Source organism: Myxocyprinus asiaticus, chromosome 35 (genome assembly GCF_019703515.2).
Source record: "Myxocyprinus asiaticus isolate MX2 ecotype Aquarium Trade chromosome 35, UBuf_Myxa_2, whole genome shotgun sequence".
Lineage (NCBI taxonomy): Eukaryota > Metazoa > Chordata > Actinopteri > Cypriniformes > Catostomidae > Myxocyprinus > Myxocyprinus asiaticus.
The window spans coordinates 29,381,677-29,453,765 of NC_059378.1; the positions used below are offsets into that span (position 1 = coordinate 29,381,677).

The 72,089-nt window shown below is 40.1% G+C and overlaps 1 protein-coding gene across 4 annotated transcripts; it reads left to right on the top strand.

Moving 5' to 3' along the window:
* Positions 1–706: 706 nt before the first annotated feature.
* On the top strand, positions 707–43,287 carry LOC127425938 (myb-related protein B-like). Of its 4 annotated transcripts, none has more exons than XM_051672288.1 (15): positions 707–922; positions 4,227–4,323; positions 5,983–6,054; positions 6,179–6,271; positions 8,328–8,548; positions 8,891–9,035; positions 9,119–9,181; positions 9,594–9,788; positions 11,453–11,725; positions 32,115–32,257; positions 32,340–32,439; positions 32,970–33,080; positions 38,346–38,462; positions 38,545–38,697; positions 42,568–43,287. In XM_051672288.1, the coding sequence occupies exons 1-15, from the start codon at positions 846–848 to the stop codon at positions 42,694–42,696; spliced, it is 1,989 nt and encodes a 662-aa protein (XP_051528248.1). In that variant the 5' UTR covers positions 707–845; the 3' UTR covers positions 42,697–43,287. The 4 variants fall into 4 exon arrangements, with proteins under 4 accessions (XP_051528248.1, XP_051528250.1, XP_051528249.1 ...); XM_051672289.1 differs by lacking the exon at positions 707–922 and adding an exon at positions 3,351–3,600; XM_051672290.1 differs by lacking the exon at positions 5,983–6,054 and having other exon boundaries at positions 781–922.
* Positions 43,288–72,089: the final 28,802 nt, after the last annotated feature.

Genomic DNA, 72,089 nt, shown 5'->3' on the forward strand with positions numbered 1-72,089 from the left:
TTGAAATTCCAGGACAATTTGTGTCCCAGAATGAAATCTTTCAGGACAGATGGCCAAAAACCTGGACAATCCTGGAAAATCCTGGATGGGTGGTAACCCTAACTACAACTACCAGAAGGATGTGGGTTTGCATGCTTGACAAACCAGCTGTTGTAATCCTTGTGTAGCAACTTGCATTTTTTTAGAGGTAGAACAAGTGTGAAAGTCTCTTTAAATATTGTTGACCTTATTTTACATCCAAATCGAAAAATCGCCATCTTAAATACGCATTAGAAATTCCATTAAATTGCTTACAAATTGATGCAATGACTGAACAGCTCTACTGTATATCCTTGTCCAAAAATTTCCATGCAGAGTTTGCGCATCCCAATGACCCCAAAGCTGCACATCACACAACACTTGATTCCTCACGATTACCATAATGCCATGCATTCATAAATGTTAACAATTCCAACATTTTAAATGCAATTTAAAACATTATTTTTGATGAAAACACTTAAATATAGTATAAATACATTTACACATGTTCACATACTTCTGGGTGCAATTCTAATAAGCACAATGTTGCCTGTCAAAAAGAGATAATAACATTATAAATGTTATAATAACCTCATTTATTATGAAGGATAATTTCCAAAAAACATTTATGCATACATACCTATAATAGGTTGATAATCAAAACGCAAAGTTAGATAAACTCTGTTTTTCATCTCTAAGCTCTGGAATAGCAGGAACTTGACTAGATCCCTGCCATATTGTTTCTTTCCAGGAGCGTTGAAGATCTTCTGAAACAGGAGGACGAGGTGATGTTCCTGACCATATAAGTGATAGCTCAGGGGGTGCTGATGGGACTCCAGGTGGATTCCAAGCATGACTTTGGGCTCTACACAATGGGTTTTACGACGGAGACTTCCCATAAGAGGTGGGTGGTGGTCAGGTCAACACAAGACAGGTCTAACAAGCCTGCTAGATTGGGTTTTTGAAATTTTTTGAAAGACTTGCCTTTGACTGGACTGCTCAGCCCTGTGGTCAGGGTGTTGCCTGGAGAGAGAATGTTCTTGCTGAGAGCAACTAAAGGGGATAAAATACTTGTAGAGTAGTTCAGACATGGTGCAGCTGTGGAGTTGGTCTCTAAATACTCCAGCACTATGCCTTTGCTTGGTCTCAAGAGCCTATTGACTGAAACTGCTGATAAAGATACACTCTGATCTATAAAAAAGCCTCTGTCAAGGTCCGGCAGTGACAGTCCCTCATAGCTCCTGGTCAGTTCTACAAAATGAAATTCTTAATTGAGTATTTTCATCATAGATGTTACACTTAAGAGCATTTTATGCGCTAAGAATTTACCGAACAGGCAAAATGATTGACATGCCTGAACCTTCATGATTATCTGCAAAGCTCAGAGGGCTCTTTTCTCTGTTTACAGTGCTAATGGGCTATCACACCAATTTCATTGCGTGCAGTTCCAAAAGTACCCCACTAGCAGTACACATACACTGGCAGCCAAAAGTTTGGAATAATGTACAGATTTTTCTGTTTTGGAAGTAAATTGGTACATTAATTCACCGAAGTGGCATTCAACTGATCACAAAGTATAGTCAGGACATTACTGGTGTAAAAAACAGCATCATCACTATTTGAAAAAAGTCATTTTTTTCAAGATTTCCTACAAAGGTGTACACTACAGTCTTCAAAGACAAAGGAAAACTGGCTCTAACAAGGACAGAAAGAGATGTGGAAGGCCCAGATGTACAACTAAACAAGAGGATAAGTACATCATAGTCTCTAGTTTGAGAAATAGATGCCTCACATGTCCTCAGCTGACAGCTTCATTGAATTCTACCCACTCAATACCAGTTTCATGTACAACAGTAAAGAGAAGACTGATCCACTTATAGAAAAATCCACTTTTGAAACAGAAAAAGTTTAGAGTGGGCAAAGAAACAGACATTGGACAACAGATATTTGGAAAAGAGTGTTATGGATCTCAACCCCATTGAGCTTTTTTGGGATCAGCTAGACTGTATGGTGCGTGAGAAGTGCCCGACAAGACAGCCACATCTATGGCAAGTGCTACAGGAAGCGTGGGGTGAAATGTCACCTGTGTATCTGGACAAACTGACAGCTAGAATGCCAAGGATCTGCAAAGCTGTCATTGCTGCACGTGGAGGATTTTTTGATGAGAACTCTTTGAAGTAGTTTAAGAAGTTCTGAATTTTTTTTTCAAATTGTAATTTGTCACGTTATTAATGTCCTGATTATACATTGTGGTCAGTTGAATGCCACTTTGGTGAATAAAAGTACCAATTTCTTCCCATAAGAGCAAAATCTGTACATTATTTCAAACTTTTGGCCGCCAGTGTAAGATTTTACATTTTAGATGAAAAAGCATATGCCAGTTTTCAACATATTTTAGAGCAGTATGACTATGAATGGAACACGTGCATTTTTTATATAAAATTTTATTTTTTAAACACAACACAGCCTTTAGCATATAACTATGTAAACAGCACGGACGATCTAAAGAAATACATTGTGGAAATTGAAATCTATTATATTTAAACCTTAAAATGGGTTAAATATCAGGTAACAAACATATTGAGAAAATTAACTACATTAATCACTAAAATATCCTAATATAATCAGGAAAATATTTTCCTGATATAATTATGGCAGTTTTTGTATATTTCTAAATGCATAACATGAATGGGAAGTCAAACGGGTGTGATAGGGCTATGTCACAACATTATTATTATTGAACACAAAATATTTATTGAGGAATAGTTTCTATAAATTGCACGTTTGGTTAATATATTTTCATAACTTGTAGTTATTCCAGAGATCTTGTACAGTCATAGATTCTTTTATACCTACATAATAACCTTCGCGTTTGTAGAGATCGCAACGGTCAACTAGCTTGTTATGACAGTAAGTCACCGTTTGCGGATACAATACAAATGTATGAGAAGAGCCGTAAACTGACCCCCATTCGCAAAATTGTCTGTGTTTTCTCTTATAATAAAGCAATTTTATCGAAGTAAACTCCCCATATAGTTAATTTCAAAATGATTGTTTAGTGTAAAACATATTAGAGGTTAGCGGACAGGCGGTCAATTCAAGTGATGAGCTGTTTCCTCACAAAAGCAGTTTATTCAGCACACTGAAGTATCTCCTCCATTGACATCCATTTAAAAAAACGACCTCTTGCTTCCTCGCCAGTGAATTTCTATGGGACTGTGGCATCATTTGCTATTTTATGCTAAGCCTATAGGCAATTCGGTAAAAGGGCTCTGGTTATTTAACAACAGAGCGCGCACGCGCATAGTCGGGTGTTCCAGTAGATGCGCGCGCAGCTTGTGTCCACTGACGTCACTCGCGGGAATGGTTGAGAAAAAGAAGCGCGATATAGAATCTTGAGCGTGGAGGAATTGTACCGCCTAGTTCTTGTGCTCTTTTTAATAAAAGTATTTAGTGCATTTGATTGACCATCTTATTAACATCACAGATGTTTTTGCTTTTGATTGCACAGCGTCATCGTAAAAGTCTGTTTTATTGGTGAATTGTGATAAATATAAGGGACATGTCGTGGTGGGCTCGTGGGTAAGTACACAAAGTCATATATTGTTTTCTTTTGTTTACTGTAATAGAGTACAGCTCACTTTAGTACAGCAAAATTACACAAATGATGCATGCAACAAAGCATGGAGTTGTAAAATTGTTGACACTAAGTTTGCAAAGACTGCATTGACCCCGCGTAATGATAGAACAAAAAGAGACAACAAACCAGCAGTCGTGCAATTTCAGCACTATGTTAACAAACTTAAAATCAGATTTTGTCAATACAGACGTTATTAAAACTATCTCCATTGCAATTTGTAAACGTTTAATAAATTAAATTTTGCATCACGTTTTGTTGACATGTATTTGACAAATCTCGCTAGCAGTTTGAGAGTGTGCAGCTTGACTTAATACAATGCACTGCTATGAAGATCTGAGAATGTTGAGAGTAGTCTTATATTAATACTGCTTAAGTTAAACTTTGTTAAAACTGAGATTTTCATCCGACATAGCTAAACACTACTAGGCAAACCGAAGTGTAAACATTCTGGTCTGCCAAATGGTGTCTGAATCCTAAACACATTGTTGCCAGTGTTTGATGATTTGTAGATGGTGTTGTTCTTCTTGTATTACCAGCCCTTTACATTGCTGTGTTCGTGTGTTAACAGTGAGGACGAGGAGGAGGCCATGTGTCAGGACACAGATTCAGATGTAGCAGACCAGAAAGATTGTGGAAAAGTGAAAGTGAAATGGACCCAAGAGGAGGTATGCTAATATAAACAAAGACATCAAATCAAATCCCTTTATTGTCACTCAACCATATACACAAGTGCAACAGTGGGTGAAAGTCTTGGGTGCAGTTCCAAGCAACAAAGCAGTATGACAATTACAATAAACATCTGATTTACACATAACACAATTTACACATCTTGTTACACAACACAATATACACCTAATAATATACAATATACAGTATGCACAAAATAAGAAGACCGTATACAATTAAAATACACCGTAAACCCCCCCCCCCCCATTGCTCAGATTAGGGGTGAATGGAATGGAATGACCAAAATCTTATATCTCAGTATGAGTAATTTTATATAGTAACTGTATGACAATATAGTAATTTCTACAGAAGGAATGGGTTATGTATTAAATATGTCTATTCTGGAATATTCCAGGGAATGAAATACATTACAAATGAAAAGTACTTAATCTCATTTGATATTCTCTTTATTTGAAACTTAATGGACACAAACCAAAAGATAAGATTATTCATAACAAATCAATAAGTCAGCAATCAGTGCAAATTCACAGTAACACTTAAATTAAATCTCAAAATGTCAACACTTATAAAACAGATAGATAATTCAGTCTGTAGGTCGACCGATAACTGAGCTGGTGAAAAGGGTCGCTAACCGATAAATTGACCGATAGTTTTTAAAATTGACTTATTGAATGATAAAACATTTTCTTAGTCTTTCTTTGGCTAACTGTGATGGGCACAGACATAGAGGCTACAAGAGTCCAAAATAAGTAAAATCTTAGATGCAGGCTTATTGTGCAATCAAAATTCCAATAATAACCAGAAAAAAAAAAAAAATTAAGGTTTGGTGCATAATGTGGGACTTTTAACTATAAACAAGCCCAAAATATACTGGGGACTCTTATTTTGAAATGTTTGTGCCTCCAAACAAAATATGCACTCTTACAATCATCTACAATGTATTACAGAGAAAAAAATACTATAAACATTATCATATGGGTGTTATAAGCAGAAATTCATTAACAGTAGCTCATCATTCATCAACAGAGTTTGCTTGTCAATTGTCTGGTATTCTGGTAATATAAAAGACTTTCTTCCTTTTCTCTAGCAACACTGTCAGTCAAAATCAACATGAACTCAACAATCAATAAAGGTTCCATAAATAAACGTTCAACAATATTTGTTTCATATGTGTCTTTTTTTTAAATAACATTTCGTATTCATAATTGTGATTTAGTCCATAAACCGTGATGATGGCAGTGACTTGGTTCCATTACAATCCTCTATATGTAAATATTCAACAAATTAAGCTTTTTATAGCCTATATGTATTCACCAGATGAAGGGTTTTGGCCACAGAGGAACATGGAGGAGGGGAAAAAAACTATTGCCAACTGTCTGTGTTGATTTTTTTGGATAATAGATAATTCCAAAAAGCAGCTATCGGCACTGATTAATCTGTAAAACCGATAAATCCGTCGACCTCTAGGTCAGACACAAACGTATATCTAACACTGTTTCAACAGTATAGCAAAATCTCTTCTGGTTAACACATTTTGACAAGAGCATGATATATATTGCAAATCGCCCAGCCCTTAAACCATTGTGCAAAAAAATAAATAAAACAGGATATTCATTAATGGGCTTTGTATCTTCTAGGATGATAAGCTGCGAAAATTGGTGATCAGTGTTGGATCAAATGATTGGAAGTACATTGCCAGCTTATTAACTGTAAGAATTTTTTACTCCGTAATAATCTATTCAAGATTCAGTTTAAATATTCCTTGTCCTTTGTTTCCATTTCATTTGTACTGTCAAACATTAGTCTGCTCTAACACTGACACTTGTTCTTCAGAATCGCTCAGAACATCAGTGTCAGCATCGCTGGTTTAAAGTTTTGGATCCAGATCTTGTTAAAGGCCCCTGGACCAAGGAGGAGGATGAAAAGGTATGATGCACAGACAAAATAACTGAGCTGTGTGTGTGTGTGTGTGTGTGTGTGTTTCAGCAATAACATTTGTTTTGGTTATCCAAAGTGATAATTTTTTTAATGTTTCAGTTGCAACGTATAATAAATTGCACAATTTCTACATGTTGTTTGAGAGGCACACAACTTTTTTTTTTTTATTATAGTAAGCCTATATCCAGGTGTAGAAAGAGGACTAAAAAAAAAAATCATACTTAAGCAAAATTACAGTTACTCCTCAAAAAATGAAGTGTTAATAGAGTAAAAGTACCTCTACTAAAAGCACTTAAGAGTAAAAAAGTAGCACATTTAAAAGTATTTAAGAGTTGTAAGTAGTGGGTATTGTGTTGAATGCTATGCTCTCTTTTAATAAATATTGTACACTGCCATTTAAAAATGTAGCATACTGTAATTCACATTCTCTTTTATGGCTTTTTGTCAGAAAGAATGTAAAATATTGGTATCCTCCAACAGTTTTATTTTTGACTGCCAACTTTTAAAATACAAATGCTCTTTTTGGAACCTCTGTCAATTAAAGCAGTGTTTCTCAACTGGTGGGTCACAACCCAAAAATTGGTTTGCAGGTCTGTTCGGATAGGGTTGCGACAGCAGGTCCGTTGAACTTTTTTTGCAGAGGTACATTTTATGATATCTCACATTCTGCACTTTATACATGCTAAATATGCTTCTCATCTGAAATACGCGTTTGCATGTTGTGATTAAAGTCTGGTTTGCACGCAAATGTGTGGAAATCACAATCACAGAACTATGGTGCTCTGCGTGCGTCAGCTGGGCTTCCCTAGTTATCGCGTGCAGACCATAACACTGATGTGACCCATTTGAATTCTAGTGAGAATTTTCGAGTAGAAATCAGAAATTTACCTTGATATGTTCCTTCAAATTCGAGGTAGAATTCTTGAATGCTGATATCTTGACTGGCTTTGGCAAGCAAAGCTGACATGACACGATCACGCAATTGCCCTTCTTCCTCTTCATTGCGAAAACCCTTTCAGGTGTGGCATTCTATGTGTTGTGCTGCTGCTGGAGGCATCCTCCACATTACCCTCCACCTCCATGTATAATAGCAGTTGGCGCCAGGTCTATAGACCTTATTCACAGTAGTGCCATCTTTATTTTTGACGGGAATGAAAATGATGCTGTGAAGGATAGACTTACCGTGGCGTCTCTTCAATCATGCACCATATAAAGCTATCATAAAGCTCCTAGATCACATCTGATTTTTCACAGCTCATGTTGTCTGAAGTTTTTTGTCTACTGAAATTTCTCAAATATATTTTTTCAATGTTTCGTCAGCGGAATGATCCAAAAAAACTTGAAACAACTGTACAACCCATTGAAGAGACTGAAAGTCTATCCCTTACAGCCTCGTTGTCATTCTTGTCAAAAATCAAAGATGGCGCTGCTGTGAATAATATCTATTGCTGCTGTTTAAAAAATTTTATACACGATTTTTATTTGACAGGAATCAAGTGACTGATTATTCTCTCCCTAGCCAATCAATGTTGACAGGGTAGTAGTGAACACAGATGGAGGGAAAATAGCTAAATAAAAGTATGGTTATAGCATTTAAAATGTACTCAAGGAAAACTATACCATTTTTAACTAATGTAAAATTCCATAAAAAAAGAACTACTTAATTACAGTAACTAGAGTATTTTTAATTTGTTACTTTACACCCCTGAGTAAATCATAATCCACAGGCAATGTTCCCGCAGTCATGGAAATCCTTGAAATATCAGATTTTAAATTGGCTTGGGAAAATCACGAAAATAAGTTAATTTTTGTACTGAATATAGATTTTTCTAGCTATGCTCTGTATCATTGAAAAAAGCCAAGGTTTATGTAAGTGCTTGTGTAGAATAAAACTTGCCCCCAAACCAACGATAACATCAATCACTCCGTTGAGGGTCTTACTGGAGACAAGTAATTAAAAACTATAATGGACAAATAATAGAAATATACTGGCTAAAAAGTGTGGGATCCCTGCACATTTCTTGTTTTATGTGTTGTGTTATAGGTGATTGAGCTGGTGAAAAAGTACGGCAACAAGCAGTGGGCAATGGTGGCCAAGCACCTGAAAGGCCGTCTAGGAAAGCAATGTCGAGAACGCTGGCACAACCACCTGAATCCAGATGTGAAGAAGTCCTCCTGGACTCCAGAGGAAGATCTCATCATCTACAAGGCCCATTGTGTACTGGGCAACCGCTGGGCGGAGATTGCCAAGCTGCTTCCTGGAAGGTGACCACACTGGAGAATGTCATTTAAATTAGTTTATTCCGTGCATCTAGTTTTGTGCTGTACATTCTAGTGATGCCATAAGCAACCAATTCTAAATGTATATATTTTTCAATATGGCTTTTTCTTGATGTTGTATAATATAAAGTGCTGGATCACCATTCAAAGTTTATCATTTGTTTGTTTAAAAACATCAACATGAAATAAAAAATGACCCTGTATTCTTTGTTACATTTCCTGGTTTTATTGTGCATGTTATTACAAAGAAAAAGTCAGTAATCATTAATCAAAAGTCATAACTTTTGAGCCGCATCTGAAATGAATTTTATTTTTTTATTTTTCCAGAACGGACAATGCGGTGAAAAACCACTGGAACTCCACCATCAAGCGTAAAGTTGAGACAGGTTATTACTCTGTGGTAGACACAACACTTCATGTGATACAGCAGACAGACAATGAAGTGGTGGTACCTGAAGAGTCCAGTCAACAGGTATTTTCAGTTCTTAGTTAACAGATTGTGAATTGTTTGCAAGGGTTTTTTGGTTTAACTCTTCATTGATTTGTGTTTTGTAGGTGGAGTTTTCCTGTGATGGAGCTAAACTTGGACTTGGCCTACCAGTCCAAGTTTTAAAACAGGTATAGTGATCACATGTTAAAATACAAAAAGTTAGTAATACTAAATGTGCTTTGTGTTTTTTTTTTTTTTTTTTTTTTTAAATGGAATTGCATGCAGATGTCCCTATTAACTTCCAGATATTCCTGAAATATCAAACCTGAAATATGTGAATGTGGCCACAGTCAGATTCTTTGATAATCTGAAGACTTTGAGGTGCTTTATTGCTTGTCAATCATTTTATACATTCACAGGGCAACAGGAAGCTGAGAGTGTTGTATTTAAAGCAGATCATTCAGATGCACATTTCAGCATAGTAAGATGATGTGCTGGTCTCCTGCTCCATCTCTGAATACTATTTCTAAGCCTTAATATGTAATAACCCTAAAAAGGAGACATACTCGTTTTTTATACAATATTACTACATATTTACAGGATCCTGATGCACCTGAAAAAGCCAGTGCTATACCCAAAACTGCATCTCCAAAGACCCCAAAAGCACCAGCAACCCCTAAAAGTGAAAGTGATGGTGGAGACTCGAATGTTTCCACATGGGTCATGGACAGCTCAGGGTTCCTCTCGCCTTCGGCTGCCCCCACACTGAAGGAGGTGATGGAGCTGATGGATGGAGTGAGTTAAACCCTAAAAGCATTGGACACAATGTTTGGTCACCGTTATTTGATCCAGTGATTGACCTTGGTCAGGGCTCAACAATAAAGATGGAGGGGGCCAGTTGATAGAGCTTGGATTTTTGGACTAGTGCTGTGTTCTCAACTTCCAAAGATCTTACATTCTTTGATCATGTACGTTAGGGCTGTGTTCAAATTATATCGATACGACGATACGTCGTCATGTTCAACCTGCCGATGTGTTTATCAGTATTATGCAGCACTTTGAATGTTTGACTGTAGTTTGATCAGGTCTGTAACACGACACATGTTGGCTTTCAATCATCTGAGCAGTAGTAGGCCACTACATTTAAATTGGACGAGACACTTTTTTTTTTTTTTTGCGATTGCCTTAACCTGGCAGTTGGGGGTAAGACACGACTCACAAAAACTGCAAAAATTAAGTACTGTGTAAAACAACAAACCTCAATCTACCAGAAAAAATATCAAGATAAAGCTGGCGATATGTGCTTCTTTTATTCTCAACCAGGGTATGAAATTAACCAAAAGGTGGATACTTTTTGAACAGTGGTAGATAATTAAGCTTATCTTCCTGCCGACCTGTAAGTTTTGGACCCCGTTCGCATCTGTATAGCAATGTCCACTTGTGATCGGATCTACCGTGACAGGTGTTAATACCAGGTCTGAACTGGGCAAGAGTGACATTTGACAAGAGATGTTATTGCTTAGACACAAAGAAACAATCATTTGGGCCTTTAACAGGAATACATTTGATTATATTTTGAAGAAGAGACAAAAGTAAAGCGGCCTGTTGAGATTTTCAATGTTGAGATGCTCATTATGTTTTGTTTCTTGTCTATGTCAGTATAGCCTGCAAACAGTTTTGTTCATTATGTGAGTGCTGCAAATGATCAGGAGGTGCTCGGAGTTTAAATCACTTTAAATCCAGCAGTGCGTATTTTACTGTTCATGGATTGTGAATAGCCTATATACTGTTTATATTGGATAAAGTTGGCTGTAAAAATTTAAGTGGCTAGCAAAATTTGTAAAAAAACAAAACAAAATAAGTTAGTTTCATACCCTTCTCTCAACCGAGGTGGATATCACATGCAAGGGTGAGTTAGACTAATTATATTAAGAAAATGCAATTGTGGGCTAACATGTATTTTCACTTGATCTTAGCACAGCATATTTTGCTCTGCCTGTTATCTGTGACACTCCCTGTGTATTTATGAATGTGGCCTAAAAGATGTGATGTGACAAGTGAGTTGTGTTTGACTTGTGTTAAGACCCAAGTTGCTTAATCCTAGAGGCTTTGCCCAACCTGTTGCACACTTTAAAAACAGGGTTTGATTTTTAGCCAGAATATTTTAAACTATAGTAAGGGTAGCACAAAACACTTTAAAAGCAGAAAGAAGTAAGGGCCAATAAAAGGTATTTGATTTTTGGTAACAGAATTATTTATTGTGATTTTCTTTATAGACGTTATTGTGTTTTGAATGGTGCAAAATGGTTTTGCCACACTGTTATACAGTTTACTGTAAGAACAAATCTGAAGTACTTACCCAAGTTATCATCAGAAAAAAAATATTATTGGGCCCTGTTGGTGACTATACTGCTGAGTGAGTATAGGTCTGATTAAAAACTAACTTTTTCCCCAATAAGGACCTTGAAGGCTGGTGTACAATGTCAGACTTTGACCTGCCGGAGGAAAGCCAGAGTTCTGAACTGCTGCAATTTCGGCTGGAGGGGAGCACCTTGCACGAGCTCAGCAAGGGAAGTAAAGGGGAACTCATCCCCATCACACCTGGTGGGGCGACACCTCCATCTATCCTGAGTCGCCGTAGTCATCGCCACATCGCTCTCTCCCCCAACCCTAATGACTCCATTACCCCAAAGAGCACACCTGTCAAAATCCTGCCCTTCTCTCCTTCACAGGTACTGCCAACGCTATCTGCATTACACAGCCATTTGACTCTCAATCAGACATCTATCAATAAGTCTCTCTGTCTATCATTGTATGTAGATCTACGTTGTCTCTTAAAGGGATAGTTCACCCAAAATGAATATTCTTTCATCATTTACTCACCCTCATGCCATTCCAGATGTGCATGACTTTCTTCTGCTGAACACAAATGAAGATTTTATAAGAATATCTCAGCTGTGTTGGTAATTTCAATGTAAGTGAATGGTGGCCAGTAAGGATGTCCCGATACGAAACTGGTATTGGAATCGGGTCCGATACCACACTCAAGTATTTGTACTTGTGCTCGTAAAAATACTCTGATACCAAAAACCAATACAATCTGAAGAACGAATGTCATTACATAAACAATCAGCGTACAAATTCTAATCACATTATGTTTTGATTAGTGAGATTATTTAACTGCAAAAGCTGGAATTTAATTAGATAAATATATAATTTACTTTGTATATGCAGCATGCTTCAAATGTGAGCAGAGCACAAGTAAATGTGTGGAGACAGTGTTGTGCCAACACTGGCTGCACCGCACATACCTTTTTAAAGCTCCTCCTTGGCTCATACAGGAAAAACACAGTCATGTGCATCGAGTGCTCTTTGTAGCAGATGACAGCGGACAGAGCGCAAATTCTTTTTGCTGTGCAAGGCACATACAGAGTACATACATGTTTAATTATTAGCAGGCTTTCGCAGTTTACTAATCACTGAGTCCCATAGCGCCTGGCTTTTTCAGACTGAAAAGAGAAATCCGTCAAGACAGAAACACTTCAAAATAAAAGCTAAATTTAAATAAAAAGTATTGCAGAAATGTATCACTATTGTAAAGTTATGTAGCTTCAAGATGGCACCGAGTATGGCTGCTGCGTTGTGGGCTCCGACCCAATATTGCAGTTTTTTGTTTGTTTTGTCTACAATTCTTGTGTTTTTCGTCTTGGATGTCGTCTGCCTTATTTTCTACGATAGACAAACACTTTTGGACATTAGTTCTTCAATAGCACACTGAAAACCAGACTTCAAATTCCTCAATACCGACCTGCTGTTTTCAAACACGACAGCGGAGCCCTTTGTCTGGAATGCCCAGCCATGGAAACGTAGCCGGAAAAGGGGAAGGAGAGCCGGCGTTCTCGTCAGACTAATGTCGTGCAAATCGACCCCCCGCTACCCAGCATTCTACTGGCAAATGTTCAGTTTCTGGACAACAAGCTCTGCGAGCTGAGAGCACGGATCTCTTTCCAACAAGGGACTGCTGCATTATCTGCCTTACAGAAACTTGGATGACTGCGGAGATTCCAGACTCGGCCATCGAATCCGTGGGGTTCTCAGCGCACCGAGCGGACAGAGTGAAAGACCTCTCAGGTAAAAACAGAGGAGGTGGTGTATGTTTTATGATCAACAAATCCTGGTGCGATCAGAGGAACGTACATTCTATCAAGTCTTTCTGCTCTCCTGATCTGGAATTTCTCATGCTTCTGTGTCGACCATTCTGGCTTCCGAGGGAATTCACAGCTGTGTACATCCCCCCCACAAGCCGACACAGACCGGGTACTCAAGGAACTGTATGGGAGTATAAGTGAGCAGGAAACCGCACACCTTGAGGCCGCGTTCATTGTGACCGGGGACTTTAACAAAGCCAACTTCGATTTCGGGAGGTCACGTGACGCCATGCAAGAAGCAGACATGTGAGCGACGAGCTCTGCTCACTTTGCTAAATTTTTAATTATTTTCATGTTATAATCTGGTGAAATTTGATACACCCAGTTACACATTTGCTCTTTGAGGCACAACATGGCAAAGAAGTCAAAATCATCAGGCTCTGGAGACGTTAAAAGACACTTATGTGTTCAGGATGAAAGCCCCGACAGGCCTACAGACCGGGGACTCTATTTGGATGGCGCGGCGGTAGAGGAGATCCAGCGCCAGTTGTCCAACATGTCGGTGATGTTGATGAAGTTTCTTGCTGACTTTGAGGATCTTGCTGTAATACGTTGATCGATTACGGCGATGGAAATAAAATTCTCTGAGTTAGTTTCAAGAGTGACTGATGTTGAGAGACGAATCAATTGTCTGGAATTTTTGGAGAGGGAATTAACCGCTAATCCGCCTGCGACCAAAGTTGATTTGGAACATCTCCTTGAAAAGCTTGAAGATCTTGAGAATAGAAGCCGCAGGAATAACGTTCGAATTGTTGGAATTCCTGAGCATGAGGAGGGCAGAGATATGGTGAAATTCCTAGACGAGCTTTTCCCGAGTCTGCTCGACATAACAGGCCACAAGCTGGAAATCGAGCGAGCTCACAGATTTGCTGAGGGAGATAGGCCCCGATCAATTCTGGCCAGATTTCTGAGATCATCCGATAAAGATCTTGTGTTGTGCCAGGCGAGGAGCAAAGGGAAGTTTTCTTGGAAGAACCATAATATTTTCTTGTTCCCGGACTGCGAGTTTGACGAGAGAAACGCGATCGGTTCAAGGAATGTAAGAAACTCTTACATCAGCGAAAGATCACTTTTGCTCTGATGTTTCCGGCCAAACTGAGAATAGAAACGAAGGACGGTCACAAAATATTTACATGTCCCAATCAGGCAATGTCTTTTATTGAATGAATGGGTGAGTAAACCACTGGGTGTTTCTCATGTGAGTGGGTCGACTTGCTGTACTTACTCTGGCTTTTGAGGAAGCTGGGCGTCATTTTGGTTTCTTTTTACTTTTTGTGTTGGCTCCGCCGTGCGTCTGGAGTTTGTTTTGTGAATAACACTTTTCATTAAAGAAACTTTTGCGTTGACGAAAGATTACATTTGCATTGAAGTTCCTGGCCAGTTTGAGAGTGGACACTACGGATGACCGCAAAATATCTACATGCTCACACAAAGGATGTCTTTTATAAAGATGACGGATTGTGTAAGTCATGGTATATACTTTTATGCGTTCTCCGAGTGAATTGACTCGACCATCCGTGGGAACCGGGATGCCGGTTTTGTTTATTTTTGTATTAGTGCCGCCTAGCGGCTGGAGCTTGAATAACACTCCTTTGGAACAGCTGTGGATTAATCTGTTCGTTCTTCGTGCTTTTTCCTCCTGTTGGCTGGAGTTTTTGTTGAGTATTTTTATGGGTCATTGGAATGATTACGTCATCCGCTGAACTCATAACAGCCGGCTCACTGAACATTCGTTTGTCTGTCCGAGGAATCTGAACGGTTTTATATATCGGCTGGAGTTTGTTTTGTGGAAGATCACACCTTTGAGACCGTTCTGTGAATGAATCTACACGTTCTTTGTGTTCATTCTCCCTATTGGCTGGGGTTTATTTTACAAAGTATTTTCTGTTATGTAAAGTTGTCGTGGGGGTTCGTGGGCGTTCATGGACCTTTTGAGTTTGGAGGGATTGTCGGCGGTTGGCGCTTTCATGCGTGGGGTTAATGTGCACGTTTTTATTTTTTCTGTTTGTTTTGTTCGGGGGGAAGTTCAGGGTTTGATTGTTTCATTAATGGGGAATGTGGTCTGTATAATTTTTGTTTTTGACGCAATTTATTTTTTCTACTATATAAAAATGTCAAATGTTAATATGAGTGTACTATCTCTCTCCACATGGAATGTAAAATGGGTTGGGGCACCCCATAAAAAGAAGGAAGGTTTTTACTTTTCTTAAACATAAGAAATATGATATAGTGTTTCTTCAACAAACACATCTCTCCCCTCAGGAAACTGAAAAATTTGGGAAGATATGGGGTGGACATGTTTTTTTTTTTTAGTGCTGGCTCAAGTAAGAGCAAGGGAGTCATTATATTGATTAATAAACATCTACAATTCAAATGTCTCGAACAGACTAAAGATAAATTAGGGAGAGTCATTATTGTTTTAGCTGAAATTCAAGGGCAAAGGTTGATTTTGGCTAATATTTACGCACCTAACGCTGATGATCTGGGCTTTTTTATAGACCTTGAAGGGATGCTGCAAACTGCTGACACCCCTCATGATATAATATTGGGAGGAGACTTTAATCTTTTGATGGACTCGGTCCTTGATCACAGTGAAGCAAAAGTGTGTAAGCCCCCTAGAGCAACATTGACGCTTCACAGGATATGTAAAAATCTTGGTCTTACGGATATTTGGAGACTTTTGAACCCATCTGGTAGAGCCTATACATTTTTTTTCATCAGTCCATAGATTTTGTTTTTATATCCAAATCTCTCATTTCATCTGTTGTTGATTGCTCAATTGGAAATATCTTAGTCTCAGATCACACCCTGGTGAGTTTAGAGGTGTTGCCACATATAGAGAAAAAGAAATCATATAGTTGGCGCCTTAATGTGTCCCTTTTGCAAAATCCTGATTTCCAACAAATGTTAAAGACTGAAAACAGTGTTTATATGGAGACCAACTGGTCCTCGGTATCCTCTGTGGGCGTGGCTTGGGAGGCACTTAAGGCGGTTCTTAGGGGTCAGATCATACAGTATGCCTCATTCATCAAAAAAATCCAAAGCACGAGAACTCGTGGAGTTGGAAGGAAATATTAAAAGTGCCGAGGCAAAGCTGAAGCACCGTATGTCATCTGGTGGCCTCAGAGAATTGACCCGATTGAAATACAGATATAATACTATTTTGTCGCAGAAAGTGCAGTTTTGGTTATTCAGGGCAAAACAGTAATACTTTGAGTCAGGGGACAAAGCAGGGAAGCTTTTGGCTAGATATATAAAGCAGAGAGAGTCTTTTTCTACCATTCCCTCAGTGAAATCTGCTGGTGGTGAAATATTTAACTCAGCTATTGATATTAATAATGCCTTTAAAGAATTCTATCTTGATCTTGAACCATTAGATCTTCCTAAACTGACGACTGAGCAAAAAAATGCTCTTGATTCTGAGATGACCTTGGAGGAGCTTGACGAGGTAATTAAGTCCCTACCTACTGGCAAGGCTACGGGGCCAGATGGTTTTGCCGTAGAATTTTTTAGATCCTATGTTACTGAACTGGCTCCACTTTTGTTAGAAGTTTATACCGAATCATTAAAGAAGGGAAAGCTTCCTCCAACCATGACACAAGCCCGGATCAGTCTGATTCTTAAAAAGGACAAAGATCCAAGCGAGTGTAACAGTTACCATCCAATCTCCCTGATCCAACTAGATGTAAATATTTTGTCAAAAATTTTGGCTAACCGATATAGTAAGGTTATGACATCTCTTATACATATAGATCAGGTGGGGGCCGCAGGTCTTCTGATAACATCAGGCGTCTCATCAATATCATGTGGTCAGTAGTGAATTATCAGTTTCCGGTCGCTGCCATCTCACTTGACGCCGAAAAGGCGTTTGATATGGTAGAATGGGATTATTTTTTTAAGATTTTGGAAATGTATGGGTTCGGGAGTACATTTATTGGTTGGATAAAGTTACTTTATAAACACCTCGTAGCAGCGGTACAAACAAATGTATTAATTTCAGATTATTTTACTCTGAATAGAGGCACTCGGCAGGGTTGCCCTCTTTCCCCATTATTGTTCTGTCTTGCCCTGGAACCATTAGCAGCCACAATAAGAAAAGAGGATGATTTTCCTGGGGTGACGGCAGGAGGTGTGGCACATAAGCTTCTGCTTTACGCAGACGATATTTTATTATTCGTCTCCGACCCCACTAGATCTATGCTTTGCCTCCACAGAATTATTAATTCCTTTTCCAAGTTCTCAGGATACAAAGTCAATTGGTCTAAGTCCGAAGCTTTGGCTTTGACAGCGTACTGTCCAGTAACGGCCTTCTAGCCGGGCGCCTTGCAGTGGCCCAAACAGGGCATTAAGTATTTGGGAATTTTATTCCCAGCAAATTTGTCTGATTTAGTCAGAGTTCATTTTGATCCCTTAATAAAAAGGTTTTCGAATGATGTGGACAGGTGGGCTTCATTACACTTCTCGATGATTGGGAAGGTTAATGTAATTAAAATTAATTGTATTCCAAAATTAAACTACCTGTTACAATCTCTCCCTATAGATGTCCCCCTCTCTTATTTCAAGCAATTTGATAGCATAGCGAAGTCCTTCATTTGGAATGGTAAGTGTGCCAGGTTAAATTTCAATAAGTTACATAAGCCGATTGACAAAGGTGGGTTAGGCCTACCCAAGATTTTGTTTTATTATTATGCATTCGGTCTCAGACATTTGGCTCATTGGTCACTTCCACCTGAGAGAGCCCCTCCCTGGTTTGGTTTTGAAAAGGAAGCTCTTGCCCCATCTCGCCCCTGCATAGCCTTTCAATCAAATTAATCAGAGAAGTCATACCCCGTTATTTTACATTTGCACTCGATATGGACAAAAGTGTCCAAAGTGTAAATTCAGATATTTATTTAAACGTAGCCTCGAGCATATGGCAGAACCCTAAACTATGCATTAATAAGTCCCCTTTCTGTTGGTCAGATTGGATTGTGAGGGGGGTTAATACACTCGGTGACCTATATGAGAGTGGAGTATTGAGACCTTTTGAAAATTTGGTTAAAAATTTTGGAATTCCCAGATCTATCTGTAAGTATTTACAGCTGCACTGCCTACTCTGCACTGTTTTTGGGAGTGGCACGCACCCCCCTAGTGCGGCAGATACTCTGGGAGTGGTGATTACCAATTTTGGAAAAGGTCATGAGGCATCAGTGTATTACTCCCTGCTAGTTCAGAGGCTGGGGGACGGAGCTTTAACCTCTTTCAAGAGATTATGGGAGAAAGATTTTAATTTGGTATTGGAGGATGGAGTGTGGGCTGGGATTCTAAAAAACGTCAAGACTGCATCTAGAGACGCAAGGGTGCAACTTCTACAATTCAAGATTCTACATAGATTCTATTGAACCCCCTCTAGACTGTTAAGGCTTGGTCTTAAAGACACACCCATCTGCTGGCATTGCCAATCGGAGGATGGAGACATGGCCCATGTTTTTGTTGGTGCGCTGAGATTCAGGAATTTTGGTTGAAGATACAGAGTTTTGTATGTGACATGTTGGGCATTCAGATTTAGTTTTGCCCCAGACTCTGTGTCTTGGATGATGGGGCGGTCAACAACGTAGGCAATAAACACATTAAAGATTGGATCCTCACCAGTGTGATGATAGGCAGGCAGATTGTTTTAAGGGGTTGGAAGTCGGTGGGAGCACCCTCAATTCGGAAGTGGTGCGAGGAGATGGGAAGCGTGGCAGCCTTCGAGTAGGTAATATGTAGAAGGCTGGGGTTATGGGATTCTTTTAATGGGAAATGAGGTAAATATTTGATGTTTTTGGGGGGCTCTCGGAGTAGGTCTGTGGAGAGAGGAATATAGTTTAGAGTTGTATGTTTATTGTATGTGTATGTATATATGCATATATACATGTGTATGGGTGTTCTAGAATAATGATGGTAGTGTTGAGTGAATGAAGGGGAATGTGTGGTGGAATGTATGTATGTGTGTGTGTGTATATATATATATATATATATATATATATATATAAAATGTATGTGTGTGTGTGTATTTTATTATATATTTTTTTGTTTATTCATTGTTATTATTTTATTCTCTGTATAAGTGTGTACTTAGGTAAGACCACTGGGATGTTCGTTTGGGGTCGGGTGGAGTTCTTGATTGGGGAGGGGTAGTAGTGGGAGTTAATGTTGATTTATTGTATATATGATTTGTTTGTTTTGTTTGCTTTGAAAAAATCAATAAAAATATTAATCACAAAAAAAAAGACAAAGCCAACTTCAAGTCAATCGCACCGAAATAATTCCAACACATCAGTTGCAACACATGAGGGGATGGGGTTTTGGACCATTGCTACTCTCCCTTCTGGGATGGCTACAAATCCCTCCCCCACCCACCATTTGACAAAATCGGACCACTCTTCCATTCTCTTCCTGCCCGCTTACAGGCAGAAACTGAAACCGGAAGCACCCGCCCTCAGAACGATCCAGTGCTGGTCAGACCAATCAGATTCTATGCTACAGGACTGTTTTGTTCACGTGGACTGGAAGATGTTCCGGTCCACCTCTGATGACGACATCGAGGTCTACGCTGATACGTAACATGTTTCATCAGGAAGTGCATAGATGATGTAGTGCCGACCAAAACAATACAGATATACCCTAACCAGAAACCGTGGATTAATAGCGATGTTCGTGCGGCCGAAGCTACAGAGGTTAGTTCACTCTCCGTCTCTGTAGCAGATATAACCCGATCCTTCCGCTGGGTGAATATCCGTAAAGCCACGGGTCCAGGTGGCATTCCGGGCCGTGTTATCAGAGCGTGCGTGAACCAACTGGCTGGTGTTTTTATGGACATTTTCAACCTTTCCCACTCCTTGTCTGTGGTCCCCACATGCTTTAAAACGTCCACCATTGTGCCTGTACCAAAGCAACTCAAAATCTCTTGCTTAAATGACTGGCGTCCTGTTGCTCTGACCCCCATCATCAGCAAATGCTTTGAGAGGCTAATCAGAGATTACATCTGCTCTGTGCTGCCTGCCTCACTGGACTCACTGCAGTTTGCTTACCGCAGCAACCACTCCACTGATGATGCCATTGCATCTACACTACACACTGCTCTCTCCCACCTGGAAAAAAGGAACACATATGTGAGAGTGCCTTTTGTAGACTACAGCTCAGTGCCCTCCAAGCTTGATGTGAAACTCTGGGCTCTGGGCTTAAACAGCTCGCTGTGCAGCTGGATTGTGGACTTCCTGTCAAGCAGACGCCAGGTGGTTAGAATGGGCAGCAACATCTCATCACTGACCCTCAACACTGGAGCCCCGCAGGGCTGTGTTCTCAGCCCACTCCTGTATTCCCTGTACACACGACTGTGTGGCAACACACAGTTCCAATGCCATCATTAAGTTTGCTGTTGATACGACGGTGGTAGATCTGATCACTGACAATGATGAAACAGCATACAGAGAGGAGGTGCACACTCTGACACACTGGTGTCAGGAGCACAACCTCTCCCTCAACGTCAGTAAGACCAAGGAGCTTGTGGTGGACTTTAGGAGAAAAGACAGAGAACACAGTCCCATCACCATCAACGGATCACCAGTGGAGAGAGTCAGCAGCTTCAAGTTCCTTGGTGTCCACATCACTGAGGAACTAACATGGTCCATCCACACTGAAGCCGTTGTGAAGAAGGCTCATCAGCGCCTCTTCTTCCTAAGATGGCTGAGGAAGTTTGGAATGAACCGCCACATCCTCACACAGTTCTACACCAGCACTGTAGAGAGCATCCTGACTGGCTGCATCTCCACCTGGTACGGCAATAGCACTGCCCACAACCGCAAAGCACTGCAAAGGGTGGTGCGAACTGTCAGACACATCATCAAAGGTGAGCTTCCCTACCTCCAGGACATATATACCAGGCGGAGTGTGAAAAAAGCTCGGAGGATCATCAGAGACTCCAGCCACCCGGGCCATGGGCTGTTCTCACTGCTACCATCAGGCAGGCGGTATCACAGCATCAGGACCCGCACCAGCCGACTTCATGATATCTGTCTTGATCTCCCACGATCAAAATACATCAGCACTGCACTTTATTACTCTTACTCTTATGTCTCACAACGGACTGTCATAAATTATATTATTATTATATTATATTCTCTCTTAAGAGAGAGTGTTACTCCCAAAAACCGTACAGAGCATGTGGCGTAGCTGTAAATACCTATAAAACTGAGATCTGGGAATCCCAAAATGATGACCCAAATTCTCAAAAGTTCTCAACACTCCACTCTCATACAGGTCGCCGAATGTAGTAGCCCCCCTCACAATCCACTCTGACCAACAGAAAGGGGACTTATTGATACATAATTTGGGGTTCAGCCATATACTTGAGGTAACATTTAAATAAATACTGTGGCCACTCTAGTCCAAATCACATGCAAATGTGAAATGACGGGGTGTGACTTCTCCAGTTAGTTTGATCGAAAGGCTTTGCAATGGTGAAATAGGGGCAAGGACTTCCTGTTCAATAAGAAACCAGGGAGGGGCTCTCTCAGTTGGAAGCGACCAATGAGCCAAATGCCTAAGACCGAACGTATAATAATAAAACAAAATCTTGGGTAGGCTTAGACCACCCTTGTCAATCGGCCTATGTAACTTTAACCTGGGACATTTTCCATTCCAAATAAAGGACTTTGCTATGCTATGAAATAAGAGAGGGGGACATCTAAAGGGAGAGACTGTAGCAGGAAGTTGAATTTTGGAATACAATTCATTTTAATAACATTAACCTTCCCAATCATAGATAAATGTAATGAAGCCCACCTGCCCACATCGCTCGAAAACCTTTCAATTAAAGGGTCAAAATTAACTCTAACTAAATCACATAAATTTGCTGGGAATAAAATGCCCAAACACTTAATGCCTTGTTTGGGCCAATGAAAGGTGCCCGGTTGAAAAGCCGTTACTGGGCAGTACGCTGTCAGTGCCAAAGCTTCGGATTTAGACCAATTAACTCTGTATCCCGAAAATTTAGAAAAGGAATGAATAATCCTGTGGAGGCAAGGCATAGATCTAGTAGGGTCAGAGACGAATAATAAAATATCATCTGCGTAAAGCAGAAGCAAATGTGCCACACTTCCTGCCACTACCCCTGGAAAATCACCATCCTTTCTTGTCACGGCTGCTAATGGTTCCAGGGCAAGACAGAACAGTAATGGGGAAAGAGGGCAACCCTGCCGGGTGCCCCTATCCAGAGTAAAATAATCTGAAATTAATCCATTTTTTTCGTACCGCTGCTACAGGGTGTCTATAAAGTAACTTTATCCAACCAATAAAAGTCTTCCCGAACCCATATATTTCCAAAATCTTAAAAAGATAATCCCATTCTACCATATCAAATGCCTTTTCGGTGTCAAGTGAGATGGTAGCGACTGGAGTCTGATCATTCGCTACTGACCACATTATGTTGATTAGACGCCTGATGTTATCAGAAGAGCTGTGGCCCCGAATAAACCCCACCTGATCTATATGTATAAGAGATGTCATAACTTAATCGGTTAGCCAGAATTTTTGACAATTTTTACATCTAGCTGGATCAGGGAAATTGGATGGTAACTCTTACACTCATTTGGATCTTTGTCCTTTTTAAGAATCAGACTGATCCAGGCTTGTGTCATGGTTGGGGGAAGCTTTCCATTCTTTAATGATTTGTATAAACTTCTAGCATAAGTGTAGCCAATTCTGTAGCATAAGATCTAAAAAATTCAGTGGCAAAGCCATCTGGCCCCAGAGCCTTGCCTGTAGGTAAGGCCTTAATTACCTCGTCAATCTCCTCCAAGGTTATTTCAGAATCAAGAGAATTTTTGGTTCCACAAAGTTCCTAATATCTTCATCAGTGGATGAAGATGTGGAACTATAGAGATCAAGATAGAATTCTTTAAAAACATTATTAATATCAGTGGCCGAGGTAAATATTTCACCACCAGCAGATTTCACTGAGGGAATGGTAGAAAAAGACTCTCTCTGCTTTATATATCTAGCCAAAAATTGTCCTGCTTTGTCCCCCGACTCAAAATATGACTGTCTTGCCCTGAATAACCAAAACTCCACTTTCCGCGACAAAATAGTATATCTGTATTTCAAACGGGTCAATTCTCTGAGGCCATTAGACGACATTCGGCGCTTCAGCTCTGCCTCGACACTTTTAATATTCTCTTCCAATTCCACAAGTTCTCGTGCTTTGGATTTTTTGATGAATGAGGCATACTGTATGATCCGACCCCTAAGAACTGCCTTAAGTGCCTCCCAAGCCACGCCCACAGAGGATACTGAGGACCAGTTGGTCTCCATATAGACATCGATTTCAGTCTTTAACATTTGTTGAAAATCAGGATTTTGCAAAAGGGATACAATATAGTTGCCACTTTAAGATATCTTTTTCTCCGTTTGTGGCAACACCTCTAAACTCACCAGGGCGTGATCTGAGACTAAGATATTTCCAATTGATCAATCAACAACAGATGAAATGAGGGATTTGGATATCAAAAAAAAAAATCTATTCTAGAATAAATCTTATGGACTGATGAAAAAAATGTATAGTCCCTCCCAGATGGGTTCAAAAGTCTCCAAATATCTGTAAGACCAAGATTTTTACACATCCTGTGAAGCGTCAATGTTGCTCTAGGTGGCTTGCACACTTTTGCTTCACTATGATCAAGGACTGAGTCCATCAAAAGATTAAAGTCTCCTCCCAATATTATATCATGAGGGGAGTCAGCGGCTTACAACATCCCTTCAAGATCTATAAAAAAGCCATGATCATCAGCGTTAGGTGCGTAAATATTAGCCAAAATCAAACTTTGCCCCTGAATTTCTGCTAAAACAATAATGACTCTTTTGACTGGTTAAATGACTGATTTATCTTTAATCTGTTTGAGAAATTTGAATTGTAGATGTTTATTTATCAATATAATGACCCCCCTGCTCTTACTTGAGCCAGCGCTAAAGAAACCATGTCCACCCCATATCTTCCCAAATTTTTCAGCTTACTGCGGGGAAAGATGCATTTCTTGAAGAAACACTATATCATATTTCTTACGTTTAAGAAAAGAAATAACCTTCCTTCTTTTTATGGGGTGCCCCAACCCATTCACATTCCATGTGGAGAGAGACAATCCACTCATATTAACATTTGACATTTTGATATAATAGAAAAAATAAATTGTGTTAAAAGCAAGATTATACAGACCACATTCCAACATTATTACAACAATCAAACCCCGAACTTCCCCCGAAAAAAAGAAAAACGTGCGCATTAACCCCGCGCACGACAGCGCCAACTGGCGTCAATCCCTCTAAACTCAAAGAGTCCATGTACGCATACGTGAGTCCCCGCGACAACTTTGCCATCGCATTGCTCAAGTCCGGTGCTTCTGCACAAATCTTGTGAGGCAAAATTACATAACAGAAAATACTTTGTAAAACAGACCCCAGCTAATAGGCAGAATAAACTTAAAGAACATGTAGATTCATTCACAGAACTGTCTCAAAGGTGAGTTCCTCCACAAAACAAATTCCAGCTGATATAAAGCCGTTTAGTTTTCTCGGACAGACAAACAAGTGTCAGTTAGCAATCTGTTATGAGTGCAGCAGATGACGTAATCATTCTAATGTCCCTTAAAAATACTCCACAAAAACAAACTCCAGCCAACAGGAGGCATAAGCACAAAGAACAAACAGATTCATCCACAACTGTCCCAAAAGAGTGTTATTCCACAAAACAAGCTCCAGCCGCCAGGCGGAACCAACACAAAAAAAAACAAAAAAAACACAAAAAACAAAACCGACGCCCCGGTTTCTCGAATGGTCAAGTGTGTATTGATCGAGTCAAATTCACTCGGAGGCTGCATAAAAATAAAATTAAAAAAATACACCATGACTTACTCAGTCCGTCAACTTATAAAAGACATCCTTTGTGTAGGCATGAAGATATTTTGCAGTCATTCTTAGTGTCCATTCTCAATCTGGCCGGGAACTTCAGTGTAAAAGCGATCATCTGTCCATGCAAAAGTTTCTTGAAAGAGACATTCCACAAAACAAATTCCAGCTGCTAGACGGAGCCAGCGCAAAAAAAACAAAAATGGCGCCCAGCTTCCTCTGACGAGTACAGAGGAAGTACAGCGAGTTAATCCACTCTGGAGCTATATGAAAAATCCCAAATGGCTTACCCATTGTTTTAATAAAAGACAGTGCTTGCTTTGAACATGTAAATACCCTGCGACCGTCCTTCGTTTCTGTTCTCAGTTTGGGCGGAAACATCAGTGCAAAAGCAATCTTCCGTTGATGTAAGTGTTTCTTACATTCCTTGAATCGATCGCGTTTCTCTCGTCGCATTCGCAAAGTCCAGGAACAAGAAAATATTGTGATTCTTCCAAGAAAGCTTTCCTTTGCTCCTCACCTGGTGCAACACAAGAAATTTATCGGATGATCTCAGAAATTTGGCCAGAATTGATCGGGGCCTGTCTCCCTCAGCAGATCTGCAAGCCTGGACACTGTGAGCTCGCTCGATTTCCAGTTTATGGCCTGTTATGTTGAGCAGACTCGGGAAGAGCTCGTCCAGGAATTTCACCATATCTCTGCCTTCTTCATGCTCAGGAATTCCAACAATTTGTATGTTATTCCTTCGGCTCCTATTTTCCAAATAGTTTTTCCACGACGGATAATTCCCTTTCCGAAGACTCCAGATAATCGATTCGTTTCTCAACTTCTGTCACTCTCGTGACCAACTCAGAGAATTTTGTTTCCATCGCCGTAATCGATCGGCGTATTACAGCGAGATCCTCCAAGTCAGCAACAACCTTCGTCAGCATCACTGAGATGTTGGACAGTTGACGCTGGATTTCATCTCCCGACGTGCTGCCCAAATGGAGTCCCCGGTCTGCAAGCCCAGAGTTTCATCTTGAGCACGTAAGTATCTTTTAATGTCTCCAGAGCCCGAGGATTTTGACTTCTTTGCCATGTTTACCTCAAAGAACAAATATGTACTGGGTGTATTGAGTCTCACCGGATTATAACATGAAAATAATTTTAAAAAAAACAGCAAAGTGCGCAGAGCTAGTGATTCACACGACGACTTCTCACATGGCGCCACTGACTTTCACCCACTGTTGCATTTGTGTATATGGTTGAGTGACAATAAAGGGATTTGATTTGATTTTGATGTAATATTAACTGTACTACTACTACTACTACTAATAATAATAATAATTCAATGGTAATTGTATATATTTAAGGAATATCTGTGATGCTCTTATGCAGCACTTTATTTGACAAAATATTACTCCAATGCTATATTTTGAATTGTGCTGTGAGGTTCTGTATGTAAGCACTTCATCTGATAAAAAAAAAAATAATACAGTATGTTGAAAATTAATTATTTTTCATTTGATTAAAGTTTTAGTTAATTCATTTATTTAAACACCAAGTTGATGATAAAAATGAAATAATCTGTTGATGGATTTCAGAGAAAGGGAAAAAAAAACAGGTATCGGACTCAGTATCGAATAAAGTATCGGTACTTTATTCGAAATAAAAGTTTCTAATAATGGTATTAGAAATAAAGTATCGGTACTCGTTTAAAAAAAAAAAAAAAAAAATGGTATCGGGACTAGAGGATATGGGAGTTTCGAGACCGATACCGATTTTAGAGGGGGAAATTCACCGATTACCGATATGGTGGCCGATATAGATAATTTTTGAGCTGGAATGAAAACAGACCTTTTCTATGTATATTGTGCACCAATATGACTATGCAAAGGTACTCAGAAGGCTGCCGCCTTAAATATTTTTATCAAAGAATATTTGACATTATATATTGTCAACCAATTCTAGAAATGAACACTGAGAAAATAAAGAATAAATAAAAATACAGTAAATAGCTAAATAAACATCAGTACTGTATGTTTAGTATCAGTCAATGGCTGAACATTTAAATAAAGAATAAATAAAAATACAATAAATAGCTAAATAAACATCAGTACTGTTTGTTTAGTATCAGTCAGTGGCTGACCATTAAAATAAAGAATAAATTCAAATAAATAGCTAAAGAAACATCATTACTGTTTAGTATCAGTCAATGGCTGACCATTTAAATAAAGAATACATTCAAATAAAATAAATAGCTAAATAAACATCAGTACTGTTTAGTATCAGTCAATTGCTGACCATTTAAATAAATAAATAAAAAAAAGCTAAATAAACATCAGTAGTACTGTTTAGTATCAGTCAAATGTTGACTATTTTAATACTGCCAAAACAGTCACAAACAATAACTCATGGTTCGCTGCTGCCGAGTCAAGAGATAAACAGCGGCAGTGGTGTTGCACCGTATTCTGCGATATACAAGTTCAGGGAAAACTTTCAACGGTGGAAAACCAGACTTAAATATTACATTTTGTAAATGCAACGACTGGAATTGTTCGGTTGAAGAGGGTACCAATCTTCGAATCCTGAAAAAAACAGTTTGGTGAATACATGTTTACACATTAGCTTCCAATCAGCTGACAAGGTATGAAACTAGCTACGTGGTTAGCTAGTTAGCTATAGGCTCATTGTCATGGAGAGTAAAAGATGGACGTTGTTTATTTACTTTCCAGCACTGCGTCTCACCAACTAGGTAACAACGTAGTGTAAAATCAACACTCAACAGACACAATCCACTACCGCACCGTTGTCTGCTGAGCTGCAAAAAATGCTGTGATGTTTACCTTTCAATCTACTACGTTACTGACTGAACTGACAAACTATAGCTGGCTAACAGCAAACAGATGTGATAAACATGAGTGACATGGTTGTCAGGGACAGGGTTAACGTTATATTAGTTATACTGAAAAGGGAAAATGATGGGGTCATTGTTCATTAACTTCCCAGTATGTATTTCACAAACTAGTTAGCAACTTACCGTGAAGACACCGCTTAACTCTGTACTGTCAGCAGAACCACGTCAGCTCAGCTCTGTAAACAATGGAGTCAGAGCGTGCTCTGCTGGACAAACTATGTTATGACATCAATTTTAAATCACCCCCAAGCATTGTTTTCTGCATTATATGTTCTGAAAAAAAAAAAAAGTTTTCATATCTGCGCATATCGGAAAACATATACACCGATATATCTGTGAAAGGCTAATATATCAGCCGGTAATATCGGTATTATATACCATATAATCGGTATTATATATAACACTAATCAGGACATCCCTAGTGGCCAGAAATCTGAAGGTCCAAAAAGCAGATAAAAGATGCAGTAAAGTAATCCATATGACTCCAGTGGTTAAGTCCATATCTTCAAAAGCGATATGATCAGTATGGGTGAGAAACAGATCAATATGTTAGTCCTTTTTTTACTATAAATCTCCATTTTCACTTTCACATCTGAATGTCGCATGTGGCGCATGTTTAGTTTCTCTTTCACATGTGAAACTGAAAGTGAAAGTGAAGATTTATAGTAATAAAGGTCCTAAATATCTATTTCTTACCCATACCCATTACATAGCTTTTTAAGATATGGAATTAACTGCTGGAGTCTTATCTGCTTTTTGGACCTTCAGATTTCTGGCCATCATTCACTTGCGTTGAAAGGACCAACAGTGCTGAGATATTGTTCTAAAAATCTTAATTTGTGTTCAGCAGAAGAAAGTTATACACATCTGGGGTGGCATGAGGGTGAGAAATGTTGAGAGAATTTTCATTTTTGGGTGAACAATCCCTTTAAGCCCACAAGAGGGCACACCTAGTTATATTGTAGTATTACTCAAGCCCCGTTCACACTGCGGGTGGCATGTCACTAGACTTTGCAATCTGTGTCGCTGGTGGTCGTTCCTACTGTTGCCACCGTTTTAACGTTATTGGTGGACTGCTCAACTGGCCATAGTAGCATTTGAAATGCTGTGTACAGATGATACTGCTGATAAAGCTAAGATATCATATTAATTTTACAAGGAATCAGTTCTTTTGCCTCTAAAAATGCACATTCTGCAGGGGAAAACATTTTATATGACCTGCAGCAGTACTTAATGCATCATATCATTAAACAAGACGAACGTTATATCAATATATGAATCAAACTCACACAGAATGCCGACACAGTTTTCCACGCATCATTTTATTAGGCCATAACTATGTATGTGGTTAAAGACAAATGATATAGAACAGTGAAATCACTCAGAGAAACTTTTAACTTCTCCTCCATCTTGCCTGCACTCAAGTCGACTCCAGTATCTCACACTCACCCTGCCTGGAGACGGATGACGTGAGCTCCTCTGTCTTCTCTCATTGGTAGTCGCTCGCGAATGTCGCTCGTCATTTGCATAAAGTTGATATTTTCTGAACTTGTCTTGTCGCTCCCCAAGGCGATCTCTGTCACCATCGGTCGCGACAGCTCATGTCACCGGAAGTCGCTGTGCTCTCATTGAAAATGAATGGGATGGTGTCGCAGACAGAGTCTTGAAAGTTTGGAAAATACTTGATTTTCACAGTTAGGTTTTCAAGGTTTGAAATATGCATTAATTTTGAATATGTTCCTTGAAAATGCTTGTTTTTTCCCCTTAGGTTGTTGACTGATATAAACGATCTAAAATTATTTCGAATTTGTACAGTCATTATGTTTTTGGTGTCTCGTAAGCGCGGGAGCGCATGTGCGCTGCTCCGCTTCTTTCTCTCTTGCTCTGATGTCGCTCACAAGGTAGGACTGCATGTCTCCACTGTAGTAGATTGGCGCCAAAGAAATTATACCTGCATCTCCTGCTTCCATCAACATGCCAGAGTGCCGTTTCAATGACAGCTGGCTGGAAGAGGAGAAATAAAATATCTCTGTGCGGAGTAGCGATCAACAAATAAGGAAATCATACATCTAAGTGGGGATGCACGATATATTGGTGGCCGATATATTATTGGCCAACAACCGGGAAAATCCAAATATTATTATCGTGCTGATAATGGAATTACAGCCGATATTTTTGCCGATAATTTGTTACAGTTTATTTGCTTGTGGCTGAGAATTTCTGACTGCCTGTGGCATTTTTGTTTATGAGTGTTTTCTACCGTAAACACTCATAAATGGGCATCAGTACAATTTATGCAAGTGTATTGTCATTTTATTTCTCATTCAAATCAGCATACATTTGTTTTATAAGCACATTTCTGGTTCATGTTACATCAGCAAACCTTAAATAGCAGCAAGTCCAAATTCCAAGCTTTTAAATGAGACATACACTGCATGGCCAAAAAAAAAAAAAAAAATAAATGATCGTGATCAAAGATCACTTAAACGCTTGAAGTCGCATCATAAAAAATCGTCAGTAGAACTCATGGCTATGTTTAATAGTGAATATAAGAGCATTTTCACATGCACAATTAGGGATGCACCGATACCACTTTTTCTCTTCTGATATCTGAAATCTCAGTATCGGCCAATCCCGATCCAATACCAGTGTTGTTTTTTTGCATAATCAGTTTAGAATATCTTTACATTATTGTGTGGAACTAATTGGGTGTGCTCTTTAATATGTAAAGAAATACAAACCTCTAACTACACATTTCAATATAAATGTATAGCTTATAAAGAGCACCCCCCCCCCCCCCCCACACACACACACAAACTTTCTTTAAAAATAGCCAAATCTATTTGATATTTCTTTTCATTTTCCACATGATAATGAATAAGTAACTATAACCAGGATTGTTTTCACCCATGGTAATTCATGCCATATAGATAACCAGTTTTTCAGACTGTGTCTATGTGTTAATGCAAGACTTTGGTTGTAATCATATTAAGGATTCCAGTCTTGGCTGTCTTTGGATTTAAAGGAATTCTTGAAACTTTAATTTTTATAGATTGGGCAATGTTTGAAATCACAGAAGTTACTTTTTTATCATTGCATTTTTGTCAATTAACATTTAGAATTGGATAATATTCAAAGCTTTGAGGTGCTTGAAAAAGATGATTAAGGTACCTTGAAAAGTGCTTGAATTTCACTCTTAAAAAGCTGTATGAATCCTTATTACCACAAAGAACATACCTATAAAAATGCATTTCATTTTAAACTAAAGTCATATTCTCAGATCTTAAGTCAATCTTTAAAAAAGTAAAACGAGAAAAGAAACGCTTCAGTAGTCAGTTCTTAGTGTTGCACAGTATAGCAGTGACACGGTACTCAAGCTTCAAAATAGTTGTGGTACCACAGTGTTTTTCATTAAAGTTGTATAAATGGTAGAAATATTTCCAGGCAGTAGTGGTAATGGGGCTGAACAATTAATAGTAAACCGCAAGGGCTGTGATTTAATTAAATAAATACGTAAATGGACTGCACCCGTGTGCAGCGCTGTTTTCTGTTCTTTGTTCTCATACTCTAACACATATATGCGTGAGGCTAATGAGATGAGCATGTTAAATTTACACCACTCTAGATGAACTAATTGCACATTTTCCGTGTTTCCAAATATGCTTGGCTGCTAAAAGTTACTATCCAAATCTAAAGCAACCCCATACCACTGGGTGTTTGTGGACAGAAGAGTGGATGAGAGCATTTCTCTGCCATAAACGGTCATTGTGAACTCAACTACAAACAAACATCTTCCTTCATGTTCCATAAAAGCTCAGCCAAAATAAAGGCTCAAGAGTTTAACCGGACCATCTATCAATGCCGTGTGCAAATGTGACACACATCTAAAATTCGAATGCACAGTTTTCGCATTCGAATGTGCATTTTTATTTTAAATTAGACGAATATTCAAGTTTTCATTTGACAGCATTAGTAACCATCCAGAACACCTTAGCAACACCCTAGCAACCATGCAGATCGACCTAGCAAATGCCTATTTAGTATTTGACCATGATTTGCCTCAAAGACTCAATTATATTTTTATGTTCTTCACAGTTCCTCAATATGTGGACCAAGCAGGACACCCTGGACCTGGAGAATCCTTCTCTGACATCAACTCCAGTGTGCAGCCAGAAGGCCCTTGTCACAACACCCCTTCACCGTGATAAAACTCCACTCATACAGAAGGAGAATTCCCTGTATGTGTCCGAAGCCTCTACTGTCACATAGACCTTTTCAAAATGTTTGAATTCAAAAGTAGTTTTTTCTTTCTTTCTGTAGGTTTATTACTCCAAATAACAAGTCTGATCTGGACACCACTCCCCGTACTCCCACTCCTTTTAAAAATGCCATGGAGAAATACGGCCCCTTGCGGCCGCTGGTAATGAAATCACATTCAAAAGCCTTCTGTACTGTACATGTTAAGGACAAAACTGATTTAGTGTACGAATGTTACTTGCACAGACAGTCAACCTCCTGTTTGATATTCTAGTTTTGATGCTGGGTAAGGGCTACACGATTATTACAAAAATCCAGATTATTGATTATTTCGATTGATATTTTAATCTTGATGCACCACAAGAGGTGAAACCTAAACCATGCATCAGACTGCTTAAACGTTGCTCATTATTACCAGGTGTCATTGCTGATGGGCTAATTTAAAAATTTCTCATTTGCCATATATTTTTATGTGGAAAGCTGGCATTAAAGCACAAACATTTTGAACATCTGAATAGAAACCTTTGGCACAACAGGATTAGATTTAAATGGAAATGCTGCAATAGACACTTTTAATGATTAATTAATTGTAGCAGCTTTAGTAAATTTTTATTTATTTAATTGTGCAACCCTATTACGGTGAGAATGAAATGATAAAAACATGTCTTATTTTTGTTTTGTTCTCTTTTTAAGCCTCCAACCCCGAGTTTAGAGGAGGACCTTAAAGAAGTGTTGCGCAGTGAGGCAGGAATTGAGCTGATAGTAGAAGATGAAACTCCTACTGGGAAGAAACGCAAACAAGTGGTAAGAGAGAGTATGGAGTAAAGATTCTGTCATGTAAAAGCAGTTCTTTCTTGTTAAAGCAGAAGCAGATGTGTACCATTACAGAAGTAGTTCACCCAAATTTGATATTTGCTAACCTTTGTCATTTTTTTATTTTTTTAAATTTTTTTTATATATATTATATATATAATAAACACACACATCTACTACACCTCTCTCTCCACTGTCCCTCCCCAAGAGCCCTCCAAAAAAGAAAGTTACTTGCCCCATTTCTCCACAAACAGGTCTCAACTTCCCAGTCTTCTGGATGCTGCCCCCCCCCCCCACAAAAGCTGCCACCCTGGCCATCTCCGAACACCACTCCTGAAATGGGGGCGCTCCAGCCGACTTCCAGCCCCTTAAATTATCTGTCTGGTAATCATAATACTAGATAGGACCCAATTTTTTACATGCTTATTCTCTAAATTAATGACTGCCCCATCTCCTAAAATACAGAGTCTGGGGCTAAATCAAATTTGAAAGCCCAATACCTCACACATAAAACTCTGAATCTTCAACCAAAATTTTTGGATCTTAACACATCCCCAAAAGACATGGGTTGTGTCTCCATCTTCTGATTGACATCGGCAGCAAGTGGGTGTGTCTTAAGACCAAGCCTGTGCAATCTACAGGGGGTCCAATTGACTCTATGTAAAATCTTGAATTGCATAAGGTGAACCCTTGCATCTCTAGATGCAGACTTGATGTTATTTAAAATCCTAGCCCACACTCCCTCCTCCAATACCAAGTGTAGATCTTTCTCCCATAATCTCTTAAGAGAAGTTGAAGTTCCGTCCCCCAGACTCTGAATTAGCAGGGAGTAATACACTGCCTCATGACCTTTTCCAAAAGCAGTAATCACCACTCCCAGAGTATCTGCCGCTTTAGGGGGTAAACTACTCCCAAAAACAGTACAGAGCAGGTGGCGCAGCTGTAAATACTTATAAAACTGAGATCTGGGAATCCTAAAAAGTTTAACCAAATTTTGAAAGGATCTCAACACTCCACTCTCATATAGGTCACCGAGTGTAGTAACCCCCCTCACAATCCACTCTGACCAGCAAAAAGGGGACTTGTTGATACATAATTTGGGGTTCAGCCATATGCTCGAGGCAACATTTAAATAAATGTCCAAATTAAACACTCTGGACACTTTTGTCCACACCGAGTGCAAATGAGAGACAACGGAGTGTGACTTCTCCGGTTAGTTTGATAGAAAGTCTTTGCAATGGCGAAATAGGGGCAAGAACTTCCTGTTCAATACAAAACCAGGGAGGGGCTCTCTCAGGTGGAAGAGACCAATAAGCCAAATGTCTGAGACCGAATGCATAATAATAAAACAAAATCTTGGGTAGGCCTTGCCCACCTTTGTCAATCGGCCTATGTAACTTATTGAAATTTAACCTGGCATGCTTACCATTCCAAATGAAGGACTTCGCTATGCTATCAAATTGTTTGAAATAAGAGAGAGGGACATCTACAGGGAGAGATTGAAGCAGGTAGTTGAATTTTGGAATACAATTCATTTTAATAACATTAACCTTCCCAATCATAGATAAATGTAATGAAGCCCACCTGCCCACATCACTCAAACTTTTTATTAAGGGGTCAAAATTTAACTAACTAAATCAGACAAATTTGTTGGTTTTAAAATGCCCAAATACTGAATGCCCTGTTTGGGCCACTGAAGGGCGCCTGGCTGAAAAGCCGTTACTGGGCAGTACGCTGTCAGAGCCAAAGCTTCGGATTTACACCAATTGACTCTGTATCCTGAGAACTTAGAAAAGGTATTAATAATTCTGTGAAGGTAAGGCATAGATCTAGTGGGGTTGGAGACAAATAATAAAATATCAGCGTAAAGTAAAAGCTTATGCACCACACCTCCTGCCACCACCCCTGGAAAATCATCTTCCCTTCTTATCACAGCTGCTAATGGTTCCAGGGCAAGACAGAACAATAATGGGGAAAGAGGGCGACCCTGCCGTGTGCCCCTGTCCAGATTAAAATAATCTGAAATTAATCCATTTGTTTGTACCGCTGCTACCGGGTGTCTATAAAGTAATTTAATCCGTATATTTCCAAAATCTTAAAAAGATAATCCCATTCTACCATATCAAACGCCTTTTCGGCGTCAAGTGAGATGGCAGCGACCGGAGTCTGATCATTCGCCACTGACCACATGATCTTTAAAAGCATTATTAATATCAATGTCCGTGGTAAAAATTTCACCACCAGCAGATTTCACTGAAGGAATAGTAAAAAAAGACTCTCTCTGCTTTATATATCTAGCCAAAATCTTCCCTCCTTTGTCCCCCGACTCATAGTAAGACTGTCTTGCCCTGAATAGCCAAAACTCCACCTTTCGCGACAAAATAGTATTATATCTGTATTTCAATCGTGTCAATTCTCTGAGGCCATCAGACGACATTCAGCGTTTCAGCTCTGCCTCTGCACTTTTAATATTCCCTTCCAACTCCACGAGCTGTCTTGTGCTTTGGACATTTTGATGAATGAGGGATATTGTATGATCCGTCCCCTAAGAACCACCTTAAGTGCCTCCCAAGCCATGCCCACAGAGGATACAGAGGACTAGTTAGTCTCCATATAAACATTAATTTCAGCCTTTAACATTTGTTGGAATTAAAGATTTTGTAAAAGGGATACATTAAAGCACCAACTATATGATTTCTTTTTCTCCATATGTGGCAACACCTCAACTCACCAAGGTGTGATCTGAGACTAAAATGTTTCCAATTGAGCAATCCGCAACAGATGAAATGAGGAACTTAGATATAAAAAAATAGATCAAGAATAGATCTTATGGACTGATGAAATAAAATGTATAGTCCCTACCAGATGGGTTCAGAAGTCTCCAAATATCTATAAGACCAAGATTTTTACACATCCTGTGAAGTGTCAGTGTTGCTCTAGTGGGCTTACACACTTTTGCTTCACTACGATCAAGGACTGAGTCCATCAAAAGATTAAAGTCTTCTCCCAATATTATATCATGAGGGTGCCAGCGGCTTGCAACATCCCTTCAAGATCTATAAAAAAGCCCTGATCATCAGCGTTAGGTGCGTAAATGTTAGACAAAATCAACCTTTGCCCCTGAATTTCTGCTATAACAATAATGACTCTTCCTAATTTATCTTTAATCTGTTTGAGACATTTGAATTGTAGATGTTTACTTATCAATGTAATGACTTCCCTGCTCTTACTTGAGCCAGCACTAAAGAAAACATGTCCATTCCATAACTTTCCAAATTTTTCAGCTTCCTGCAGGGAAAGATGCGTTTCTTGAAGAAACACTATATCATATTTCTTACGTTTAAGAAGAGAAATAACTTCTTTTTATGGGGTGCCCCAGCCCATTCACATTCCACGTGGAGAGAGATAATCCACTCATATTAACATTTGACATTTTGATATATTAGAAAAAATAGATTGTGTGTCAAAAACAAGATTATAAAGACCACTTTCCAACATCAGTGCAACAGTCCAACCCCGAACTTCCCCCAGAACCAAACAAACAGAAAAAAGAAAAACGTGCGCATTAACCCCACGCACAACAGCGCCAACCGACGTCCATTCCTCTGAACTCAAACAGTCCATGTACGCCTACGAGAGTCCCCGCGACCGCTTTGCTGTCTGATTGCTCAAGTCCGGTGCTTCTATACAAATTTTGTGAGACAGAATTACATAACAGAAGAAAATCTATAAAACAAACTCCTGCCAATAGGCAGAATAAACACAAAGAACGTGTAGATTCATCCACATACTGTCCCGAAGGTGTGTTATTCCACAAAACAAGCTCCAGCCTCTAGTGGAACCAACACACACAATTTTTTGTTGTTGTGTGTATGTGTGTGTGTGTGTGTGTGTGTGTGTGTGTGTGTGTGTGTGTGTGTATGTATATATATATATATATAAACATTCAGTTTTCTCGGGCAGTCAAACAAATGTTCAGTGAGCCGGATGTTTCATAAGTGTAGCAGATGACCTAATCCTTCCAATGTCCTGCAAAAAAATATTCCACAAAACAAACTCCAGCCGCTAGGCGGAACCAGCACAAAAAGAAACAAAAGAAGATGTCCAGTTTCCTCGGACAGTCAAGTGTATGTTCAACAAGTCAAGCTCACTCGGGAGCAGCATGAAAATCACCAAAATAACTTACTCATTCCATTGACTTTATGAAAGATATCCCTTTTTGTGGGCATGTAAATACTTTGCATGAAAATACAAGAAAATATTGTGATCCTTCCAAGAAAGTTTCATTTGCTCCTTGCCTCACGCAACACAAGATCTTTATCAGATGATCTCAGAAATTTGGCCAGAATTGATCGGGGCCTGTCTCCCTCAGCGGATTTGCAAGCCTGGACTCTGTGAGCTCGCTCGATTTCCATCTTATAGCCTGTTATGTCGAGCAGACTCCGGAAGAGCTCGTCTAGGAATTTCACCATATCTCTGCCTTCTTCATGCTCAGGAATTCCAACAATCCGTACGTTATTTCTTCGGCTCCTATTTTTGGAGATTTTCCAGTTTTTCCAAAATGTTTTCCAGGTCTATTTTGGTCACGAGCGGATTAGCGGATAATTCCCTTTCCGATGACTCCAGATTATCGATCCATTTCTCAACATCTGCCACTCTTGTAACCAACTCAGAGAATTTTGTTTCCATCGCCGTAATCGATCTACGTATTACAGCGAGATCCTCCAAGTCAGCAACAACCTTCGTCAGCATCACAAACATGTTGGACAGTTGACGCTGGATTTCTTCTCCCGCCGTGCCATCCAAATCGAGTCCCCGGTCCGCAGGCCCATCAGAGGTTTCAGCTTGAGCACGTAAGTGTCTTTTAATGTCTCCAGAGTCAGAGGATTGACTTATTTGCCATGTTTACCTCAAAGAACAAATATGTAACTGGGTGTATCGAATTTCACCAGATTATAACATGAAAATAATTAAAAAACTAGCAAAGTGCGCAGAGCTCGTCGCTCACACGTCTGCTTCTCGCATGGTGTCACGTGACCTCCAAAGCAAGGTGCTTTTAAATTTAATGGATTTACCGCTTTCATTATTTTCAGTCAGATCTGCTCATACAAAAGATTTGAGAACATGATCCCATATTATTCTGTGTTTTGGATCAATTGGTATTTTTTTTTTTTTTTTTTTGCTATTTTATCATATGCCCCTTGTGTTTTCATTATATCTTATTGAAATGATTAAAAATGTCTCCTTTGTCAACAGCACCGGCCTCCTATGAAGAAAGTCCGTAAATCTTTGGCTCTAGATGTCATTGATTGCAGCGAGACTGTCACTATGCGCAAACAGCAATCTAGACTCGCAGTAAAAACAATTCAAAAGGTACAACTGATGTTCTGATGGTGTTGTATTTTGCCCAGTATCACTGAACAGATTGTAAAACAGTTTTTGTATTTTGTTACAGGCTCAAACAGCATGGTCACTGTCTCTTGTCTCGTCTTGTGCTGTAATAAAGGAGGAGAATGTTTTGGATCAAGGATTTATTCTTGGACCGAATGAGAGTGAGCTGCCCACCAAACCCATGCCTCCAGCATTTAAACTGCGTTCTCCATTACCTGTAAGTGCTATGACCAATAGATAGAGAAACAGTGTACATTTTAAATGCCATGCTTTTTAAATCAAGTCTTTTAAATTGTATTTAGTAGAATTTGGATTGTTAATTTAACTTGTTACTTTAGCACAAATTGAATACATAATTTTTTATTTATTTTTAAACTAAATTAACACATTTAAAGCTGCACTAAGGAACTTTAGGCTTTCTATCGACATCTGAGGTTGAAACCTTAAAGTTGCAAGGGACTTGCAGAGGAACATTTTACGTTAGTTGTGTTTCGGCACTGCTGTTCTGCGCGGATGAAACTCTTGTTTTTTTGTTATTCAATTAAATATTTTTAACCAAGATATTACTTGCTTTAAGGAAGATAAACGACACTCTTATTTACATATTTTAATATGACTATTCTTATAGTTTTATCCACTACACAATAATGTTGTATTATACTACTACACATACAGTTGAAGTCAGAAGTTTACATACACCTTAGCCAAATACATTTAAACTCAGTTTTTCACAATACCTGACATTTAATCATAGAAAACATTCCCTGTCTTAGGTCAGTTAGGATCACTACTTTATTTTAAGAATGTGAAATGTCAGAGAGAATTATTTATTTAAGCTTTTATTTCTTCAGTCACATTCCTGTTGGGTCAGAAGTTTACATACACTTTGTTAGTATTTGGTAGAATTGCCTTCAAATTGTTTAACTTGGGTCAAACTTTTTGGGTAGCCTTCCACAAGCTTCTCAAAATAAGTAGCTGGGATTTTGGCCATTCCTCCAGACAGAACTGGTGTAACTGAGTCAGAATTGTAGGCCTCCTTGCTCGCACACGCCTTTTCAGTTCTGCCCACAAATTTTTGTCGGGTTGAGGTCAGGTCTTTGTGATGGCCACTCCAATACCTTGACTTTGTTGTCTTTAAGCTATTTTGCCACAACTTTGGAGGTATGCTTGAGGTCATCGTCCATTTTGAAAACCCATTTGCGACCAAGCTTTAACTTCCTGGCTGGTGTCTTGAGATGTTGCTTCAATATATCCACTTAATTTTCCTTCCTCATGATGCCATCTATTTTGTGAAGTGCACCAGTCCCTCCTGCAGCAAAGCACCCCCACAACATGATGCTGCCACCTCCATGCTTCACGGTTGGGATGGTGTTCTTCGGCTCGCAAGCCTCACCCTTTTTCCCCATGAGCAAACTGTAGTCTGGCTTTTTTTAATGGTGGTTTTGGAGCAGTGGCTTCTTCCTTGCTGAGCAGCATTTCAGGTTATGTCGATATAGGACTCGTTTTACTGTGGATACTGTGCACACCCATACATTTTCTATAATAAAAAGAACTTTGATTTCTCTAACCAGGTTGCCAACATTAATAAAAAACATGTTATTTAAATCATGTTGGAGTTACTTTTTAGTTGAATGCATTTAAAAGTTGAAAAATCAAATCTTGAATCGTCCTTAAGTTTGTATTTGTGTGCAGTGCAAGTCATGGTTTTACATTTGTAAATTAAGTAAGCCTTAATGTCCAGTGTTTTAAAAAGAAAAAGAAAATATTTTTTATGAACTTTAAGATGAATGACTAATGTCTTTGAAGTCCATCCTGGATTAACTGAAGAAGTTTACATAGATGCATTTTCCTTTGTTAGTTGGCTGATGAAGGCTTTTGTTGGCAATTAAATGATAGTCTGTGTATTCCATTTCAAGAGTGTAGTCCATCAATAGACAAAGGTGATGCATCATGATGTGGTGATGAGGTGCATCGCAGTTCAACCTGCAGGTCAGTGTCTAGCGTTTCAATAAAAAAAGAAGCAGGTTGTTTAAATAATTGCAAACTCAAACTGCTGTTCTTCATTGCAGACAGAGATGCTTCTTTGAGGGCCTAGAGAAACTGAAACTGAGCCTGCAGGATTCACAGTTTCTCTCGTGGACATGCGTTTTGAACCACAACCGGGCAAAAATATTGATTTGTGCTTAATCAAGATTGTCATTTAAACGATCCGGATGCCGAATCTTTTTTTTTTTTTTTTCAATTTGGAATGCCCAATTCCCAATGTGCTTTTAAGTCCTCGTGGTCACGTAGTGATTCGCCTCAGTCCGGGTGGCGGAGGACAAATCCCAGTTGCCTCCACGTCTGAGATTGTCAACCCGCGCATCTTATCACATGACTTGAGCGCGTTGCCACGGAGACATAGCACATGTGGAGGCTTCACGCCATCCACCGCGGCAACCACGCTCAACTCACCACGCGCCCCACCAAGAACGAACCACATTATAGCGATCATGAGGAGTTTACCCCATGTGACTCTACCCTCCCTAGCAACCGGGCCAATTTGGTTGCTTAGGAGACCTGGCTGGAGTCACTCAGCACGCCCTGGGATTTGAACAGGGGTCCGGATGCTGATTCTTAAAATCCTAAGGTTGCTCTTTTATTCTATACACAACTGTCTACAATAGACACATACCCTAACATTGTGGTGACAATTAACAAAAAAAAAGATGAGAAAGATTAATGTTATTTGACATTTAAACAAATAGCCTTGGCTGATTGACCCAAATAGGCCTATAAACATTAAACATGTAACAAAAAATATATGTGCAATATAATATATGCAATTTCAAGACCTATTTATTGATGGAATACATGAACTTTGTTTATTTTTAAAAAGCTAAAATGTGATCAAATATGTAAATAATTTTTTTTAAATTAATATTACTGTAATTTAAAAATAGAAGGTCCCCTGTATTAATAACAGCATTAGCTGAAAGAGAATATATTTAATTCTGTATGTAAGCAAAATGGATATTATATCTGAATTATGCCCAAATATTTTGGAATTGAAAACCTGTGAATCTGAATCAAATCTGTATCGTGATGTATTGAATCGTGACGTATAATGCAATATGTATAGTCTCGTGAGGTGAATGGCGATACCCAGCCCTAGTAGCAGGTCCTTCTTTTCTGTGATTACAGACATGACGTAAACACGCAAGGACGAATGACATAAGCCTGAGATTTCACACCAAATCTGACCCGACAGCCCAAAATAAAAATCATTGTAGGCTTACCATAGTGAATGGGAGTAAGAAGACAAGGACAGGGTATTGAACAGATTTTTTATGTACTCACTCAATGGACTTTTGTTTATTTTAACCACAAAAATCTTACGAAGATTTAAATCTTACGCAGCTTTAATCATACCTGCTGACCTGTACATGGATTTTCCTAACTCTTGGAGTACCACCTGCGAAGCATGTTTTTGTGAGTCAGCCAAGCTCCAGCCCCAGCTGCTACTACAAACCTCGCCAAACCGCACTTGCCGAGAGCAGGTTAAGTTTTTAACTTCTCACACCATCCTAAAAGGGTGGCACGAGATGCTGAAATTTATTCAATGGTCCATCTGCATGTGTATGTGCATAGGCCAACAATTTGGGAAAAAACTTTCAAATGGATCGCGAGAACATCCTGACTCCTGTGTGAACTTGTTTGAAAAAAGGAGTGATGCAAATTGTATGCCAGTGATAGGCTTATGTACAATTATATGAAAATAAAACAAACTATACTGTACTGGCTTCTTGAGCCACTTTTTATGTCATGTTTATTTACTCATCTGCCAGAAGGTCTTTGAATTACCTTCAGTTGGGTGGTTTTCTGAGCTAATATGTTGCAAAAATTTGCGTTTTAATTGAATTAATCAGCATATCATGCAATTCATTTATATTTCATCGATTGATAGCTCTAGTCTAAATGCATCTTAAATCATGTATAAAGATCATAACAAAGCTAGTAAAATTAAGGAAGCACACATCACTACAACACTACAATGTTGTTGTCACACCATAAGCATGATTTAATTTTGTTCTCTTGATGCCTACAGATGTCTCCAGCTTGGGAAACTGTTGTCTGTGGACGGACAAAAGACCAGCTGATCATGACGGAGAAAGCAAGATGTTACCTTTGCTCTCTAAAGTCTCATGCACCAAACCGAGCTCTCATACTGTCCTGACTCCTTAAGCAGCTTTGGTATCAATTTTGCAGTAAATTATGTGGAATATTTGTGATGATAAAATTTTTTAATGTCACGTAGCATTTGTAAAACCAATTACTGTTCCAGATTTGCATCTGGATAGAGACTTGATGTTGATAATGCTCTTGTCCAATTTCCTATGGCATATTCAAAATACCACATTCAAAATACAATCTTCTACCATTTAACACTGGATAATAAGTGTCCATAATTTGTGTATTGTCAACATGTTATTGACTTGGCAGCAAACATGTTCACAAGCATTCTGCTGTCAGTATTCAGTGGCACACGTGCCAAGTTCCGAGTGTGTAATCAGGGTGCTGTTCAGGGTTTTCTGTATCTTTTATATCCTGTTTACATCTGTATTTCTATAACGATAGGGCTTAATCTACTAGACACGTCAATGACCAATTAGCAGTATATACAGTTTACACGTATTAAAAGTAATGGGTAGACATTCCTGTCTTTTTCTTTAATTTGTTGATGTTTGTAGAATATTATAATTGGAAAAAAAAGTCCTCAAATTTCATTTTTACAAAGCTCCAATGTAAATATAAATATGTGACTTTATGTTTTTCTTAGTGGATTTGTTTATTGCTTAACCTGTTTTATTTTATTTTTTTACTGAATTCTTCAGGGAAACCAAAACTTACTTGTTGAGCAAGCTGTTGACTGTGTCATATGCAGTAAAATAGCAAAAGCCAGAATTCCAGTTGCTCAGACCAGTTTAGCTGTTCAATCTGAATCTACTGAAGGTCCAGTGGCCTGGGTGGCATTGGTCGACCCAGATTGACGGCTGGTCCACCCAATTAAAGATGCTAGCGAAGGTTAGCGAAAAAGAGAAACTGCATTTTGTTAAACACAAATATGATTATGGAATTGAAATGAGTCGGAACTTAAATGAGTCTCACCTAGTTGCTCATGTTTTGTGGCCTGCGCAGTGCATATCCAGTCATGCCAATAATTGATCAACATTGCATGGTTATGACTTGTGATTTTTTTTTTTACATAAACATTGGTAATGGTAACTCATAAAAAATGTATTTCTCAGTGGGAGAGCTTTAGAAATTAGTAAATGGAATGGCATTTCTGTGGTTTGGCATGCGGGATAGCCTACTTAACAAATAACACAAGCCCAGCTACAGCTCTAATATCTAAGTTGGCAGGCCTTTTAGGGTGGGCCGTATAAGTAAATGTACAGGTTTTATTTTTTTGTGTATATGGTACCATGGTATTCTAGCATTTTAGAGTACAATGTAAATACCATGGTACATGACTAATTCAGTAGCAATACAGCTTGTGTTGCTATAAAATGAAAAAAGCAATGTGCATTTACTGGAAAACTTACTGTTAATTACAAAATGTAAAAGTCTGAATAAACCAGGGGTGGTCAATGATAATAGGGTGACAGACGGTTCAATCCAAAGTGTCTAAGAATGTGGTACTCGTCGAAGATCTGAGGGAGAATGTGGAATATATACAGTTGAAGTCAGAAGTTTACATACACTTAGGTTTAAGTCATTAAAACATTTTTTTTAACCACTCCACAGATTTCATATTAGCAAACTATAGTTTTGGCAAGTCGTTTAGGACATCTACTTTGTGCATTGGTATTTTTCCAACAATTGTTTACAGACAGATTGTTTCACTTTTAATTGACTATATCACAATTCCAGTGGGTCGGAAGTTTACATACACTTAAGTTAAAGAGCACCTATTATGGTTTTTCAAATATTACCTTTCATGTAGCGTGTTATATAGCTGTTTGTGAATGTAAAAATGTCTGCAAAGTTTCAAAGATCAAAGTGCACGACAAATGGAGTTATTGACTCCCAAAAGAAAGAACCGATTCTGAACACCTGAAACGAGTCATTAGTAATTCCAGACTTACTTCCTGTACTAACCTACATCATTTGGTAACAAAAAAAACTCTGGTCTTCATTGGCTGCTTGCGAACAGCTTTGACCCGCCCTCAAACACTACACTAAGCGATAGACCAATCACAACAGACTGGGACATCTGACCAATCAGAGCAGAGTAGGCTATCTGAAAGGAGGAGTTTAGAATTAATCCTTTAGAACGGATCATTGAACGAGTTGTTTTTGACACGGGGGGAAAAAAAGTGTTTTTTGACCTTGGATGCATGTAAATCTATTGTATGAGACCTTTAAAACAAAATTTGGCACGTTTAAAAACCATAATAGGTGTGCTTTAACTGTGCCTTTAAGCAGCTTGGAAAATTCCAGAAAATGATGTCAAGCCTTTAGACAATTAGCTTCTGATAGGAGGTGTACTGAATTGAAGGTGTACCTGTGGATGTATTTTAAGGCCTACATTCAAACTCAGTGCCTCTATGCTTGACATCATGGGAAAATCAAAAGAAATCAGCCAAGATCTCAGAAAAGAACTGTGGACCTCCACAAGTCTGGTTCATCCTTGGGAGAAATTTCCAAATGCCTGAAGGGGCCACATTCATCTGTACAAACAATACAACGCAAGTATCAATAAATACCATGGGAACACAAAGCCATTGCATTCTGTCTCCTAGAGATGAATGTATTTTAGTGCGAAAAGTGCAAATCAATCCCAGAACAACAGCAAAGGACCTTGGAAGATGCTGGAGGAAACGGGTAGACAAGTATCTATATCCATAGTAAAACGAGCCCTATATCGACATAACCTGATAGGCTGCACCAAAACCACCATAAAAAAGCCAGACTACAGTTTGCACATGGGGACAAAGATCTTACTATTTGAAGAAATGTCCTCTGGTCTGATGAAACAAAAATGTAACTGTTTGGCCATAATGACCATCGTTGTGTTTGGAGGAAAAAGGGTGAGGCTTGCGAGCCGAAGAACACCATCCCAAACATAAAGCATGGGGGTGGCAGCATCATATTGTGGGGGTGCTTTGCTGCAGGAGGGACTGGTGCACTTCACAAAATAGATGGCATCATGAGGAAGGAAAATTATGTGGATGTATTGAAGGAAAATCTCAAGACATCAGCCATGAAGTTAAAGCTTGGTCGCAAATGGGTCTTTTAAATTGACAATGACCCCAAGCATACCTCCAAAGTTGTGGCAAAATGGCTTAAGGACAACAAAGTCAAGGTATTGGAGTAGCCATCACGAAGCCCTGACCTCAATCTGATAGAAAATTTGTGAGCAGAACTGAAAAAGCGTCTGCAAGCAAGGAGGCCTACAAACCTGACTCAGTTACACCAGTTCTGTATGAAGTAATGGGCCACAATTCCAGCAACTTATTGTGATAAGCTTGTGGAATGCTACCCAAAAGATCTGACCCAAGTTAAACGATTTAAAGGCAATGCTACCAAATACTAACAAATTGTATGTAAACTTCTGAACCACTGGAAATGTAATGAAAGAAATAAAAGCTGAAATAAATCATTCTCTCTATTATTATTCTGACATTTCACATTCTTAAAATAGTGATCCAAACTGAGCTAAAACAGGGAATGTTTTCTATGATTAAATGTCAGGAATTGTGAATAACTGAGTTTAAATGTATTTGGCTAAGGTGTATGTAAACTTCTGACTTCAACTGTATATAACGAAGTGGGAGGCTTTCGTATTTAAATTGGTGTGCTCAGATAGAAGTGTAAGGCTTGTGAGCAGAAAATTGCAAATTTGGAAGAGAGGCTGTCTGACGCAAAGCGTTATGGAAGGAGGTGGAATTTGTGTTTTTTTGGGCTGTAGGAGGACCAGAGGGAAGATGTCAAAATGGCCCGGTTGCATGAATCTGTTTTAGACTAGTCTTACAAGTTAGTTGTCTAATATTGAGTTAAGACTGGTCTTTTTCAGTCAGTTGCACAAAAAACTCAGACTGGTCTAATTTAAGACCAAAATGTAAGATAGCATACCACTTGACTAACTTTTGTTTACATTCTATGTTGCCATGGAAAATACATTTCAGCTGAGCTAGTGGGGGCCTCATTTGAGGGATAAAAGGGGCTTGATTTGAGACTTTGTAGAAGACTGACTTCTATGATGGTAACAAAATTCCTTTTTTTTATTTTATTTTTTTTATTATTATTTGCATTAAAATAACAAAATTTGTTCATTAAATTCTATTTTGAGGCATTGTATTCTAAAATGCAAATATTTTCAGTGAAGGGAAACGATAAGGTTACGATTGTAACCACAGTTCCCACTAGCTGAGCTAACAATTATATTTTGTTCCCTGAAAGGAGGGAATAAAATGCTGCATCACTGCTGACGCTAGGGGTTATTTCCGCAGGTGTAACCAATCTCTGAAACACTTTAAAATCTCGCCAATTTTATTTGGCAGATAGCGCTTATTGCTTCACCTCCCCGCGTGTATCATCAGCATATATATAGCGATGTACAGTGCTATCTCCTCAGAATATTCGACTAAAGGGTACAGACTCTGCCCTTGTGGCGTAGATTTGGGTGACCACTGGCTGCGGCTTATGCAATGACCATGTATAAATAAGCAGGTAGTAAGCAACAGAATACACAGTCTAGCTCTCCTTCACAGTAAGCACTTGGGAAGAGAGAGAGGAGACATCCAGGTTGTAAAACCGAGCGAAAATGCTGGGAGAAGCCCGGCCTGCAGCTACGCTCTTAGAAGACAAGGTCTTCATATTTGGAACCCCTAAAAGGTTCTATATTGAACCCTTTTTAAGGGTTCTTTGAGCCAGATGGAAAGGTTCTATATAGAAACTTTTAGGGGTTCCCAAAATGCAGCCGTAACATTAGTTTTTTGTTTAGTTTTTACATTTTTGTTTTACTACCAGAAGAACGTTTAATTTATATACAAATTGAATAGTTCATAAACTATATCACCTAAGAAAGTGAAATAACTATATAAAAGACATTTAAGTATCATTAAGTAAAGCATTTTTAATAGTTTGTATTTACAGCAACACAAGCAATAATTAACAAAATTCATGATGCAATAGTTATTAGAATTGACTAAATCTTACCTCCAGGCCAGCATGTGCTACATCCTCTAGCCCCTGGCTGTCGGAGACACTTCATGATCACCGAACCGAGCTGAGGGCTGCGGAGATAAATTGGCACAAGTCAAAAGACCCTGCTGACCTGTGTAAGCATCAATTATTTCTCTCCTTTTTTTCCACTAGAGTTTCTGCTGCTAAAATTTATTATTACCAGAACAAGATCAGTAACACTTCAGATTCCCATAAACTATTTTCAATTTTCTCATCTCTTCTCTATCGTCCTCCATCCTCTTCCTCCATCACATCCTACTACTTCTTTGACTGCTGATGACTTTGCCACATTTTTTACTGACAAGGTAGTGAGCATCAGCAGCCAGTTCTCTACACCTGACACCCACAGCTACTCTCTTCCAACATCCCATACTCTTTTTGGAAGAAAGACTGAGGTCTACAAAGTGCTACTTTCTAACCGTCCTACCACCTGTCCATCTGTCCACTTGACCCTATCCCCTCCCTTCTTATGCAAGCTGCCTCTCCATCGATCTTACCAACACACATCAACACATCTCTGACAACTGGAAACTTTCCTAATACATTCAAGCAGGCTCGAGTAACCCCACTGCTTAAAAAACCAACACATAACCCCACGGTAGTCGACAACTACAGACTCCCCTTCCTGTCTAAAACTTGAGAGGGTGGTATTTGTCTGCCAGTTGTCTGCTTTAATCTCACAGAACAACCTACTCCACAGACATCAGTCTGGCTTCAAAAAAGGACACTCAACAGAGACTGGCAAGAGCTAACTCCAAATCATCCATCCTCATCCTCCTTGACTTGTCTGCTTCCTTTGACACAGTGAACCACAAGATCTTCCTGTCCACCCTCTCTGACCTGGGCATCACAGGAACTGTGCTTGGATGGTTTGAGTCGTTCAAGGTCTCCTGGAGAGGAGAGGTGTCCAAGACACACCAGCTGATCACTGGGGTTCCTCAAGGATCTTTTCTTGGACCCCTCCTCAATGTACATAACATCACTCAGACTGGTCATTGAGGCACATGGCTTTTCCTACCACCACTACGCAGATGATACGCACCTCTACCTGTTGTTCCAGCCTGATGACCCTACTGTCTCAGCTCATATCGCTCCCTGCCTCTCAGACATTTCGGCTTGGATGAAGGAATGACACCTTCAGCTTAACTTTGCCAAGACAGAACTCCACGTGATCCCAGCCAATCCATCTGTTGACCACAACCTCACTATTCATCTACACTAACACCAACCAGAACAGCCTGGAACCTGGGAGTGGTGGTAGATGACCAGCTTAATTTCACTGCACACATCTCATCAACTGCCCAGTCTTGCAGGTTCGTGCTTTACAACATGAGGAAAATCAGACCTTTCCTGTCTGAATATGCTACACAGCTCCTGGTCCAAGCTCTGGTCATTTTAAGACTGGACTACTGCAATGCTCTGTTGGCTGGCCTTGCAGATGGTCCAGAATGCAGCAGCGTGTCTGGTTTTGAATCAGCCAAAAATGGCTCTTCAACCCACTCTTGATTTTACCAAATTCAAGGCTTTGACTCTGGCTTTCAGGACAGCCAATAGAACCGCACCCTCTTCAATTCACTTCTTCAGGTCTATGCTCCAACTCGCTCTCTGCAGTCTATGAATGAGCAATGCCTGGTGGTCCCATCACAAAGAGCCTCAAAGTCTATTTCACAATAGTTCACTTTCTCTGCTCCTCTGTGGTGGAATGAACTTCCAACCTCCACACGATCTGCTGTTACCTTCTCAACATTCAAGAACCAGCTGAAAACACATCTGTTTCGCGAGCACTTAACCAACCCACACTAATTGCACTTACTGCTGCACTTAATGTACAAAAATAAAAATAAAAAAATCCTTGTGTCTCTTTCGTCTGTGCTAGCATCACTACTCCAGCCACAGTGAGAACTTGGCAGTCCTATACTGCAGATGTTGTTAAACTTTGTATGACAAATTGCTTGCTAAATATCTCATTTGTAAGTTGCTTTGGATAAAAGCATCACCTAAATGACAGTGTAAATGTAATAAATCCACAGGTTTGAAATAATAAGCTAAAAGTTCATTAGTAGTAATATTTATATAAAAATCTTTTAATATTAACTATGAGTTAACATTATAACCATAATTAAGATTTATAAACAAGTAAAAAACTAAGTAAAAATAAATTAAAAATGACCTACAAAAAGCTGTTAAACAGTTTTACCACTGGGGCAGATACAGAATAATTTTGTTGCCACTGGTCTGACAAACTTAGTTAGGTCTTTTGGATACAACAAATTAAACTTCACTTCAGCCATCTCCATGTCATCAGTTTGATGCCAACTCTCTGCGCTGAGGGGTCTTGATACCATATGAAAGATCAGGTTGAGGATGGATGTGCTGAGCCCTGCAAGTATGTGAAACATTTAATAGACCTGCTGTCAGTATGCAGCAGAGTAATTAAAAACAAAGAAATTGGTATCTCTCTAAATTACATATTAAAACTAACATAAATAGGAGTGTTCTGTTTTATCTGTGAATATGGTCGGAGTAATGCTGCACTCCAGAGCCACCGCAAACAGAAATTAACCATTATTTAGTATCATAAAAAACTTGATGCAATGCAAAATAATAGAAAAATATGTATCTTTTATGACATTGTTTCCTTTGACTTCCACTTGTTATGGCTCTGGTGATGTTGATGGCCAGAACTTCAAAAGAAACTTTAAAAGAGTTAGGTGAAGGATTTTGCTAAAACCCAAGTTAAATTAATATGGCATATTAAAATAAATTATATATATATATAAATATATATATATCATATTTTTGTAGGCTACATGACAATAAACTACAAACACCAAATACAAGTTTAGAAATTCCTATCACTAGGAATTCCTATCTTTAGACATTTCCGTCACTTCCTCTCTTTGACTTTGGACATTTGACGTATTCACACTCTTGAATACAGCTTGATTAATCTCTGTATCAGTGCAGTTGGCTTAATTCAATGCTGTGATGTGCTCCTGGAAATTTTTTTTTTTTTTTTTCCCATGTTTTCTAGATGCAAAAACAAATTTATTTTAACATAACCTGGTATCAGGATTACTAGTAAGTCCACAGAGATTTAAAGTGATTCAAGTCTGAAATGACTTACCTCCTGGCAGAGAATATCGCAGGCCTGGACGAAACCGTTTTGTCGACATTTATTCTTTGTGCTTGCTGAAATTAACGTGTAAGTCATAAATAACAAGGAGTTAGGTCAAAATAAATAAAAAATAACAAAATGAATCCACAAAATTATTTATTGCTCTTACTAAGGTAACGTCGTCCTCAAGCTTTCAGCTCAACCTACTTTCCGTGACTATTAAAATTTGAAATAGGATGCTTGCTCATTTTGATCTTTCACGTGATTTGCATGTCTGCGAGCGTGCGGCTTAAATGCACCTTTGCGCTATGTTGATAGGAGGGGGGAAAACAGCGCTACACGCTCAAGTTGTTTGCTGTTTATGATTAATAATTTTTTTGCATCTTTTGTTAAATTATGAGTCAAGAATAGATTATACCATATACTGTATATTAATACTAAGGTAAAAATGGCATCTAAAAGAGAAAGGACATTGGATCTCATTATCTGTCAGATATTTTTTTCTAATCAAACCCAAAGCTGTAGAAGTACATTGAAAAAGTTTTATTTTTCTGCAATATGAAATGCAAATGCAAAATTAATGTAGTGTAGAGTTCATAAACAAAACTTTCAATAGTGAGCCAAAACATTATGACCGGGGGAGTTAAGACACTGACTACCACTGGAGTCGCGAGTTCGAATCCAGGGCATACTGAGTGACTCCAGCCAGGTCTCCTAAGCAACCAAATTGGCCTGGTGGCTAGGGAGGGTAGAGTCACATGGGGTAACCTCCTCGTGGTCGCTATAATGTGGTTCACTCTCGGTGGGGCGTGTGGTGAGTTGTGCGTGAATGCGCGGAGAATAGCGTGAAGCCTCCACACGTGCTCCACACGCTTGCTCAGCAAGCCACGTGATAAGACGCGGAGGCAACTGAGATGTCCCAGGCCGGGACCCATATTCTTTCCAGTCCACCAGGTACTGGAAACCTCGGCCCCTCCTCCTGACATCCAGCAACCTCCGGACAGTGTAGGCAGGGACCCCAACAATGAGCTGGGGTTGGGGCAGGGGAGCGGGGGAAGAAGGATTTAGAGTAGAGCAGATTACCGGTTTGACATGCCACATGGAATACAGGGTTGACCCTATTCAGAGAGTTGGGGTATTTGAGTTTAACCACCACAGGACATATAATCTTAGTAATGGGGTAGGGACCCACATAACAGGGAGTTAATTTACGGGCTGGGAATTTCAGAGGGAGGTCCCTGGTGGAGAGACAAGCTTTTTGTCTGACCACATAAACTGGATGAATGAGTATCAGCCAGGGCTTAGGTGCATTCCCCAGCCCAGATGAGTGCTCCCCTAGCCTGTCTCCATGTCCTCAACCAGTGCCGGATGAAAGACTGGACTGAAGGTACCGAGGCACCCAGCTCCTGGGAAGGAAAGAGAGGTGGTAGGTAACTAAAACAATACTGGAAGGGGGACAGTCTTGTGGATGACACCAGTAGAGAGTGCCCAGGTAAGCTGCTCGCTCTAGGAGGCCAGATTCCGAGAAGCCAAGCAGCGAAGCATCCTGCCCAGGTCCTGGTTCACCCACTCTGTCTGTCCATTAGTCTGAGGATGAAAGCTAGACAAGAGGCTAACGGATGCTCCCAACTGCCGACAGAACTCCTTCCAAAAGTGGGAGATGAACTGTGGCCCCCTGTCGGAGACCACGTGGTCCAGAAGGCCATGAATCTGGAAGACGTGGTCCACGAGAGCAACTGCAGTTTTCAAAGCAGAGGGTAATTTGGGAAGGGGAATAAAGTGGACTGCCTTAGAAAAACGGTCCACCACTGTCAGCACCACAGTATTCCCCATGGAGGGAGGGAGGCCACAAACAAAATCAAGGGCAATATAGGACCAAGGGTGGGAGGGAATGAGCAAGGGTTGAAGGAGGCCGGCAGGAGGGAGATTGAAAGACTTATTAGAGGCATAGACAGAGCAGGCTGCCATGAACTGGCAGACATCATTCACCATACCTAACCAGAATCTCTGGTGAATCAGCACCATTGTTCTTCTGACTCCTGGATGGCAGGCCACACAGGAGTTGTGACTCCATGGAGGATGGCAGACTGAACTGACTTGGGAACAAACAACAGGCCTGGTGGGCACACCCTCTGAAACAGAAGCCAAACGCAGGGCTCTCATGACCTGAGCCTCGACTGCCCATGAGACTGCCGCCACCTCCCTTTCTTGTGTTACAATGGTGTCAGGAGCGGTCGAGCATTCAGGATCCTGAAAAATATGGGAACGGGGTAGAGCTTGCAATTCTTGGAGCCCAGTTGGTAGAAGATGGTAAAGTTGAACTGCCTAATAAAAGATTTTTGTGGTCAGTCCAGACAACAAATGGTTCCTTGGCTCCCTCCAACCAGTGGCGCCACTCCTCCAAGGCAAGCTTCACTGATAGCAGCTCCCAGTCGTGGTTCCATGACAAAAAAGGCACAGGGGTGAGTCTTTCCATCCTTAGGAGAACGCTGTGACAAAACTGCCCCCACCCCAACCTCTGACGCATCAACCTCCACCACAAACGGCAAGTCAGGATCTGGAATAGTATGGACCAGACTCAAAGTAAACAAGGCTTTGAGTTTGTCAAAGACTGATTGGGCCAATGACGACCAATTAAACTTAACCTTGGTGGAAGTAAGACTGGTCAGAGGGGCTGAAACTTGACTATAATTCTTGATTATAGTAAATAATTCAAGTGTTGTGGAGGTTCAACTTCATAAATACGGCCCCCTGCAGCAACTCGAAGGCTGAAGACATCAGAGGTAACAGGTACCTATTCTTAACAGTGATGTCGTTCAGCCCCCGATAGTAGATGCAGGGATGTAGCGAACCGTCCTTCTCCATGAAGAAGAACCCCGACCTGCTGGAGAAGAGGAGGAACGGATGAGGCCAGCCTCCAGAGACTCGTTAATGTACTTCTCCATGGCCTCAAACTAAGGGGCAGACAAGGAGTAGAGTCGCCCCTGAGGTGAAGTACCAGGCCGTAGGTCAATGGCACAGTCATAGGGGCAATGTGGAGGAAGCGTTGCAGCCCGGGACTTGCTGAACACCCTCTTGAGGTCATGGTACTCAACTGGAACACGTGACATCTATCAGCTCATTTAGCGGCTTTTAATGGACAGGAGTTGGCAACATGACCAGGCTTACCAAAGTACAAGCATAACCCTCGTGTCAGCCACCGATGTCTCTCCTCAGGTGTAAGATGGGTCCGACTGTTCCGCATGGGCTCTGCTTCAGAAGGAAGATCTGAGGATAAGGGAATCACAGTGGAAGCAGGGACAACACCACCCTCCTAAGACTTGCGAGTACGTCGATGCCACTGACATAGAGAAAGCCTGTTGTCTTCTTGAATGGCAAGGTTGAGCAGATCATTCAGATGATCAGCACATAGATCTTATCCAAGATCCGGTCCGAAATCCCATGCAGGAAACAGAAACACAGCACCCCCTCATTCCAATAACAGGCTGCAGCTAGTGTCTGAAACTCAATAGCATAGTCAGACATCTCTGACCTCTCTCCCTGGTGAACATCAGAGAGCTGTCATGATGCTTCTCTACCTTGTGCGACGTGGTCAAAGACTTTAATTTCACCTAAAGAAGTCATCAAAACAAGCACAGCAGGGAAGCTTACAGTCCTAAGCTACTGTTCCCCACTCACGTGCACATCCAATGAGGAGCATGATGACATAGGCAATCTTGGCATCCTCTGTTGGAAATGCCAGCAAAACAGAAATTGAGTCAAATGTGTCTGTTAGTTCCAATACCATTTAAATTGACCCAGAAATACAGTGTCCCCTCCATAAGAAGAGCCTACACATTAGCAAAATGTGCCTAGTCAACACGTATCCCAACGGTCGTCCTGAAGAGAAGCTAGTGTATGATGATCAGAGTAACGTCTCTCTAGCAAGGTCAGCCTTCTTTCTTATGTTCAATATTCAAGCTGAAGTCTTCCCTTACACAATGAGAACATGCTCAGGCACAACTGATACCAGTGAAAGGGTGCCAAAGACTTTGTTGTCAAGGCCTTAGATGGCAAAGTATCCATGGTTCATCTGACATGGTTCAATTCAATCCCTGACAACAGAATGGAGATTCCCACTCCTGAAGTGGCTGCTTACCATCCCCATCTCCAAGCCATTGCATCCAAGATGCACTATATTGCCAAAAGTATTTGCTTACCTTTAGACGCATATGAACTTAAGTGACATCCCATTCTTAATCCATAGGGTTTAATATGACGTTGGCCCACCCTTTGCAGCTATAACAGCTTCAACTCTTCTGGGAAGGCTTTCCACAAGGTTTAGGAGTGGGTTTATGGGAATTTTTGACCATTCTTCCAGAAGCACATTTGTGAGGTCAGACACTGATGTTGGACGAGAAGGCCTGGCTCACAGTCTTCACTCTAATTCATCCCAAAGGTGCTCTATCGGGTTGAGGTCAGGACTCTGTGCGGGCCAGTCAAGTTCTTCCACACCAAACTCGCTCATCCATGTCTTTATGGACCTTGCTTTGTGCACTGGTGCGCAGTCATGTTGGAACAGGAAGGGGCCATCCCCAAACTGTTCCCACAAAGTTGGGAGCATGGAATTGTCCAAAATCTCTTGGTATGCTGAAGCATTCAGAGTTCCTTTCACTGGAACTAAGGGGCCAAGCCCAGCTCCTGAAAAACAACCCCACACCATAATCCCCCCTCCACCAAACTTCACAGTTGGCACAATTCAGTCAGACAAGTACCGTTCTCCTGGCAACCGCCAAACCCAGACTCGTCCATCAGATTGCCAGATGGAGAAGCGTGATTCGTCACTCCAGAGAACGCATCTCCACTGCTCTAGAGTCCAGTGGCAGCGTGCTTTACACCACTGCATCCGACGCTTTGCATTGCACTTGGTGATGTATGGCTTGGATGCAGCTGCTCGGCCATGGAAACCCATTCCATGAAGCTCTCTATACACTGTTCTTGAGCTAATCTGAAGGCCACATGAACTTTGGAGGTCTGTAGCGATTGACTCTGCAGAAAGTTGGCGACCTCTGCGCACTATGCGCCTCAGCATTCGCTGACCCCGCTCAGTCATTTTACGTGGCCTACCACTTCGTGGCCGAGTTGCTGTCATTCCCAATCGCTTCCACTTTGTTATAATACCACTGACAGTTGACTGTGGAATATTTAGTAGCGAGGAAATTTCATGACTGGACTTGTTGCACAGGTGGCATCCTATCATAGTACCACACTGGAATTCACTGAGCTCCTGAGAGCGGCCCATTCTTTCACAAATGTTGTAGAAGCAGTCTGCATGCCTAGGTGCTTCATTTTATACACCTGTGGCCATGGAAGTGATTGGAACACCTGAATTCAATTATTTGGATGGGTGAGCGAATACTTTTGGCAATATAGTGTACCTCCACTAGATATTCTTATTCTCTTAGGGAGAGATCTTATCTGTGGACCATGCACACAGGGTTCACAGTCAGTGCAATTGGCCTCACAATGCTCCATATGCCCAATGCCTTGATCTAGGATGGGTAATTGTAGGAGACGTGTGCCTCAGCAGAGCCCGTATACCCGTGGTGAGCACCTTTAAAACCAGCGTGCTTGAGAATGGTAGGCCCAGCTTTCTCACACCTTGGAAGAGCAGCTTCTGTGCTAAAGAGAATTTCACAAATGAAGACCCCAGACTCTTTATGGGAAGGATAAAACATTCACACGACATTGGGAAGCATATTTTCAAACAGACTAATAAAGACAATATGCTTGCACTCTCAGGTGAAGATGAGGCTTTTCTGGACATTATGGACACTTAATTCTCCAAAGATAAGGCAAACAATTGGGTGGCTCTACTCCCGTTTTGCTGTCCCAGAAGGCGTTTGCCTAACAACAGAGAGCAGGCTGTTAGGCGTCTTTTGTCACTTCGTCATACTCTGAGAAAAAAGACAGACATGGAAGAACACTATGTATAATTCATGGAGACAATGTTCAAAAAGGGACATGCAGAGATTGCCCCCCCCCCCCACCCCTTGAGAACAATAAAGAATATTGGTACTTCCCAAGCTTTGGTGTGTATCACCCACAAAAACCAGGAAAAATCAGGATAGTATTTGATTCAAGTGCCCAGTATGACAATACATCCCTCAATCAGGTACTCCTCAAGGGCCCTTACCTGAACAACAGCTTGATAGGCGTGCTCATCCGCTTCAGATCTGACACTTAAGCAGTGATGGCAGACATTGAGCAAATGCTTCACAGCTTTCTGGTCAAAGAAGAGCATCGTGACTACCTGCGTTTTTTGTATTTTCAGGACCACTATCTTGATGGGGACATTGTTGAATATAGTATGAGGGTTCACGTCTTTGGCAATTGTCCCTCACCATCAGTTGCTGTATATGGGCTCAAGAGGACAGCTATAGAAGGAGAAGAAGAGTATGGAAGTGATGCCAGGCTGTTCATCGAGAGACATTTCTATGTGGATCATGGACTGAAATCATTCAGCTCGGAAACTGAGGCCATTGATGTACTGCACAGAGCACAGCAGATGCTAGCACAGTCCAATCTTCGCCTACACAAAATCTCATTTAACAATCCTGTCATCACAAGGCCCTTTCCAAATGTGGATCTCGCAACCAATTTGCAGGGCCTTGACCTTGGATAAAGCTTACCCCCCATTCAACGAAGCTTAGGATTGGGCTGGGACCTGTCAACAGACATGTTTGTGCTTCAAGTATCCATCAGCGCGAAGCCTTACACTAAGCGGGGAGTGCTGTCAACCATCAACAGCTTGTACGATGCTTTTGGATTCATAGTACGTGTAAGCACTGAGGATCGCTCCATCCTGAGAGACATCTCTGGATGTGCAGATGACTGGGATGCTGCCCTGCCTAAGGAGAAACAAGAGCGATGGCAGAAGTGGGAAGATTCCCTCGGACATCTAAAAGAACTGTAAATTTCAATGATGTATATCCCTGCTTCCTTGTCTACCGCACATAAGATAGAGATCATTGTAGCCTACCCCAAGCCATCACTTCTCCTGTAGTCCATGAGAGCTGCGGTGAGTGTAGTTGTAACCAGGGACGCCCCAGGATGATATCAGCTGTAGAGCCCTCCAGTCTTTTGATACTTGCTGGAAACTTTAACGACACAGGAGAACGCTGGAGGATGAACCAACACAAAACTCAGATGAGGAGAACAGTAACAAGGTAAGTATGTAACAGGTAAGTTAGACAAAACTAGGAAGTCCATAGTCTCAGGGAAAACATCGACGAGAACAAAGAAAGTGTGTGAGGGTATAAATTCAGTCCTTGATTAGCCACTAATGATGTGCAGCTGCATGTGATCAAAACTCAGGGGAGAGTAAGCGCTGTGTCGGCAGTGAGTGAGAGAGAGAGAGAGAGAGCCCGGTGGATCCGTGACAGACATTTCATCTAATTATTAAAGCAATAAATATTAACTTTATATGATATGCAAATCTATTACCCTTATTTATTTGAGTGCTTGGATTTTTCATCAAGCACGACAATTTATCAAAACAGAAAATTTAAAATATTTTTACTGTGCGGCTAAGCACAGAAATGATGCAGTTTTTTCCCCACGCATTCATTTTGTTATTATAAAGTTTTTACTTGCACTTTTAGCAACAAATTAATGCTGCAGTAACACAGTAACGTAATGTCTGTATTCTGGCTCGTGATCACAGATATTGGTGGGGCAGATCTTGCTCTGAGCGCTAGTTTTCTTTCTTCCTCTTTTTTTCACGTTATTCAACACGTTCAACTCATTCTTCAAACACAAATAGATGACACAAATGTTATGTCCTTGCATTATTCCACCACAAGGCGGCACTCTAAGAACATAATGATTTTATTATTTTAAATAAGAACACTTATTTAGAGCGATGAGCTCTGCACACTTTGCTGAATTTTCGATTATTCTTATGTTATAATCTGGTGAAATTTGATACACCCAGTTACACATTTGCCCTTTGTTGCAAAACATGGCAAAGAAGGCAAAATCCTCGGGCTCTGGAGATATTAAAAGACACTTACGTGTTCAGGATGAAAGCCCCGACAGGCCAACAGACCGGGGACTCGATTTGGATGGCGCGGCGGGAGAGGAGATCCAGCGTCAGTTGTCCAACATGTCGGTCATGTTGACAAAGATTCTTGTTGACTTGGAGGGTCTCGCTGTAATACGTTGATCGATTACGGCGATGGAAATAAAATTCTCTGAGTTAGGTACAAGAGTGACTGATGTTGAAAAGCTAATCGATTTTCTGGAATCTTCGGAGAGGGAATTAACCGCTAATCCAACCGCGACCAAAGTTGATTTGGAACATCTCCTTGAAAAGCTTGACAATCTTGAAAACAGAAGCCGCTGGAATAACGTTTGAATTGTTGGAATTCCTGAGCATGAGGAGGGCAGAGATATGGTGAAATTCCTAGACGAGTTTTTCCTGAGTCTGCTCGACATAACAGGCCACAAGATGGAAATTGAGCGAGCTCACAGAGTCCCTGCTCGTAGATCTGCTGAGGGAGACAGGCCCCGACTGATTCTGGCCAGATTTCTGAGATCATCCGATAAAGATCTTGTGTTGCGCCAGGCGAGGAGCAAAGGGAAGCTTTCTTGGAAGAACCATAATGTTTTCTTGTTCCCGGACTTTGCGAGTTCGACAAGAGAGAAACGCGATCGGTTCAAGGAATGTAAGAAACTCTTACATCAGAAAAAGATCTTGTTCACTCTGTTTCCGGCCGAACTGAGAATAGAAATGAAGGTCGGTCGCAAAGTATTCACATGTCCAAATCAGGCAATATTTTTTATAGAATCAATGTCTGTGTAAACCATTGGATGTTTCTCATGTGAGTGGGTCTGACTCGCTGTACATACTCTTGAGGAAGCTGGGCGACATTTTAGGTTTTTTGCGTTGGCTCCACCGAGTGGCTGGAGCTTGTTTTGTGAATAACACTTTTCCTTAAAGAAACTTTTCCATTGATGAAAGATTACATTTGCATTGAAGTTCCCGGACAGATCGAGAGTGGACACTACGGATGACCGCAAAATATCTACATGCTCACACAAAGGATGTCTTTTATAAAGCTGACGGATTGTGTAAGTCATGGTATATACTTTTATGCAGCCTCCGAGTGAATTGACTCGATCATCCGGGGATCCGGGATGCCGGTTTTGTTTCTTTTTGTATTGTTCCGCCTAGCGGCTGGAGCTTGTTCTGTTGAATAACACTCCTTTGGAACAGCTGTGGATTAATCTGTTCGTTCTTCGTGCTTATTCCTCCTGTTGGCTGTAGTTTGTTTTGTTGAGTTTTTTTTACGGGACATTGGAATGATTACGTCATCTGCTGAACTCATAACAGCCGGCTCACTGAACATTCGTTTGTCTGTCTGAGGAATCTGAACAGTTTTATATCAGCTGGAATTTGTTTTGTGGAAGTTCACATCCTTGAGACAGTTCTGTGAATGAATCTACACATTCTTTGTGTTCATTCTTCCTATTGACTGGGTTTATTTCACAAAGTATTTTCTGTTACGTAATTTTGCCTCACAAATTTGTGAGGCAGAATTGTGCAATCCGATGGCAAAGTTGTCGTGGGGGCTCGTGGGCGTTCATGGACCTTTTGAGTTTAGAAGGATTGACGCGAGTTGGCGCTGTTGTGCGTGGGGTTAATGCGCACGTTTTTCTTTTTTCTATTTGTTTTGTTCAGGGGTTGATTGTTTCACTAATGGGGAATGTGGTCTGTATAATTTTTTTCACACACAATTTTTTTATTTTTTATTATATCAATATGTCAGTTGTTAATATGAGTGTACTATCTCTCCACATGGAATGTGAATGGGTTGGGGCACCCCATAAAAAGAAGGAAGGTTATTTCTTTTCTTAAACGTAAGAAATATGATATAGTGTTTCTTCAAGAAACATCTCTCTCCACAGGAAGCTGATAAATTTGGGAAGATATGGGGTGGACATGTTTTCTTTAGTGCTGGCTCAAGTAAGAGCAAGGGAGTCATTATATTGGTAAATAAACATTTACAATTCAAATGTCTCAAACAGACTAAAGATAAATTAGGAAGAGTAATTATTGTTTTAGCTGAAATTCAAGGACAAAGGTTGATTTTGGCTAATATTTATGCACCTAACGCTGATGATCAGGGCTTTTTTATAGATCTTGAAGGGATGTTGCAAGCTGCTGGCACCCCTTGTGATATAATATTGGCAGGAGACTTTAATCTTTTGATGGATTCAGTCCTTGATCATAGTGAAGCAAAAGTGTGTAAACCCCCTAGAGCAACACTGACGCTTCACAGGATGTGTACAAACAAATGGATTAATTTCAGATTATTTTACTCTGAATAGGGGCACTCGACAGGGTTGCCCACTTTCCCCATTATTGTTCTGTCTTGCCCTGGAACCATTAGCTGCCGCGATAAGAAAGGAGGATGATTTTCCAGGGGTGACAGCGGAAGGTGTGGCGCATAAGCTTCTGCTTTACACAGATAATATTTTATTATTTGTCTCTGAATCTACTAGATCTATGCCTTGCCTCCACAGAATTATTAATTCCTTTTCCAAGTTCTCAGGATACCGAAGCTTTGGCACTGACTGCATACTGTCCAGAAATGGCTTTCCAGCCGGGCACCTTCCAGTGGCCCAAACAGGGCATTAAGTATTTGGGGATTTTATTCCCAGCAAATTTGTCTGATTTAGTTAGTTAATTTTGATCCCTTAATAAAAAGGTTTTCGAATGATGTGGACAGGTGGGCTTCATTACATTTATCGATGATTGGGAAGGTTAATGTTATTAAAATGAATTGTATTCCAAAATTCAACTAGCTGCTTCAGTCTCTCCCTGAAGATGTCCCCCTCTCTTATTTCAAGCAATTTGATAGCATAGCGAAGTCCTTTATTTGGAATGGTAAGCGCCCCAGGTTAAATTTCAATAAGTTACATAGGCCAATTGACAAAGGTGGGCTAGGCCTACCCAAGATTTTGTTTTATTATTATGCGTTCGGTCTTAGACATTTGGCTCATTGGTCGCTTCCACCTGAGAGAGCCCCTCCCTGGTTTTGTTTTGAAAAGGAAGTTCTTGCCCCTATCTCGCCACTGCAAAGCCTTTCGATCAAACTAGCCGGAGAGGTTAAGTCGCACCCCGTTATTTTGCATTTGCACTCGATATGGACAGAAGTGTCCAGAGTGTTTAATTCGGATATTTATTTAAACGCAGCCTCGAGCATATTGCTGAACCCTAAACTATGTATTAATAAGTCCCCTTTTTGTTGGTCAGATTGGATTGTGAGGGGGGTTAATGCACTTGGTGACCTGTATGAGGGTGGAGTATTGAGACCTTTTAAAAATTTGGTTCGACATTTTGGCATTCCCAGATCTCAGTTTTGTAAGTATTTACAGCTTTGCCACCTACTCTGCACTATTTTTGGGTGTGGCACGCACCCCCCTAAAGCAGCAGGTGCTTTGGGAGAGGTGATTGCTGCTTTTGGAAAAGGCCATGAAGCATCAGTGTATTACTCCCTACTAATTCAGAGTCTGGGGGATGGAGCCTTGACTTCTCTCAAGAGAGTATGGGAAAAAGATTTGAATTTGGTATTGGAGGATGGAGTGTGGACTAAGTTTCTTAAAAATGTCAAGTCTGTATCTAGAGATGCAAGGGTTCACCTTATGCAATTTAATATTTTACATAGATTTTATTGGACCCCCTCTAGATTATATAGGCTTGGTCTTAAAGACACACCCACTTGCTGGCGATGCCAGTCAGATGTTGGAGACGCTACCCATGTCTTTTGGGGGTGTGTTAAGATCCAGGAGTTTTGGTTGAGGGTTCAGAGGTTCAGGTTTTGCTTTGTCCCAGACTGTATTTTGGGTGATGGGGCGGTCATGCATTTAGGGGATAATCATATAAAAAACTGGGTTATGACCAGTCTCATGATCGGCAGGCAAGTAATTTTAAGGGGTTGGAAGTCAAGTGGAGCACCCTTTTTTTCGGAGTGGTGTGTGGAAATGGGGAGAGTAGCTGCATTTGAAGAGGTGGTAAGTAGAAGGCTGGGGTTTAGGGACTTATTTGCTAAAAAATGGGGCAAATATTTAGTTTTTTGGGGGACTCTCAGGGAGGGGATGTGGAGAGTGTAGTTTAGTTTAATCATGTATGTTTATTATTATTTTATTTATTTATTTGTGTGTGTATATACAGGTGCATCTCAATAAATTATAATGTCGTGGAAAAGTTCATTTATTTCAGTAATTCAACTCAAGTTGTGAAACTTGTGTATTAAATTCAGTGCGCACAGACTGAAGTAGTTTAAGTCTTTGGTTCTTTTAATTGTGATGATTTTGGCTCACATTTAACAAAATCCCACCAATTCACTATTTCAAAAAATTAGAATACATCATAAGACCAATAAAAAAAACATTTTTAGTGAATTGTTGGCCTTCTGGAAAGTATGTTCATTTACTGTATATGTACTCAATACTTGGTAGGGGCTCCTTTTGCTTTAATTACTGCCTCAATTCGGCGTGGCATGGAGGTGATCAGTTTGTGGCACTGCTGAGGTGGTATGGAAGCCCAGGTTTCTTTGACAGTGGCCTTCAGCTCATCTGCATTTTTTGGTCTCTTGTTTCTCATTTTCCTCTTGACAGTACCCCATAGTTTCTTTATGGGATTCAGGTCTGGTTAGTTTGCTGGCCTGTCAAGCACACCAACACCATGGTCATTTAACCAACTTTTGGTGCTTTTGGCAGTGTGGGCAGGTGCCAAATCCTGCTGGAAAATGAAATCAGCATCTTTCAGCAGAAGGAAGCATGAAGTGCTCCAAAATTTCTTGTTAAACGAGTGCAGTGACTTTGGTTTTCAAAAAACACAATGGACCAACACCAGCAGATGACATTGCACCCCAAATCATCACAGACTGTGGAAACTTAACAGTGGACTTCAAGCAACTTGGGCTATGAGCTTCTCCACCCTTCCTCCAGACTCTAGGACCTTGGTTTCCAAATGAAATACAAAACTTGCCCTCATATGAAAAGAGGACTTTGGACCACTGGGCAACAGTCCAGTTCTTCTTCTCCTTAGCCCAGGTAAGACGCCTCTGACGTTGTCTGTGGTTCAGGAGTGGCTTAACAAGAGGAATACGACAACTGTAGCCAAATTCCTTGACACGTCTGTGTGTGGTGGCTCTTGATGCCTTGACCCCAGCCTCAGTCCATTCCTTGTGAAGTTCACCCAAATTCTTGAATCGATTTTGCTTGACAATTCTCATAAGGCTGCGGTTCTCTCGGTTGGTTGTGCATCTTTTTCTTCCACACTTTTTCCTTCCACTCAACTTTCTGTTAACATGCTTGGATACAGCACTCTGTGAACAGCCAGCTTCTTTGGCAATGAATGTTTGTGGCTTACCCTCCTTGTGAAGGGTGTCAATGATTGTCTTCTGGACAACTGTCAGATCAGCAGTCTTCCCCATGATTGTGTAGCCTAGTGAACCAAACTGAGAGACCATTTTGAAGGCTCAGGAAACCTTGCAGGTGTTTTGAGTTGATTAGCTGATTGGCATGTCACCATATTCTAATTTTTTGAGATAGTGAATTGGTGGGTTTTTGTTAAATGTGAGCCAAAATCAGCACAATTAAAAGAACCAAAGACTTAAACTACTTCAGTCTGTGTGCACTGAATTTATTTAATACACGAGTTTCACAATTTGAGTTGAATTACTGAAATAAATGAACTTTTCCACGACATTCTAATTTATTGAGATGCACCTGTATGTATGTATGTGTGTGTGTGTATATATATATATATATATATTTGTATTAGTAGGGTTTAAATGTAAAATGTTGATTCTTTATATATGTGTTGAGTTTTTTCCACTGTCATATGCATATGAATCAATAAAAATGTTAATTACAAAAAAAAAAAAAAAAGAACACTTTACCCATAGAATGTTGATTTGTTGAAGATCAAAATCTAAAACAAATATAGTTTTATAATGTTGTGTTATTAAACAACCCCAGGGAGAAGAGGAAGAGAAAGCTATGAATAGAAATATCTACCTACATACATAAACAGCCTTTTTATGTATGTAAACTCAGCAAATAAATAAATGTCCTCTCACTTTCAACTGCTTTTACTTTCAGCAAACTTAACGTGTAAATATTTGTATGAACATAAAAAGATTTGACAACTAAGAAATAAACTGAACAAGTTTCACAGACATGTGACTAACAGAAATGGAATAATGTGTCCCTGAACAAAGGAGGGGGTCAAAATCAAAAGTAACAGTCAGTATCTGGTGTTGCCACCAGATTTGCCAGTTCTGGCTGTGAGATGTTACCCCACTCTTCCACCAAGTCACTTGCAAGTTCCCAGACATTTCTGGGGGGAATGGCCCTAGCCCTCATCCTCTGATCCAACAGGTCCTAGACGTGCTCAATGGGATTGAGATCCGGGCCGCTGGCTATGGCAGAACACTGACATTCCTGTCTTGCAGGAAATCAGGCACAGAATGAGCAGTATGGCTGGTGGTATTGTCATGCTGGAGGGTCATGTCAGGATGAGCCTGCAGGAAGGTACCACATGAGGGAGGAGGATGTCTTCCCTGTAACGAACTGCATTGAGATTGCCTGCAATGACAACAAGCTCAGTCCAATAATGCTGTGACACACCGCCCCAGACCATGACGGACCCTCCACCTCCAAATCGATCCCGCTCCAGAGTACCGGCCTCAGTGTAACGCTCATTCCTTCAATGATAAACACGAGTCCGACCATCACGCCTGGGTGAGACAAAACTGCAACTCGTCAGTGAAGAGCACTTTTTGCCAGTCCTGTCTGGTCCAGCGAAGGTGGGTTTGTGCCCATAGGTGACGTTGTTGCCGGTGACGTCTGGTAAGGACCTGCCTTACAACAGGCCTACAAGCCCTCAGTCCAGCCTCTCTCAGCCTATTGCGGACAGTCTGAGTACTGATTGAGGGATTGTGCATTCCTGGTGTAACTCAGGCAGTTGTCGTTGCCATCCTGTACCTGTCCTGCAGGTGTGATATTCGGATGTACCGATCCTGTGCAGGTGTTGTTACACGTGGTCTGCCACTGCAAGGACGATCAGCTGTCGTTCCTGTCTCCCTGTAGTGCTGTCTTAGGCATCTCACAGTACGGACGTTGCAATTTATTGCCCTGGCCACATCTGCAGTCCTCATGCCTCCATGCAGCATGCATAAGGCACGTTCACGCAGATAAGAAAGAACCCTTGGCATCTTTCTTTTGGTGTTTTTCAGAGTCAGTAGAAAGGTCTCTTTAGTGTCCTAAGTTTTTATAACTGTGACCTTAATTGCTTACCGTCTGTAAGCTGTTAGTGCCTTAATGACCGTTCCACAGGTGCATGTTCATTAACTGTTTATGGTTCATTGAACAAGCATGGAAAACATTGTTTAAACCCTTTACAATAAAGATATGTGAAGTTATTTGAATTTTTACAAAATTCTTTAAAATACAGTGTCCTGAAAAAGGGACACTTTTTTTTTTTTTTTTTTTTTTTTTTTGCTGATTTTAGATAGTCCATACAACATTTTATGTATATAGATCTATCTACATGCATATGCCATTTACAGGTTTTCACAGAGCTAACAATAAATACAAAACATGCTTTTAATAATAATAACAATGTTTTAAATCACTGTAAGTTTCCAGTTGAAAATAGGTTTGCAGTAGAAATGTTTCAAAATGCATAAACTGTATACACGCTACTGTATACATCCCCCTGTCTCCTTGCAAAATAAGAACAAAAAAATTAGGCTACATATGGGAAAAATAGAGAGTTAAGGGTTTTTGACATACAATTTTTCATCATACAATAAGTACAATGTCTTGTATGTCTGGCTTGTCAACACCAAGTTGTTTGATGGACAGTCTGTGTGAATTTGAAATTTTGAAAACAAGTTTATCAATAGTGGTAACCATGTTCGCAATCTGTAAGACTGCTGGAGCACACTAATACTAAAGTTACCTTTGGTTTGATACTTCATTATGGGCAGACTCATTTCTGCCCCACTGCATCTCAATGGGGGCTTCTTACAGTACCATATTTGACCACAGATTTGACCAATGATTGGTGCTGTGTTGTTTGGGAGGGCAGCAGTTTCTCTGCCCGACATGCATGTATCTCTATCATACAAAGTGTAAGAGAGTTTTCAGATCATTATTTACGACTTAAAAAAAGAATATTCCAGGCATGCTTTTAAATATCTATTTCAGCATTTTTAACATATTACGGGTTAACAAATTACATTATTTGAAATGTATAGTGTGGATCTTTGTTTTCAAATGGATTGATTTTTAGGTGGGGCTTTGCCCTACCTGCCGCACCTGTGTAACAAAATCAGAGACCCTCTCCTCCATTCACATTCATTGTGCATATCGCCAGAGAGTTTATAGTAAAAAAAAAAAGACTTAAACATTGATCAGTTTCTCATCCACATCTATCATTTTGCTTCAGAAGATATGGATTTAACCACTGGAGTCGTATAGATTAATTTTATGCTGCCTTTGTGCTTTTTGCAGCTTCAAAATTCTGGTACCCAATTCACTTTTCAACAAATTTAGTTTAAGCAGCAGCTATTTTGTCAATTTGTATTATTTGGCATCCACTGGATCATTTCTGTCCATTCTGATTATTTTGGTCATTTCTTCACATGTGCTTGGACCCCGATGATTGCCGCTTGCGGCTATATTTAGGGGTCCAAGCACGAAGTGCTGGAACCCTATTGTATTCATACTGATTTTCTTTTTAGGGGTCCAAGCACCGAAGGTGCTGGAACCCTATTGTATTTGTTCCAATTTTCGTATTATTTTTCTTCTTCTTATTTTTTTTTTTCTGCCCTAAAAGTGTCTGGGCATCAGAGACCGTAAGTCATAGAGATTCCAAACTTGGCAGGATGTTCCAAATCGCCTCCACTACTCAGGCACCCACACACCCATCTGTCAGACACTAGGTGGCGCTATAATAAGCAGGGCTAGAATATAATAAATAGGGCTAGAATCATAATTCTTTTTACCTCTGATTCCTTGAGTCAAGCCCTACAAAATGTATCCGATTTAATTTCCGTCTGTAATTGTTTTCCACCATTTTGAATCTTTTTAAAAAACCTACTTTTTCGAACTCCTCCTAGACCGTTAGTCCGATCGGCACGAAATTTGGTCAAAATCAGATGGAGCTACATGACAAGAAATGTCTTCGAAGAGTACTAACAGTTAATGCTGAAATATTTTGCCATTCAGCCACTCCTTGAAAATCAGACAAATAAATTATTAAATTAACAGCTTTTTTTATTCTTAATTTCTCCTTTGGAAGAATTGCTTCTGTTTGTCAGTTGCTTTGGATAAAAGCGTCTGCTTAATGAAGAAGGGTAATAACACGGTTCGCACAAGGTCCTTAAAGGGCTTGAATTTAGCTTTTTGAAATTTAAGGACTGGAAAACCTGGAAAATTGTCTTGTTTTGTGGAAAAGTGCTTAAAAGTGCTTGAAATTAAAAATGCAATATTCCCCGCAGACAGGACACAAACTGCCCTTGATTGGAAGGGCTGTGACTGACAGTACAGCTGCCTTCTAGCTTGAATCAGTGTTAACAGTGGAGTCCCCCTCCCTCTCCATACAACTACCACTGTGGTGAATGAATTTTATAAAATTGTGACATTTTCACGCTCAGATTCAGTTGATTTTGTGTGCTCATTTTTGTTAGTCGGCTAATTTGAACCTTAGTAATGGTTATGGTTTGGATAACTATCATGCCTGGTCAGTGTAAATTCAATTTTTGACACTTTATTATGGTTGGCTCTTGCCAGACCCGAGCAATGTACATAGAGATCGTTGTAAGTTATGCAAAAAGGACTTAGGGTTGTCCAGTATGGGGAAGGCCACTGAAGAGCCACATGAAAGGAGCGAAACATTTGGCGGCAGTTTCTCAAGTTGGATCGTCTTCAATTCATGACTTCGTGGGACCTCCATCACTTGTGAGAGAACATGTAAGAATACGGAGCAGTAAAGTTAATACTGTGGGTGCAGTAGTAGTGCGACACGTCTATACTCAAAGTTGTGCAGCTTTTTTCAACAAGTAGTGGAGTACCGTCAGTGTCAAATTACTACATCACGTTTAAGTGATATGAATTTATAATGTGTTCCTCGTGACGGGTCATTCGTGAACGATTCGTTAATTTTGAATGAATCTTTTATGACTCGGAAAAACGAGTAGTCTCAGAGAGTGATTCGTTCATTATTTTGTAGCCGCACATGCGTAAAATCCGTGCTCATGTTTCTTTCATTTTAAAAACATTTGGGGGAAAAAACATGCACTTCCATTTAGCTATTTATATTAATACATAAATGTTTGTATTATTGTATGAATTCATCTCATGTTCACATGGATTGTTATTAAAAGTATTTGTACTCTGTTCAAGTGCTCTTTGAATTTATTCATGTTCCTATGGATTATTAATATTACTTGGTGTACATTTTTAGTGCTCTTTTGTATTTTGCACTAATTCCATGCTGATATGAGGGAGGTAGATATAGCCAGGGAACTAATGGCGATCAGGTGCTGCTCGTTGGCAGCAAGCTGACATGATCAGCGTTACTATGGAAACAATCACGGCTTCCATGGCAACTAAGATTCTGCGAGTCAGCGACACATGAACTCAACAGAGAACATGTTGACAAACAAAAACAAACCAACTGAGACCGTGACAACAAATTCCTCACATCTCATTTCTACATTCCTTAGAGTAAAATAATCTGAAATTAATCCATTTGTTTGTACCGCTGCTACAGGGTGTCTATAAAGTAACTTAATTTATCCAATAAAAGTACTCCCGAACCCATTCATTTCCAAAATATTAAAAAGATAATCCCATTCTACCATATCAAACGCCTTTTCAGCATCAAGCGAGATGGCAGCGACTTGAGTCTGATCATTTGCTACTGACCACATGATATTGATGAAACGCCTAATGTTATCAGAAGAGCTATGGCCCCGAATAAACCCCACCTGTTTTTACATCTAGCTGGATCAGGGAAATTGGACAGTAACTTTTACACTCGCTTGGCTCTTTGTCCTTTTTAAGGATAAGACTGATCCTTATCAGACTGATGCTTGTGTCATGGTTGGCGGAAGCTTTCCATTCTTTAATGATTCTGTATAAACTTCTAAAAAAAAGTGGAGCCAATACTGTAGCATAAGATCTGAAAAATTCAGCAGCAAAACCATCTGGTCCTGGAGCCTTGCCAGTAGACCTTAATTACCTCATCAATCTCCTCCAAGGTTATTTCAGAATCAAGAGAGTTTTTTTGCTCAGTTGTCAATTTAGAAAGTTCTAATGGTTCCACAAAGTTTCTAATATCTTCATCATAGACGAAGACGTGGAACTATAAAAACCAAGATAGAATTCTTTAAAGGCATTATTAATATCAATGGCCAAGGTACAAATTTGAATGATAGTGAATGGTAGAAAAAGACTCTCTGCTTTATATATCTATTCAAAAGCTTCCCTGATTTGTCCCCTGTCTCAAAATATGACTGTCTTTCCCTGAATAACCAAAACTCAAAATAGTATTATATCTGTATTTCAATCAGGTCAATTCTCTGAGGCCATCAGACAACATTCTGCACTTCAGCTCTGCACTTTTTTGTAATTAACATTTTTATTGATTCATGTGCATATGACAGTGGAAAAAACTCAACACATATAATGAATCAACATTTTACATTTAAACCCTACTAATACAATCCCACCCTGACCCCTAACGAACACCCCTGTGGTCCCACATAACACACACACAATCCAAACAAATAATATATATACAGGTGCATCTCAATAAATTAGAATGTCGTGGAAAAGTTCATTTATTTCAGTAATTCAACTCAAATTGTGAAACTTGTGTATTAAATAAATTCAGTGCACACAGACTGAAGTAGTTTAAGTCTTTGGTTCTTTTAATTGTGATGATTTTGGCTCACATTTAACAAAAACCCACCAATTCACTATCTCATAAAATTAGAATATGGTGACATGCCAATCAGCTAATCAACTCAAAACACCTGCAAAGGTTTCCTGAGCCTTCAAAATGGTCTCTCAGTTTGGTTCACTAGGCTACACAATCATGGGGAAGACTGCTGATCTGACAGTTGTCCAGAAGACAATCATTGACACCCTTCACAAGGAGGGTAAGCCACAAACATTCATTGCCAAAGAAGCTGGCTGTTCACAGAGTGCTGTATCCAAGCATGTTAACAGAAAGTTGAGTGGAAGGAAAAAGTGTGGAAGAAAAAGATGCACAACCAACCGAGAGAACCGCAGCCTTATGAGGATTGTCAAGCAAATTCGATTCAAGAATTTGGGTGAACTTCACAAGGAATGGACTGAGGCTGGGGTCAAGGCATCAAGAGCCACCACACACAGACGTGTCAAGGAATTTGGCTACAGTTGTCGTATTCCTCTTGTTAAGCCACTCCTGAACCACAGACAACGTCAGAGGTGTCTTACCTGGGCTGAGGAGAAGAAGAACTGGACTGTTGCCCAGTGGTCCAAAGTCCTCTTTTCAGAGGAGAGCAAGTTTTGTATTTTATTTGGAAACCAAGGTCCTAGAGTCTGGAGGAAGGGTGGAGAAGCTCATAGCCCAAGTTGCTTGAAGTCCAGTGTTAAGTTTCCACAGTCTGTGATGATTTGAGGTGCAATGTCATTTGCTGGTGTTGGTCCATTGTGTTTTTTGAAAGCCAAAGTCACTGCACCCGTTTACCAAGACATTTTGGAGCACTTCATGCTTCCTTCTGCTGACCAGCTTTTTAAAGATGCTGATTTCATTTTCCAGCAGGATTTGGCACCTGCCCACACTGCCAAAAGCACCAAAAGTTGGTTAAATGACCATGGTGTTGGTGTGCTTGACTGGCCAGCAAACTCACCAGACCTGAACCCCATAGAGAATCTATGGGGTACTGTCAAGAGGAAAATGAGAAACAAGAGACCAAAAAATGCAGATGAGCTGAAGGCCACTGTCAAAGAAACCTGGACTTCCATACCACCTCAGCAGTGCCACAAACTGATCACCTCCATGCCACGCCGAATTGAGGCAGTAATTAAAGCAAAAGGAGCCCCTACCAAGTATTGAGTACATATACAGTAAATGAACATACTTTCCAGAAGGCCAACAATTCACTAAAAAATTTTTTTTATTGGTCTTATGATGTATTCTAATT

What these genes read in the sequence shown, in the direction of transcription:
- LOC127425938 (XM_051672288.1), top strand. Translation starts at nt 846, where the DNA reads ATGGGACTCCAGGTGGATTCCAAGCATGACTTTGGGCTCTACACAATG. An exon ending in GGAAGAAACGCAAACAAGTG is followed by an intron (nt 33,081 to 38,345) that starts GTAAGAGAGAGT and finishes CTTTGTCAACAG; the next exon opens with CACCGGCCTCCTATGAAGAA. An exon ending in AACTGCGTTCTCCATTACCT is followed by an intron (nt 38,698 to 42,567) that starts GTAAGTGCTATG and finishes TGATGCCTACAG; the next exon opens with ATGTCTCCAGCTTGGGAAAC.